Source organism: Nuphar pumila, chromosome 1 (assembly GCF_984573655.1).
Source record: "Nuphar pumila chromosome 1, dmNupPumi1.hap1.1, whole genome shotgun sequence".
Lineage (NCBI taxonomy): Eukaryota > Viridiplantae > Streptophyta > Magnoliopsida > Nymphaeales > Nymphaeaceae > Nuphar > Nuphar pumila.
In genome coordinates, this window is record NC_143249.1 from 170,037,213 (window position 1) to 170,109,301 (window position 72,089).

The 72,089-nt window shown below is 37.3% G+C and overlaps 1 protein-coding gene across 2 annotated transcripts; it reads right to left on the bottom strand.

Annotated features, from left to right (window-relative positions):
- Window positions 1-2,074: 2,074 nt before the first annotated feature.
- LOC149851250 (ATP-dependent Clp protease proteolytic subunit-related protein 2, chloroplastic-like) lies at window positions 2,075-35,598 on the bottom strand. 2 transcript variants are annotated; one of them, XM_089999455.1, is made up of 9 exons: window positions 35,397-35,598; window positions 35,237-35,280; window positions 34,583-34,640; window positions 13,115-13,235; window positions 12,894-13,031; window positions 12,674-12,790; window positions 12,507-12,575; window positions 12,313-12,408; window positions 2,075-2,549 (listed from the first exon to the last, which is right to left on the bottom strand). In XM_089999455.1, the coding sequence occupies exons 1-9, from the start codon at window positions 35,468-35,470 to the stop codon at window positions 2,412-2,414; spliced, it is 855 nt and encodes a 284-aa protein (XP_089855581.1). In that variant the 5' UTR covers window positions 35,471-35,598; the 3' UTR covers window positions 2,075-2,411. The 2 variants fall into 2 exon arrangements, with proteins under 2 accessions (XP_089855581.1, XP_089855588.1); XM_089999462.1 differs by lacking the exons at window positions 12,313-12,408; window positions 12,507-12,575 and having other exon boundaries at window positions 35,397-35,593.
- Window positions 35,599-72,089: the final 36,491 nt, after the last annotated feature.

Here is a 72,089-nt window from a genome sequence, read left to right on the forward strand (position 1 = left end):
TGAGATTGTTTGTGATAGCCAACTATGAATCTATAGCTTCGGTTTTCTGTTTTAGCATGATTACATGCAGGACTCAGATGTGAGGATCAGATCGTTAGCGATTTGAGTTAGTGATCATGTTTTGGACCTTTTACAGAAGGGTGGGCTTTTCTGGGAAAGTATGACGTCTTAGTGAGTCATAACCGGTGTATGTTGGCCGCGTAAGGCTTTGAGAGATGGGAATAGATTAAGGTTGTTCAGGACAAAGCGTTTGTTAAAAGTCGTGAGAGCGACAAACGATGTCCTGATACTGATTCAATGCAAAGACCTCGTTCTAGGAACGAGAACAAGCTAGTTGCGTGGTGGTTCACAGCCTATGATCAATTGAATCGTATGTTGTGTTTGTTAGTTGCACTGCTTACTTGCTTTGCACTGCTTACCTGCTTTGAACTGCTTACTTGCTTGAACTGTTTACTGTTTGCACTACTTACGCGTTTGCACTGCTTACTCGCTTGCACTACTTACCTGTTTGCACTGCTTACCTTGTTGTATTGCTTATCTGTTTAACTGCATATCTGCTTTAAACTATGTAGCCTACTGAATTAAATATACACAATTCGGTTTCATGTAGTCTCTCTTATGCACCTACTAGTTTTTCGCGAAACTAACTCATTCTATGAGTACAGGTGATGATTAGGTACACTACGGGCGATGACGCGATTGCAAGATGGCTTCAAGACTTCTTCTTTCTGCTCTTAGCTTGCGTCCTAGACGCTTTGAGTTTGTATCGGATTTTCCTTAGGATACTCGAATTTTGTGAGTTTTGGTTCTTTTAGCTAACGTGCCCAAAGTTGTCAGCTTGCCTTCTAATTTAACAAAAGAAAATCTTCCGCTGATTTCATAAACAAACTCTGAAGGAAAGAGATTTTTAGTCTCTTGCCTGTTTTTCTGAAAAGGTTCGCAAGTTTGAAATTTGGGGCGTTACACCTCTTCTCCTCATGCCCATTGTTTAAGAAGGAACCTTATATTATATAGCAGAAAAAAGCATTTCCATTTGGTTATATACTTCATTGCCATCACCTAATTTGCTTCCCTCAGATGTCTAATAGGACTAGCCAGCACACCGGGCTGCCCATGGACCACTGTGTCCGGGTCCTTTTGGCCCAGTTTTTGAGCCACAGCCCAACCCAGATTGAGCTCAGGTCTGGCACATTGAAGTGCTGTGCCATTAAAGCCTACTCAAAAATCAACTGGGTCTGGGTCTGGGCTGGGTCAGCGTGTCCGGCAGTCTTTTCTTTTTATTTAGGTGGGCAGCCTGCAGGCCATTCCATGGCTTACTCATCTAGGCTGGAATAAACCAGATTTTTTAGTATTGCCTTCGTCCGACCATTTTGCTAGCCAGGTTGTATGGCCCATGTGGGCCAGGCCAGCACATTGCCCAGTCCTAATCTATAATGAAGGCTGTTATTGATGGAATGTTGTATTTATCAGCTTTCATCCCTATCTATTGTCATTAATTAAGTACGTTCTCTTTTCATGGCAACTGTTTTTGTTAAGCATGCCAGTCAATTATTGCTGGACTCATAGTTATGGCTAGCTTTGCGACACAAAAGTTTCAATTTCTTTTAGCTTGCAGTACAAATTACTTAACGGCAACTTGTAATATTTAGTATTTCTGTATCTGGCAGATTGTGGTAGGGAGTTTTATGCCGAACCATCAGGAGGGACAGCAAATTAAAAAACCAAAGTTTGAAACAGCAGCTGGCCTGCCCCACATGGTCACATCAGTCACACCAACCGCTGCAATTCCGATTTCTAGCTCGGGCATGGATGAGACTTATGATGAACGGGGTCATCCAGAACCTTATAACGAACCACAGAAGCCCATGGTATCTGTTTGGTTTCTTCACTCATTTGTCTTTTTCTTTTTCGACAGAGAAAGTTGGGGTTAGGCAGACCCCTACCAGTTACACAAGCATACAATTTGGGGTTCGAACTTGCAACTTCCCAACACAAGGTGACGTTCTGTTTTGCATGAATGAATAGCGCCTGCAGTGGTCGCAAAGCTCTCTCTCTCTCTCTCTGGGGTTTCATGTTTTCCATTCATGATTTTGGTTTTAATGCTTGATAATGAAGCTGATTACAGGTTCCATGTCCTTATATTATAATAGGGCAAACCAAAACAAGCAAGAACTAGGACTTGTATCTATCTAATAATGAAACAGGAAATGCATTAGCAAATCCAACGCCATTGGCATTACTGTTTCTACCAGAACTACCGATGATGAAAATTAGGACGTGTATCTATCTAATAATGAAATAGGAAACTGGCTAAAAGTCAAAGCTGTTGATGTTTCTATCATTTGTATAGGGAAAAAAACATCCATGCATGCTGAGATCATTTTGATTACCAATTTTACAAATGCAGTCACTTAACCAAGGCCTCCTGCTGGTTGCCTCTGTGGAGGATCAGCCTTGGCACGAGATGGCCTGATTATACGATCAATCAGCCCATATTCCAGAGCCTCTTGAGCATTGAATCGCTTCATTCGACTAAGATCCTTGTGTATCTGCATCATCCAAATACAAGTGTGGATACAGAAGAGTTCAAATTCAGCATAGGTAACATGGAGACAAACAGATTAGTCAAGTGGTAAAAAATAAAGAATATATCCCACAGTTCATGATAGGGCTGCAGGTTTTGCAGTCACAACTGAAAAATATTGTGTAAGATACCTGATACAATAGACGTCAAATCCCTGAACATCTGATGCTGAAAGGTCACTTGATTTTTATTATTTATGATCTATTGTTCAATGTAGTGATTTAGTATTTAATATAAGTGACGACTATGGGAACGGTGAAACCAAGTTACTTGTGCATGTGGAAACCACCAGTCTTGGCAGCAAAACAACAACATTAAAGTGAAACAATTGAGTGAATTCCCTACTGCATAAGGCAATAGACTCAAGCATAGAGGCATTTACACAACATGATTAGTGGATCTCTTTTCAGAAGAAAAGAGTGTAAGGCCAATCCTGCAACAACCCATGAACTAATACTACCAATGAAGGTTTCTCTCATTCACATCTACATGGTTGCTAAATTCAGTTTCATCTACAAAAAGGGTCCTCAATCTCATTCCGTCTCTTAAACTCAATTATGCACTCCAGCAATAGCAGATACAAAAAATTTGACTCGATACAAAACCAAGTCTTCTAATGCCTGAGCCTGAGAAAAACTCAGAAACCACATCAACAACATCATTAACAGGTAATATTACTTCCTCAATGTGAATCCCATTGTTGCTTGACTAGTTCTTGTAAGGCCCATCTAACCATTTTCCAAATCAATCAGATACCACATAGCATTTTGCAACATCAGGCTGCACCAAAACCATGTGTCTTGCACCATTCTTTACCATCCAGCACAGCATGCCATGGCCCCAACGTGCTTGTATCGGAATCAGATCAGGTCATGCTGAACATTAGTGTTTTTGCTCATGCTAACATCGTGGCCGTCTGTTTGCATTTTGGATGAATGCCACGTAGTTTTGTTGACTTTTTAGCTTTTCAAAATACAAATCGGACGGCCACGATGTTGGCATGAGCAAAAACGCTCATGTTCAGCATGATCTGATCTGCTTCCGCTTGTATCATGGTCCTGTCACATGGGACCTGCATCTATTTCTCCTTGACCATTGTTGCCTCTATTTGCCTCAAAACTTTGGCCACCACCATGACATAACAGAGATTGGGCTGCACCATGATAGAAAAGCAAGGTCTTTTCTCTTGAAGAGAAACATAACCAACAACCACTATGCAGATAATGAGCCATACCACAACAGGTGCATTGGTTCCATTCATCCAACTTCCATTTTCATATTCCAGTTAAACAGATACATAAGTGCATCACTTGACTACCCAGTTAAACTTCGCCGGAACCAATATATGGGAACATCTATACATCACCAAAGGAAGCACTTAGGTGCAGTGGGAAGCCTGCTTCCTGGAAATCATGTTTTGAACTAGGCAGTGCCTGCTTCCTAAACTGAAGGAAGCAGCCAGGAACTTGGCTAATGATATTATAGATGTGAATTTCATGAGATTGAGGTATCAATATGCCCAAATCAATTGTTTCTTAAATTTATTAACATTTGTTTAACATAGAAAGTACAATACATACTCATAATGCTTATTTAGATGTGTGAACAAACCTTATAGAACATGCATTAACTTCTTAAATTTATTAACATTTGTTCAACATAGAAAGTACAGTACATAGCCATAATGCTTATTTAGATATGTGAGCAAACCTTATAGAACATGCATTAATTTTTGCATAACTTTTTTCTTGTTATTTTTAGTACTTTGATGTACAAAGTAAGAATATTGTTCACAAAGGTCATTCTTAAATCAAATAAATCATATATAATTACTATTTTTAGATGTTGCAAGTATGTTTTCATTATATTCTTTCACTCAAGTGATCTGAAGATTTCTTAACATAACTTATGGATTATGATTATTTTCACCATCACTTTGCACACAAATCCTATTTTTCTTCCCAAATTATTCTTTACCCTCCCCAACCCCTTCCCATTCATTTTTCATTATCGCTCCTCAAATCCTCTTAAAACTTAAATTTATCAGTTGCCACTTCCCGCCCCCAATACCCATGCTGCTTCTTGCATTGGCAACTATTTACATGCCTCCCTCAAGTGATCTGAAGAATTCTTAATATAACTTATGGATTATGATTACTTTCACCATCGCTTTGCACACAAATCCTATTTTTCTTCCCAATTATTATTCACCCTCCCCAACCCCTTCCCATTCATTTTTCATTATCGCTCCTCAAATCCTCTTAAAACTTAAATTTATCGGTTGTCACTTCCCGCCCCCAATTCCCATGCTGCTTCTTGCATTGGCAACTATTTACATGCCTCCCTCAAACAATCACAATTAGCTTCTTCATTTATTTAGCTTCTCCAGCCAAGTCATCCAGAGAGAGACTGAACTTTTATACATTATTACTGTTTGCCCCACCTCAATGGCAAGCCAGCAAAGAAACAATGTTTCTTATAAAGATTGGTTGTTACGGACTTAATAATGAAGAGATCTTAAGTATTTGTAATTATTCGGATAATAGCTTAGTGAAAGTTGTAAGGAAACAAGGTCCTCCGAAGATATTCACCAAAACAACAAAGTGGACACTCAAAAGAGTTCCACCAAAGCACCAAAAGAACATACACAATCCATAAAATGAGCTCACAAACAAATACCCACTAAAAGGGCAAACACAAGGAATAAAAATAATACTTTATTGAAAGACTCATGCAAGAAACATACATATTGGGGGGGGGGGGGGGGGCGGGGTTGCCTCTTATTTATACACAAAGTTGGAGCTCCAAAAGGGAGAGTCGTTGGGAGTCCAACCCAACGACTCTAATTAGTCGCATCCCAACTAAAAAACAAAAAGAAACCTAACTAAACTAACCTAGTTACTATCCTAGTTATATATATATATATAAACACTCTCCCTCAAACTTATGGTTTGATAACCGAAAGTTTGCCTAAGAGAAAGTGAAATCTAGGAGCAACGAGAGGTTTTGTGAAGAAGTCTGTCAATTGATATTTTGAAGTAACATAGGGAAGATCAATGGTGCCATGTAGGTAATCCTTCGTACATAGTGATAGTTCATCTCAATGTGTTGGTTTTGTTTGTGGAAAGTCTGGTTGCTGGCGATGTAGATGAAACTTTTGTTGTCACATCATAGTTGTGATGCTCCATGAATTTGAATGCCTATATCAAATATACTTCAACTATTTTTTTATTTAGAAACGCATTCTTGACATCAATTTGATATATAGGTCATTTCTTTACAGAAGCAATGGCTACTACAGTTCTAACTGTGGTCATCCAAGCAACTGGAAAAAAGGTTTCCTCATAATCTATTCCATACTTCTGAGAGTATCCCTTGGCAACTAACCTAACTTTGTATATTTCAAGAGTTTCATCACTCTTGGCTTTTATCTTATATACCCATTGACAACTTATGGGTTTCGTTCTTCAGGAAATATCTTGAACAGTCCAAGTATTCGCCTTTTCTAAAGCATCAAATTCTACTCTCATGGCTTTTACCCACTCAAAATGTTTCTTGGATTAAGCATATTTTGAGGGTTCTATATAAGAATGTAATAAATGCAATGTAAGCTTGATACTTACGCGAAAATGACTCATAGGACACAAATTTCTTTGGAGGTTTAGATACTCTAGATGACCTTCTAGTTTGTATTTCTAGATAGTTTTCATCATTCGTATATTTTTCTAGGGCACATGAATATTGAATATAGTCCTGATTTTGAGATTGTTCTTTATTTATCTCATTAACAAAACATTTTTCTCCACTTACCATATCATTCCTGATATCCTGATCTTCATCACAATCACCAAACTTTGGAAATAAATCCAACAGAAATGAATACTCAGTTATTTCTTTAGGATTTTCAAATTCAAAGAATTTTTCCTTTTCTAAGAAAGACACATTTATTGAAACATATAATTTCTTATTTTTAAAATCAAATAATCCATAGCCTTTTTTGTTATTTGCATATCCCAAAAAGACACAAGAAATGGTACGAGGAGAAAGTTTATCATTTTTATCAATGAAAACAAAACATTTGCACCCAAAAACTCTTAATCTGTAATAGTCGGGAGTAAGTTTAAAAAGTTTCTCAATTGATGATATATTTTTCAAGGTGACAGATGACATTCTGTTAATAAGATAAACTGCACTCAATGTGGTTTCGGCTCAAAACTCTTTAGGGACTTGATTTGAAATAAGTAAAGTTCTTGCGGTTTCCATGGTGTCTATATTTTCTTTCAGCCAAGCCATTTTGTTGTGAAATGTAGGGACAAGAATTTTTATATGTAATACCATTTGATTCCAAGTAATCTTTAAAATCCTTTGATACAAATTTTCCTTCTGAATTAGTACGAAAGATAGAGACATCGTTTTGAAACTTATTTTTGACCAATTTGTGAAATATTTGAAAATAAGAAAAGACTTCAGACTTGTGTTTGAGAAAATTAATTCACGTGTATCTAGTAAAATCATCAACAAAGATGACATAATATGCAAACCCACCCTTAGATACAATAGGTGTTGGACCCCAAAACATCTGAATGCACTAACTCAAATGGTTGTATAGAGACAAAAGCAGAGTTACAGGAAACGCCAAAGAAAGTGGGGAAGCGTGTTTCGAAAGTGCAAAATGTGGCGCTTCTGAAACGCACTGGGAAGCATAAAAAAAAAATGGGGAAGCACGGTTCCCCTTTTTTCATTTTTTTGTATTTTTATTTTTTTTCTCTTTTTTGCTTCTGATTCGCTTCCTAAGTCGCTTCTGGTTCACTTCCGAGACAATTCATGATTTGCTTCTATGTCGCCCCACGCTTCCTAAAAGTTTGAAAGTCCCTCGCTTCCCGCTCCCGCTTCCTCGATTGGCAACTCTGGACAAAAGTTCTTTCTTGAAATGACAATCTTTTCATTTTGCCAAGAGTACAATTTTCACACAAAATTTTCAAGATTACAAAAAAAAAATCATATTTAAAAAGTGTTGGATTTTGGATACATTAGAATGGCCAAGTCTTTTATACCATAAATCCAAATTCAGATTCTGGATATTAAAACAAAAGGTATTCTTAGGTATTTTCAAAAAATCCATGTATTATAAGCCTCCTTCTCTATGGCCTTTCCCAATCAGCTTCCCTGACTAGCAATCCTGCACTCGACAACCAATAGAAGAAAAAGAAACATTATACCATGGTCAGATAATTGCAGACAAAAGATTTATGTTTAGCTTGGGAATATATCTAATTTTTTTAATACAAAAACCTTTTGAAATATTTTCAAAATTTTTGGTTCCCTTTATCTCAAGGGATGTCCCATAAGCAGTAAAAACATTTGACTCGCTTGAGTTACGGCATTCAGATAGAATATCACCATTTGATGTCATATGAAAATAGGCACCTAAGTTAAGAAGCCAAAGAGACTTACCAAGGTCAAAGATGCTAACAAAAGAGACTGTCGCTCTAGTTGATGAAGCTTCTTTGAGTAGTGGTTGAAGAGCCTCTACAAGTCGAGTCAAGGACATTCTTGTGTAGCTTTGAACTCACTTGATTCTTATGCAACCAAGGCTACATTATTCTCATAGGGTTTCTTCAATTTAAGGCAATAAGTCTTGACATGTCCTGGTTCACGGCAATAATAAATAATTTTCTTCTTCTCAAACTCATTGCCTTATTTTTCATAGTTACCATTGTTGGATCTCCCATAATGTGGTGGTTTATAAGAATGGACATAGTTTTCTGGTCTAAACAAGGCTAAGACCGAATTATCATCTCTTTAGACATCTTCTTTTTTACTCTATTTTCCTCCATACTTAACTCTTCGATAGTATCCTCAATAAAAGGGATTTTTCCTCTATGAAGAAGAGTTGATTTAGTAGACTCAAATCTCAGTCTTAGACCATTGATGAATTGATAGAAATGCTTTGCATCAATTTGTTTTTAACGGAGCTCTATTTTTTCGAGATAATGCCATTGTGGCTCAAGAAGAGCCAACTCATTCCAAAGGTCAAACAACTCACTAAAGTATTCTCTTATACTTTTTCTCCTTGAGTCATAGTACGTACTTTGTCTTGCAAGTTGCAAATGTGAGCAATATTTTTAAGAGAATACATTCTCTTAAGATAGTCTCATGCTTTATTTGCATGTTCAAATTTAGCTAGACTCGAGCACTTCTTGATATCAACACTACTAATGAGCCAATACATAATCTTAGTATGCCCCATTATTCATTCTTTCCATTTTTTTCTCATAAGTGACCATAGCCTTAATCTCTTCCGCCTCCATAAGAGGTACTTTTTCTCCTTCTATCTTAATAAGAATTAGTTTGGCTTTCAAATCCAACCCATCCACTAATCTCCATGATCTTGCATAATATTCGCATGTCATTCATCTCTATTTATGCATGATCCATGGTAAAAAGTGCATTAAAAACCCATCTTTATTGTTGTTTTTGAGGTTTTGGTTTAAATAGAATTTTCGGAAAAACATCGCATTTTCTGGTCCAGTCCTGCGTTTTGAGTGTTTTTATTAGTTTAGAGTTTTCTTAATTGTAGTTTAGTTAGGTTAGGCTTTAATTAACTAATTTTAGTTTGTTTAGGAATATTTAGTTTAGAAAAACATGTTTTCTAAGCAGAGACTATTTTAGAAATTTTTGAATCATTGGACACTTTTTGAAAAACGTGTTTTTAACCTAATTTTTGGATTTAAATAATAGATTAAGAGGAGGGGGGGTGTCTCCCACCTTGAAATTCACGCCCCCCTCTGTCTCTTCTCTCCTCTTGTTCTCCTTTCTTTCTCTCTCCCTCTCTCTTTTTTCCCAGTCGGTTTCTTCTTCTTCTTTCTTCCACTTCTCTTCCTCTTTTTCTTTCTTTCCTCTACCATGTTTCCTCGTCGGTGTCTTCTTCTTCTATCAAGGGGTGCAGAGTGACCCACGCATATCGTGGAGAGGCCGCTCTTCTTCTCAACCCGTCTGTCGGAGGCGAGCCGTTCGGTAAGTCTCTTCTCCCCCGCTTCTTTATTTTTTTCATATTTCATTAGAATTCAATTTAGTTAAATGCATCAAGTCTGCTTTAGTATTGCATAATACATAGCAAGATTCATTGTTCGTTAAGCGCATATAGATTCGAATAGGATTCATATTAAGATAACATCTAGTTAGTCATTTTTTTTTCTTTGGTGTTTTAGTTTAGTTTTTTTATTAGTTGTTTTTTTTAGCAAACACGCATAGCGAATCTTGATCAGATCTGATCAGGATCGTTGAGCAAACCATTGTGTCCAGTACGATCACGCTAGTGAGCTGGAACCGAAACACCCAAACCGAGCCATTGGAACTAGGTCACATGGTTAAGCTGAACCGTGCATCAGTGAGAACTCAAATTCGGAGCAACCAAACTCAGCTCACACAGGTCTAGCACATACTCGGGCGACATTGCGTGTGTAGTAACGTTTAAAAGAAAAAGAAAAAAAAGAGGGATAAGAGGGTCTTGATGTTTGTCCAGCTGGTGTGTTTGAGTCAAGTAGGCTAGTATTGCATGTAGGTCGGTTTATAAACAAATTTTTTAGTCTGCATTCTGGTCGTGTAGTTTATTTATTCATTTAGATGTCATAGTGTCATGGTTAGTAATTCTTGATTTCTTGCACAGCCGGGTATTTCTTTCGTTATTGATAGTTAGTAGCTTTTGTAAGGTTTGTTAATAATTAGTTAGTAGTTATTTTATTGTGGCATTTAGTTAGTTTAGATCCTTTTAATCCATAGTGTATGGTTTTCTTGTTTTAAGTTGTTAGTTATTAATGTTAAAGTAGTTAGTAAATTCTTGATTCTTGTAATATCGTTAAGTTGTTAATAGTTGTCATAAATTAGTTCATAATTTGTTAAAGGTTGTTTTGCTATTTCGGCCTCTAGTGTAGTTAGTTTGTTTACCTTGTTTCAATTCTTGTTTGTTGAATTTTTTTGGGGAATCAAATATTAGATTTTGTTTAGTTTTGTCTCTTTTCTGCTGTGTTTTGTGTTTTTATTTTGAAGGAAAATGTGCAGATGTGCGGTGAGCCCCTTTTCGAGCCCTCGAAGTACCTTTTGAGGTCCCTTTAGGCCCTCAAAAGAACCCCTCAGAGAGCCCTCAGAAAGTCATTTATCAAACCATACAAAAGTGAACAAAGAGGCAAAGAAGAGACACAAATAACAAAGGATTCGAAGCATTGAAGACCCTTTCTTTTATTTTTAGATTAGGGTTTATTTTACTTTATTCATTTAATTAGGTTTGTAATAAGGTCGTTATTCATTTGTTTAAAGTCCTTCGCAGAGGGTTGCACTCTCTTCACTTATTCATTCAATTAATTGATTTTTTTGGCAATAAAGCGTAGTTAGATTGTGTGCTTGAATACGAAGTATTTTTCCGTTCCCTGAGATCGACCCGGACTCCACCACTCGTGCGAGCCGGTTTTTATATTTTTGGTGTCTGGCTTTCACTTGATTTTATTTAAAAATATCGTTTTAAAAATCTTTTTCCAAAAGTCACACCACTCCACAACCCTTTCCCCAATATAATGTTTCATGATTGAAGACCATGTTACAAAGTTTGTCATTGAGCTTGATGGGTTTTAGGGTGACATTATCATTGTCATCCATGTTTACACGGGCTAAGAAAGAGAATAGAAGATTAAGAGGAAGAAAAAAAAGAGGAGATAATAAGAAAAGAATCGCGAGCACTCCACCATCAAGAGAGTCTTTCCAATGAAGAGCACGAACACATGAGCACTTCACTACCAAGAAAGCGCCTCTAATGAACAGCACGAACACATGAACACTTCACCACCAAGAGGGCACTACAATCTCACAAGCACTTAAATGGATTTTTCAAAAAAGATTTTATCTCTTCCAAATCTTGAGTAGCACTCTTCCCAATACACCAAAAAATCAATTTGATTTCAAAGCTCTGATACCATGTAAAGAAACAAGGTCCTTCGAAGATATTCACCAAAACAACAAAGTGGATACTCAAAAGAGTTCCACCAAAGCACCAAAAGAACATACACAAGTCATAAAATGAGCTCACACACAAACACCCACTAAAGAGGCAAACACAAGGAATAAAAATAATATTTTATTGATCAAGACTCATGCAAGAAACATACATATTGTGGTGGTTTTGCCCCTTATTTATACACAAAGTTGGAACTCCAAAAGGGAGAGTCGTTGGACTCCTGACTCTATGGGTTGACTAGTCTCATCCCAACTAAAAAACAAAAAGGAACCAAACTAAACTAACCTAGTTACTATCCTAGTTATATATATATATATATATATAAAACAAAAGTTTAATACTTTCCTCTGACCACATTGAAATTCCAAACCAATGTGTCAAGCTGGAAGTATATATGAGAACAAAAAAATTAAATGAACTCCATCAAGAGATATAGTATATACTATTTGACTTTGTAAAAAAATCAGAAATAGACTGGTAAAACAAAAACGGAGAGAAATTCAGTGAATTTTCCATCAGAAAGTCTAATACATGATCTGCCATTCATAAAGGCAATTTGTAGCATAAAGGTGTGCCAAGAAAAGTGTTGTTACAGTTGCACTAGTCGGAAAAAAAATATTGAAACAAAAGATAAAAATAAAAAAAGATAAATAAATTTTCCATCAGAAGGTAAAAATATATACTATAACTTTATAAAACTGCAGGGAAATAGAACTCATACTTTCTCCACAGGTTGGCCAGTCTTTGCAGCTAGTTCCTGAAACAGATAGTCCCTGATTCTAAGGAGCTCATTGGCTTCATTTCGAATGTCATCGGCCTGTTGAAACAAAAAATAGAGACCACAGTAGATGCTAAGGGAATTATTGAGACAAAGTATGAATGGCTCCAACTCAGCAGATAAAAATTTCTTCAGACCTGACCACGAGCAGCCCCAGCAGGAGACTGCAATGCAATTCTTGATAGAGGCATGGCAAGGCGACTACCCTGTTTAATGAAGCATGACAAGGATTAAAAATCAAGGTGGTTTCCGAAATTTGATTTCCTAAAGTTTGCATAAAGAATTTCTCAAATAATAGTGGGACCTTTTCTCCAGCTGCAAGAAGAAACCCTGCCATATTATAAGCATAGCCAACACACCTCGTGCCAACGGGACTTTTCAAGCTCTGTATGGTATCATATAATGCCATGCTGGAGGTTAACTGTCAAAAGCACCGAAGAAAAAAAGGAAAAAAAATCATTGATGAACATATGTCCATAATTTGATATCTTAAAAGAACCTGCTTAGCATAAACAAAATCTCACATCACCACCAGGACCATTGATATATAAGTACAGCTTTTCAGAAGACTCCAGGCTATCTAGGTAGAGCATTGTAGCCAGTATTTGATTACTGAACTCCTCATCAATATGTTGCCCAATAAAGATGACACGCTCCCTGTACTGCAAGTAAAATTTTCCAAAGGTCTAAATTATCATGCAACATGTAGCATCAAAGATATGTTCAACTGTGTGCTATTACTTACAAGTGCGTTCCACAAGTCAACCCATTGCCATGTACCTTCACCAGGAGTTCTGTAGGGTACTCTGGGTGTGCCTATTGGCATCATCCTAACACGTGCACGTGTTGCTTTCCTGTTTGTAAGCCTGCACCCAAATTCATAGTCAGATATCAATTTTTTTCTTTTCTTTTTTTGTGAGTCAGAGAAAGAGCAGGCACCATGTTTCAGCAAGTCCAAAGCAATTTACCAGAAAATAGGCAATCCAGACAAATGCACACATATAATGAAAATATTGGTTGCACCTAACCACACCTTTCTTTCCACTAGAAACCATCCATTTTTCAAGTTTTCTTGATTTTTTTGGATCAATCCCTATAGATGCGATCTACATTAGTTTGTTCAGTAAAAAAATGCTTTGGATAATTTGACTGTTTTGTTTAAACAGGTTTTTAGAGCCTCAAAAATAAACAGCTCAAAATGCACCAATAAAAATTTGTCTACACCAAAACTAGTCAATCCTAGTCAAACTATGTCAAATGGACTGTGAGGTCACATTGAACATATGAAGCATTTTTTTTGTTGAGAAGGAACATGCATGATTGGGAGTAGAGGTCACTTAATGGGCATCCCCTTCAAAGACATCGAACATATAAAGCTTGCAATCATAAGATTTTGCCACAGAGAACAGTCAAGTGTAACCAATACCCTCCTCCAAACCACACACACACACAAACACCCACACAAATGCACACATGCACGCACACACATGTTAAGATTAATTTATCCTTTTATATATATATACATATAAACATATATATGTATATTGTTAATTGTATATATATATATATATATTGTAATATATTTATTATATAAAGATATATATAATATATATTATTGGGACCAGGTCAAACAAGTTGACTTGCTCCCAACAGCTAGAATTCTAGCCGTTGGGAGGTTCCTCCCTCTTACTTGAGAGGACTCTTTCTCTATTCTTCCTCTCTTTCTTCTCTATAAATAAGGGTGGGTGTGTCTTGTAAGGTGAGAGTGATGGGTACTTTTAGGTTTTCTGTGTGTTTTTTAGTGTATTGTAGTGAGACCCTTATGTATTTATTTCTTTTATGTATTTTATTATTCATTATGAATGAAATCACTTATTCATACTTGTAGCAGGTTTTTATATTGTTAGTATTCAAATACATTTCGATTGGCATTTGGACTATAATTTGGAATGTCTTGGGTTTCGTGTTATTTCGTTACATGGTATCAAAGCAAGGCATCTTGGTCTTGGCATCTTGTTTGTGCTTCAAAAGAAATATTTGAATTGATGTTCGGTTTCGACTCAAGATTCTCGTATTCTGATATGTTTCTTTGGATTATCTACTTTAAATTTTTATGGTATATATTTAAAAAATGTATTTAAAATATTGTGGCTATTTATTAAAAATGAATATGTTTTCAAATTAATTAAAATAAAAAATTGTGAAAATTATTGTCTTTTGACATATGTTTTTGCATAAGAATGTTTACTTGATTATATATATATATATATATATATATATATATATATATATATATATATATATATATATATATATATTGAAAAGTATCCAAATGATCATTGGTGACTTTATGCACATGTCAAATCATGTTCTTTAAATTTTATGTGGTGCTTTCATTGAGATGTGCTACTTAAGAATTTTTTTTGTATGCGTTCATTAGTCATGACATGGATGGTTTGTAAGATCTCATGAGATTGCTCTATCGGCATATTTACATATTCGTGTGTCGTACTCATAAACCTATGCATGTTTTTTATGTGCCATTAATGATTATGTGTCATTTCAAATTTGTTGTTTGGTATTTTAGACGTGTTATCAAATTAATTGAAATTAGTATTTTCTCTTAAAATGAGTTATTGTTTTATTGGTTCTTACATAAGCATGATAATTTTAAAATATTTTTTTTGAGTATGTTAGTATCTTTACGATTATTTGTGTATTTTCCTATGCAATCCTTTAAAAGCTTTTATATAGGATATGTGGCTTTAAAGTTATTACATTATTGTATAGACATGAATTTTTTAGCTCGTTGTGAGTATTCATGATTAGTTGTGTTTATGTATGCTCTTAATTTTCTCTATGGTTCTTTGAAAAATCTCTATATAGCTGGCTTATATTGGATATGCTAATTCTTCATTGTTATTTATGTAATCTTGTTTTGTGAAAAAATATCAATTGACATCTTGTTTGCATATGATTGCATCAATTGACATCTTGTTGTGCACATTATTGTACTATATTCATTCTAAGTTTTTTTTAATTTGATTTGAAACTTTGTCTTTTAAAATTGGTTCTTTTATATGAACTCATTTAGAAATTGATTTTCGTGAGTATTTATTGTCTTCTCATAGCATTAGTTTTTTCCATCATATAATTTTATATGATGCATCATTTCGTTTGGCGTTCTTGTTGTTGGGATAAAGTTAGCAGTTGAGGTAAGTTATGTGTGCACCTCAAATCATCCTGTCAATTTGAAATTATCAAAGTTTATGAATATGGTATTGACACATGTCTTAGATCTAATTGATATTTGGTTGGCCTTTGGATCCATATTGGCTTTGTTTAAACCAGAGATGTTTGTTGGGGTAATTTGTGTGCACCTTGTTTTTTTGTCAGTTTAGATTGTCGGTTTATAGTTCTACTTTAACTGACGATTGTTTGATCTTTGGTTTTATGAGTGTTATATCACTCATTTGTTTATTTGGTCATTATTATTATGTTGGATGCTCATAATTATGTTTATCTGTGATGGCTATCTATTTTTTAAACCATGGTGTTTCAAAAGATTGTTAAAATTGATATCTTTATTTTTTTTTATGACATTAGTTTGTTTTCATTACAAGCTCTCTAAACACGTGTGTTGTCTCCTATTACGCCTCATATTTAAGTGTTGTTTTATATAGACAATAGATGTTTTTCAATTGTGATGAGTTATGTGCACCCATTGGTTATGCTCTTGTTCTAGTCGCCAATACACTTGTTTTAAGTGTCACTTTATAAGATGTTGATTGGTTATTCACACTTTTTTTGTGTTTTTAGCCCATTAGTGACATTGTGATTATGTTCTTGTTTTAATCGTTGATACACTTTTTTTAAGTGTCATTTTATGTAGACGAGATTTTGGTTATTCACACTTTGTGTGTGTGTTTTGTCATTAGTGGCATTGTGATTATGCTCTTGTTCTAGTCATTGATACTTGCTTTAAGTGTCATTTTATGTAGACAAGAGATGTTGGTTATTCGCACTTTTTTTATGTTCTTGTTGCCCATTAGTGGCATTGTGATTATGCTTTTGTTCTAGTAGCTGATACACTTGAATTTTGAGGTTTTGATATCTAGTGAGGTGATTGCTTGTGGTGGTCGAACTATTGTTGATATTTGCAAATATCATTCATTGTGTTATGTGGGATTTTTAAATATCTCCATAAAATTTCTAAACTTTTACTACTCATTTGCCCTTGTATGGGAAATGGTTATTGAAATATTTTCATTGAATATGCTTTAATTGCATTTGTTCCATGATTGGTTGTCTTACGTGATTTACATCATGATATGCCTTAGTTGCATAGGACGCTATATTTTGAGTGTATTTCTATTGTTGAGATTTAAATTGTTATGATCGGTTTGAGACAATACTTGTCATTATTACAAAATATCTCTTGTTAAGTTTTGTACGTGAGATTTTCGAAGTTCCCTATTATTTTTGTTGTGCATTTAACATGGCTACTTGTTTTGAAAAACCCTTCTTTATGAATACTTTTTGTGTGGGTTAAACTCCTTTGAGTTATTTATTCATGATATTGATCATGATAGATGTGTGTATTAACTTTGAATAATGCATGTTTTCATGAATGTTATGAGTTTATCTTTGAGATATTTTATGCGTGCATCTCTGCTTTTGATAATATGCAATTATGTTCTCTTATAAATTAAGAACTAGAATTTCTGAAAATTTTATATTGAGGTGAGACTCAATGAATATTGTGTTTGAAATTTAATGACTTTTTCAGAATTGATGTCAAAAAATTTACTTTCTATTATAAGATTTTTTGAAAAAAAAAATAAATTTTCTTATTAAATATATATTGTATTTTTGACGTGCTTGGTCATCCTCTCTCCATAATATATATATATATATAGCTAATTTTGAAATCTTATTTTGGTTTATGATATATATATGTGTATAGTTGGAATGCTTCGTTAGCTCTATTTACAGGTTCTCAAGTAGCGATAATATTGAAAATTCTAAAGACCCTTTGTATAATGGAGCATATGATTGAAGATAAAGAAGCACACTTTAACGAAGCAATGAATGGAAGCACCCGATGAAGTCAAATGACAAACTTTTATGTCGGGTTCTTTCTTTGTATTTGCAAACTTATCGTGAGATACTGTAAGTTTGAGTGGGAGTGTTAAGATTAATGTGTCCTTTATATATATATATATATATATACCAGAGTTACCAGAAGCTTATTAGATAAGTGAGAAGCCCGCTTCCCGAAAACTCGTTTTCAAAACTTGGTGGGAATCTCGATTCTGCCACGCTTCTCTTATGCTTTTCACATGCTTCATTTATTCTTCTTATATGTTCTCTCACTCTACTTTTCATGTTTTTTTATGTGTTTCTTCTCACGCTTCTCACTCACTTCTATGTGTTTTCTCTAAACTGGCAGCCTAATTTTCAGATTTTATTAAAAATTTAATTTACATTAAAAAATCATGAAATTTAAGAAATAATCGCTTTTATTTTAGTTTTTATTTGTATTCTATTTTTATTCCCATTAAATTCTTATATTATTGTTTTTTATTTCTCGCTTCCCACTTCCTATGCATTTTAAAATACATCATTTCTCGCTTTCCTGCTTCCACTGCCTAGTATGGCAACCTTGGCATATATGTATATGTTCATGTATATATATATATATATATATATTATTGGGACCAAGTCAAACTAGTTTGACTTGTTCCTACCGGCTAGAATTCTAGCCATTGGGAGGTCCCTCCCTCTTACTTGAGAGGATTCTTTCTCTCCTCTCTTTCTCTATAAATAGCAGTGGATGTGGACCTTGTAAGGTGAGGAAGTGATGGGTAGTTTTAGGTTTTTTGTGTGTTTTTAGTGTATTGTAGTGAGGCCCTTATGTATTTATTTCTTTTATGTATTTATTATTCATTACTAATGAAATCATTTATTCATACAACTTGTATCAAGTTTTTATAATTGGTAGTATTCATATACATTTTGATTGACATTTAAACTATAATTTGGAATGTCTTGTGTTCTGTGCTATTTTGTTACAACACACACATACAATGACTATAATACTCACAACCATCAAATAGTATATATAAGAGCATCATATTACAAATTTTCAGCTACTTTTAAACATATGATAGTCTTTGGATAATAACCTAATTAACTTAATGGATAGAGATGAAGTTTATATTCCTTTAACTTCAACATTCACCAGAGGCTAATGTTCTTAACTTTGTAATCATATATATGGAAAGGAGAACTTTAAAAAACAAATAACGCACACATTTTTTATGCTTATGGTAGAAGATGACTATTGCCCCGAGTGCACGACCGTGGCACGTGTGTGCCATGGCACAACCATGCTCTCTTTTTCGCTTGTGTAAGCCCTATACAACCTTACTTAAGGACCTGAATGGCTCACACGAGCCATGATGGCCTTGTAAATAGCTTAGGGGAGACGTGGTGCCAAGAGCTTTGTGCCAACGAGTGCCCATGTTGCCTCCTCATGGCTACGGGGGACCTCTTGGAATTTTTATGGTTCTCCAAATGTTTTTGGAGTTCCTACTATCCTTGGAGAGTCGACACCCATAACATCTTTAAAGGGAGACTCGTTGGTAGGTAGAGTTCCCCTCGAAAGCCCATTCTTCCAAGACCGTCTCACCTCAAATAGACACACAGTGAGTCTATCGTGCCACCTCAAATAGACCACATGTCGCTTCCGCTCATCAGTGTCGTCTCCTGACGCACCGCCTTGCGTTACTCTGAGTCACGTCCACGTGCCGCTTCCGCTCCACAGGCTTGCCTAGTCTGCATCCTAGGCGCCGCAAGGTTCTTAGCAAAAATACCGACAACCGGTACCAGAGCCATCGTCTGTTGCTACCATGTCCTCAGACGAAGACTTCATCCCTGTCAGGCAAAGCAAGAAGGGAGCATCCTCTAGTTTCTCGGGAGTGACTCAAAGCTCCCAGCTCCCTCCAATACCTCCTCCTACGACTAGTCCCCTGAATCTCTCTGTCGAGTTCACGACAGAGGCCTCGCTCGAAGGTCGCTTGATTCGGGTAGAAATGGCCATTGCTCGAATTGATGGTACTCTGAACGTGGCTGGAGGAACCATTGCTAACATTGGGGAACAACATCAAATCTTAGAACATGATGTACAGCCCAACCTTGATGCGTTCCAGGAGGTGCAAGCTAGGGTGACCGAACTTGTGCCTATCCGTGACCAAGTAAGGGAATTGCTCTCCCTACTCACTGTTCGAGAACAACTGAGCAATCTCATGTCGTTGCTTGAAGAAGTGCCCCAACTACAGGAACGTGTCACCGAGTTGGAAGAGAAGAACATCCAACTCTCTACTACCACAGGTGCCTTTGAACGCCTCTTGCAATATGGCCTTGCCCAAGGTGGAGTTACTGTCCGTCAGGAAGGTTACCAAAGAAAGCTCCCCAACCCTTAAAAGTATACCGGTGCTCGGAATGTGAAAGAGTTAGAGAACTTCCTTCGGAAAGTGGAACGTTACATGAAAGTGGCTCAAATCCGAAATGTTGAAGTTAAGATCGACACCGTCGTGTCGTTCTTCTCAGGTGACGGCACTCTCTAGTGGCACCGACGCAACGAAGACTTCGATCGTGGGCTAATCGAAATTGACACTTAGGAAGACTTCAAAGCAGAGCTGAGAAATCACTTCTTGCCCACCAATGCAAAGTTCGAGTCATGTGCCAAGCTGATGGCCCTTCGACACACTGGCCCGTTCACGACAATGTTAAGGCTTTCACTAGCCTTATGTTGGACATCGCTGATATGCCAGAAAAAGATCAATTGTTCCATTTCATACATGGCTTGCAGCCATGGGCGAAACAAGAGATCTAGAAGCAACGCCCGCAGAATGTGGCAGACGCCGTCACTACCGCAGAGCAGCTTATGGACTACCACAAGAATGAACGTCAGAATGATAATCGTTGTAAGTCAAATGCACCCCGCTATTAGAATAATGACAAACGTTCCCACGAGCATAAAAAGGGAGACGAAGTGAGGCATGAGGGACCTAAATGGGATGCTAATGATGGTCATCACTCTAAGGGCAAGTCCAATCACTCAGGACGTCCACAACGACCCAGTTCTCCTTGCCTTATTTGCAGTGCTATGCATTGGATAGTTGAGTGCCCTAAGCGCTTGGATCGTCGAGCCAACGTCAATGCAGCTCAGATCGAAGGAGATCGTGAAGAACTGGAGATGGGGGCCTTCAGATGCTTAATGCACTTCGAGGAGCTGTGTCGCCTCCTCAACCTCCTGTCAGTAAGGAATTAATGTACTTTGATGTGTACAACAATGGCAAAACCACCAGGGCGATGGTGGACACTGGCACTACTCACAACTTTGTTTCTCCTAACGAAACTATCTGGCTCGGCCTCAAGGCCGAAAGAAAGGAAAGCTGAATGAAAGCGATGAACTCAGAGGCTAAGCCCATCCTTGGTCAGGCAAAGGATGTAGCTATTCAGATTGGCACATGGAAAGGCTTCACCAACTTCTCAGTGACGCCCCTCGATGACTTTAGAGCCATCATCGAGATGGAGTTCCTACATGCCCACAAGGTTGTTCTCATGCCGCACTTGAACGCGATAAGCATAATGGTTGAGTCGTCCCCATGCATGGTCTCGGCTTACTCCTCAAGCAGTGGCAAGATGCCTATGGTGTCAGCTCTACAGTTGAAGAAAGGCCTCAAGAAGGGGGATGAGACCTTCTTAGTAGCCATTAAGGAAGAAGATTCTCTTGTGCTAGAGGCAGACGTCCCTCCAGAACCGGTGCCCATCTTGAAGCAATTCGGCGATGTCATGCCCGACGAACTTCAAAAGCATCTACCTCTCGATCGCGAGATCGACCACCAAATTGAGTTGGTTCCAGGCTCTAAGCCTCCTGTTGCGGTACCCTACCGCATGACTCCTCCAGAACTCAAGGAGTTGCGTTGTCCGTTAGATGAGATGCTCGAAGCCAGCATCATCCACCCCTCCAAAGCTCTTTTTGGCGCTCTCATGCTCTTTCAACTTAAGCACGATGAATCAAAATGGCTATGTGTAGACTATCGGGCACTAAATAAGATTACTGTAAAGAACAAGTATTTGTTGCCCCTCATCGCAGACTTGTTTGACCAGCTGGGAAGTGCCTGTGTATTCTCGAAGGTTGACCTTCGGTCCAGGTACTGACATGTCTGCATTGTTGAATGTGATGAGCCAAAGACGACTTGCGTGACTCGGTATGGTGCTTATGAATTTCTAGTGATTGTTTTTGGCTTAACTAACGCACCAGCCACATTCTCAACATTGATGAACAAGCTCTTCTATCCATACTTGGATAAGTTTGTAGTCATTTACCTTGACGACATAGTCATCTACAGCAACAGTCAAGAAGACAATGTTGAACATCTGTGCCTTGTCTTCCAGCTTTTATGGGATAATGACTTGTACGTGAAAAAACAGAAGTGCATGTTTGGCAAAGAAGAGATTGAGTTCTTGGGGCATTTTGTTAGCAAGGGTCAATTGTGCATGGACCCTCGAAAGGTACGAGCCATCCAGGATTGGGAACCTCCTGCCAAGATTCATGACCTGCGATCTTTCTTTGGCTTAGCCAACTACTATCGACGCTTTATCTCGAGGAACTCGCTAGTTTTTGCACCACTCACCGACCTTACCAAAAAGGATCGAAGTATGTCTGGACAACGGAATGCCAGACTGCCTTTGACAAGCTCAAGACGATTGTCACAAGCGAGTCGGTTTTGCAGTTGTCGGACCACTCCAAACCATTTGAGGTATGCATTGACGCCTCAGACTTCGCCATTGGGCGTGTTCTTATGCAAGAAGGTCACCCCATTGCCTTCGAGAGTAGGAAGCTAAATGACACGGAGAGGCGCTATTCCATACATGAACGTGAAATGACGGCCATAGTCCATTTCCTCAGGATATGGTGTCACTACCTGCTGGGATCTCCTTTCTTGGTCTACACTGACAATGTGGCCACAAGCTATTTCCAGACTCAAAAAAAGTTTAGTCCCAAACAGACGCGATGGCAAGAGTTCTTTACCGAATTCGACATGACGCTACTCTACAAGCCAGGGAGTACCAATCATGTCGCTGATGAACTAAGCAAGAGGGCCAAGCTGGCGACCCAGAGTGAAGGAGAGCCCTCTCATGTTCAGCTAACCAACGGCCTCCTTGATCGAATTCAATGCGCTACGACCCCATGGTCCCTCAACTGCAGGACTTGATTAAGGCAGATAACACAGCAAAGTATACCTTTGAAGATGGCTTGATATTGATGAAGGGGTGAATCTTCGTCCCCAATTGGAACTCGTTGCGGAAGATGCTCATCAAAGAGTGTCATGATACCAAGTGGGCTGGACACAATGGCCAACATCGCACTCTTGCCCTCATCAAAATGGCTTACTATTGGCCCCACATGCGCAACGATGTTGAGGAATATGTGAGGACTTGCTTTATCTGTCAGCAGAACAAGTCTAGCAATCAGAAACCTAGGGGTCTTCTTCAGCCTTTGTTGATCCCCAACTGTCCGTGACAGAGCATCTCCATGGACTTCATCTTAGCGCTTCTAATCGTTGATGGATTTGGTTTTATCTTCGTAGTGGTGGACAGGTTCTCAAAATATGCTATCTTCACCCCTGCTCCGCCTCCATGTTGTGCAGACCACATTGCTCAGCTCTTTGTTAAGAATGTGGTCAAATATTGGGGCCTACCAGAGGATATAGTCAGTGATTGCGATCTTCGCTTCACTGGCAGGTTCTTGACTGAGGTGTTTAAGCTCTTGGGGTTGGAACTCCATTTCTCTATTGCCCTTCATCCGTAGACGGACGGGCAGACTGATAGGATGAACGCGTTGCTCGAAGACTATCTAAGGCACTTTGTGAGTGTCAATCAGAGACTGGGTGAAACTGCTAGATGTTGCCCAATTCAGTTTCAACTTGCAGAAAAGTGAATCTACAGGCCACAACCCCTTTGAACTCGCTACAGGCCAGCAACCCCTGACACCTCACACTATAGTTGTCCGATATTCAGGCAAGACCCCCCTTGCCCATCAGTTTGTTTGTGACTTGCAGGAAAGAACAAAACTTGTAAAGGAATTCCTGCAGAAGGCAACTGCGCGCATGAAGTGGGCGGATCCTAAACGTCGACCTCTGGCTTTCGACATTGGTGACCAAGTGATGGTCAAGTTCAACATGCAAAGGATTCGTGCCTTTCGAAATCTCCACAAGGGCCTTGTCTGAAACTACGAAGGCCCGTTCACTATTTCGAAGGTTGGCAACCTTGCTTACAGAGTGGAACTACCCACACACTTTCAACTGCATCCAGTCTTTCGTGTCAGTCAGCTTAAGCCCTATCATCCTGATGGTGAAGACCCCAATAGAGGCCAGCCAACGCGTCCTCCGACACCACTCTAGACCACTGACAATCGGGAAGTTGACTACATTCTCAACCATCGCAAGAACTCACGCGGTGGCTACAAAGAATTTCTTGTCAAGTGGAAGGACCTTCCCGAAGTTGAAGCAACATGGGAGGACACCAGGAAGCTCTCCCAATTTCAAGAAAAGATCGAAGAGTATCTTGGTCGGCAGCGGTAGTCGTCGAGGACGACGATGTTTTTGGCGAGAGAAAATGTCAAGCCCCGCGTGCACGACCGTGGCACGTGCGTGCCATGGCACAACCATGCACTCGTTTTCGCTTGTGTAAACTTTGTACAGACTTACCTAAAACCTTGTGTGGCTTATACGGGTCATGATGGCCTTGTAAATAGCTTAGGGGAGACGTGGTGCCAAGAGCTTTGTGCCAACGAGTGCTCATGTTGCCTTCCCATGGCTAGGGGGAACCTCTTGGAATTTTTATGGTTCCCCAAGTGTTTTTGGAGTTGCTCCTATCCTTGGAGAGTCGGCACCCATAACATCTTTAGAGGGGGACTCGTTGGTAGGTAGAGCTTGAAAAGAAGTCGTCATTATGCATATGCTGGACCCGACCTGATCTATATACTGGATCGGGTCCAGACCCAATCAATGTATAATGTAAATTACAATGTTATTAAGGGGTATTTCTGTACCCTAGAATTACATACTCAATATGTTAATAGACTGAAAGGCACGGCCATATGGGTCTCTCTCTCTCTCTCTCTCTCTCTCTCTCTCTCTCTCTCTCTCTCTCTCGTGACAGGTCTGTGTAGAGATCAAGGACCCCTTTCTCACATGGTATTAGAGCAGCGTGATGACTGGGAGTGAAGAGCTGGCTTGTTTTCATCCTATCAACGTGAAAGTCGACAGGCGCGTGGATCTAACCAAGTCTGGGTGTGAAAAGCTCAATCTTGGTTTCACGATGACAGGCCTCGATTTTGGTTTCACGGTGACAGGCACGTGAAACTGTGAAAAACTCGACCTCCTGTGTTTCTCGGTCACAGGTCGTTCTTCTCTCTTTGTCAACTTATTCACCTTTAATCTGAAATCATACATCTGTTTTTCTACAATCTGTGCTTCTGAAATCTCTGTTAACCTCTACTGTTTCGTGGGTTCTGAAATCACTTTTGATAGCATTTTTTGAAATCGCATTATTCCTTTTCTGTTTTTTTTTCTTTCTGTTTAGCCGAGTACAACCATGTGAAATTGATCCAACACGTGAACTTGTTTCTCCTACTTTTCTGTTAGCCGAGACATGCTTCTACCATCTGTTAGTCGAGTGCTCTGTTAGCCGAATCCAGCCACGTGAAATTGATTACCTTTCTGTTAGCAAAGTCCAGCCACGTGATTTTGATCAAACACGTGAAGTTGATTAGTCGAGCCCTCTATTTTGTCTCTCATACCTAAGTGTCAGTTCAGGTTTTCTCTCAAATGGATTTCACTCATGCACAGTCATGTCTGTCCTCCAGCTTTCTCAGTCAACTAGTCTCTGAAAAGCTGAATAACTCAAATTTCTTAACCTGGAAAAGACAGATCATCCCATTTATAAAGAGTCAGGACCTCTCTGATCATCTGGATGGATTGGTTCCACCGCCTCCAGAATTCATTTCGCAGGAAAAAGCGGACGATAAAGGAGAACAATCTATTGTTCTTCACAAGAATCCAGAATATGTTGCTTGGATGAAGAGGGATCAATCGCTAGTGGCATATATCACTTCAACTCTCTCACAGGAGGTCCTTGTTGCCCTTCTTGATGATTGTTCGGCTAAGGAACTGTGGGACAAGTTAGTTCAAACATATTCACAAATTTCTAAGGCAAAAATTATGTTTCTTAAGCGAGAGTTTCAAATGCTGAAGAAAGATTCCATGTCTATTATGGAATACCTGAACAAAATGAAAGGCATCACAGACCAGTTGGCTATTGTTGGGTGTCTTGTCAGTGAAAAAGATAAAGTGCAACAAACCTTGAGTGGATTGGGGCCAGACTATCATGTTATGACGACAACCTTATTATGTTTACCAGAACTTTCAAAGTTTGAAGATCTTCGTGCGAAATTATTGCAATATGAAATGACTCTGAAAGGATCTTCTGAAGATTCTCATGGACATTCAGGAACCCAAGATGTGCTAGCTACGGGAATGAGTTATAGTCGAGGACGAGGAAGTTTCTTTCGAGGAAAGGGAGGCCAAGGGAGAAATACCTATGGAGGTCGTGGTATACTTCCAACACCCAATATACAAGGACAAATACCCATTCCCACTTGTTTTCTATGCAACAAGAAAGGGCATATTAAAGCAAATTGTTGGTTTAATCCTCAAAACAAAGGGAAAGCCCCACAAGGAGAGGCTAGGAAGGATGGAGAAGTAAAGGAGTTGTTGTTGGCAACCTTGGCAGGATTGAATATGAAGCAAAATGACAAAGGCATTTGGTATGTCGACTCCGGAGCAGCTACTCATGTCACGGGTGATGTAGGTAAACTCTTGACTCTTACACCTTATGTTGGTAAGAATAGCATAGTCACAGTAGATGGATCTCATCACTCTATCTCATATATTGGAAATGCCATTATACCCATGTCAAAGTCCTCTCTTAATCTTTCAAGTGTCATCCATGTACCTAATATTCAAAATAACATTGTTTCTGTCCAAAAACTTGTTGATGATGTTAATGCTTCAGTTGAATTTACTCCCTCTTCTGTTTATGTCAAGGATCTTCGCACGAGAAAGACATTCGCTGAAGGAAAACGATGGGGCAACAAGTACATCTTTCAAGAAGATCCTTCCTTTGTTCATTCCGACTATTCATCCTTGAAGCCTCACCACCGTCAATTTTTTATCTTGATTTTGTGTTTATTATTTCTGAATGTAATAAGCCAAGACTTTGGCATAGTCGTCTTGGCCATTGTGGTCGCCATTTTATTGAAAAACTTGTCTTGAATAATCTCATTCCTAAGTCCAGTATGAGTTCAGAGGTCATTGATACAAAGTATTCTAGTTGTCATTTATGTAAGAGTCATGTTTTACCATTCGCTTCCATTAATAAAAGAGTTTCAAGGCCATTTGAGGTCATTTGTTCAGATGTCTGGGGTCCTCCCCCAATTACTTCTCTTTCTGACAGTAAATATTATATTATTTTCATTGATAGTTACTCGCGTTATACTTGGATATTTTTTATGAAGCACAAATCAGAAGTCTTTTGATTGTTCCAGAGATTTCATTCTTTTGTTCAAAATCATTTCTCTACCAACATTCTCAATTTCCAGTGTTATGGAGGAGGTGAATTTTCCTTGAGTGACTTTGTTAATTTCCTTCAACATAATGGGATAAAGAGAAGAGTGTCTTGCCCGCATACACCTCAACAAAATGGGATTGCTGAGAGGAAGCATCGACATATTGTTGAGACTGCAACGAGCATGATGCACGGGAGCAATCTCCCTGTATCATTATGGACTGACGATTTTCACTCCACTGTTCATGTGATAAATCGACTGCCCATGAGTATCTTAGAAAATAAGTCACCATATTTCTCTCTATTTGGCATACAACCAGATTATCATGAATTACGTGTGTTTGGGTCTGTTTGCTATGTTCACATTGACAGCTCACTAAGGCACAAGTTCCAAGATAAAACCTTAACATGCAGGTTTATAGGATAGGCAGAAGACTACAAAGGGTACAGGTGCTATGATCCCCTGAGTAAGCATGTCAAAATATCGAGAAATGTATTTTTCGATGAAATGAACTTTGATGATCAGCCTGCTAATTCAAGCCTTCGTGCTGATAACTCAAGCCCCAGCGTTGAGGTATACTACCCATGGTTAAATTCAGAACTCTTTTTCAATGGTAAAGTAGATTGTCCAGCAAACTGCAGTTAGAAGGAGACACATGAGGAATCAGCCAATGAAACTCAAACGGAAGAGACTGTTACACAGGACTTAGAGCCAACAAGGGTGTTGTGTACACCCGACGAGAGAAAGAGCCCTCATTCATTCCTTGTACAAGTACGGATCCATCTGATCCCATTTCATAGATGATGGATATCCGAAGATCCTCACGGATTCGACATCCGCTTGACAGGTGGGTAAGTTATAAAAAAATTTCATTGGATTTTCAGTTATTCTTGACATCCATAAGTAAAGAGGATGAGCCTCTCATGTTCTATCAAGTTGTGAGATCTAGAAGATGGGTAGAAGCAATGAATGAAGAAATGGAGGCCTTACATGAATGTGGGACATGGGAGATTGTACCTAGACCACTAAACAGAAATGTTGTTGGGTCAAAATGGGTGTACAAGATAAAGTATAAACCATAGGAGCATCGAAAGGTACAAGGCTAGACTTGTAGCCAAGGGATTCACACAAGAGGCAGAACAAGACTTTTATGAAACTTTTAGTCCTGTAGTTAAAATGGGGACCATTCGCATCGTGTTGAGTCTAGCCATTGAACATGGATGGACATTGAGCCAGCTGGATGTAAAAAATGCATTTCTGCACGGAGATTTAAAAGAGGAGGTCTACATGGAACAACCCACTAGATATGCAGAACGAGACGCCAAAAAATATGTATGCAAGTTAAAGAGAGCACTCTATGGTTTGAAACAAGCTTCTCGTTCCTGGTTCGACAGTTTTTCTTTAGAGATACAAAAGCATGGCTTCTCTCGGTCCCTTCTAGATCACTCATTATTTATTCACAATGAACAAGGCGTCACTACTCTTCTATTGATATATGTAGATGGCATCATCATCACAGGGAACTGTAAAAGTCACATTGAGCAGGTGAAGAAGTTATTAAATCAGAGATTTAAGATGAAAGATTTGAGAGAGCTGCGATATTTTCTTGGGGTAGAAGTTGATAAAAGAAGTGATACACTCACACTTACTCAACACAAATACATATTGGACATTCTCAGCAGAGCAGGCATGACAGATTGTAAGCCGTTAACAACTCCAAGTGTCATTCATCAAAAACTGAGTTCAAAGGAAGGGGATATATATGGAGATCCCACTAAGTATCGCAGCTTAGTTGGCATGTTGCAATGCCTGACTTTTACTAGACCTAATATAGTGTACTCGGTTAATCAGGTGTCCCAGTTTATGCATGAACCTCGTATGTCACATATGGAGGCAGTCAAACGAATACTTCGTTACCTGAAGGGTACAGTTGGTGATGGGCTGGTATACAAGAAAAGAGAATTAGATCCAGGCGGGGGCCATGAGATCGTCATTTATGTTGATGCTGATTGGGCGGGTGATCCAGATGAACGACGATCAGTATCCGGTTATTGCAGCTTAATTGGATCAAACTTGGTATCCTGAAGCAGTAGAAAACAAAAGGCGGTTGCTAGGTCAAGCACTGAGGCTGAATACAGATCGATGGTTGCTGCTACGGCTGAGGCTACATGGATAAGACATCTCCTGACAGAAATGAGAGAACCGATTGCTCGGTCACTGCTACTGTGTGACAATCAAAGTGCCATCAACATGTCCTTCAATCACATCCATCATAGTCGAGCAAAGCATATTGAAATAGATCAACATTTTATTAGGAAAAAGGTTGAAAATAAAGAGATTGAGGCCATGTATGTGCCAACTGAAGAACAAGTTGCTGACATTCTCACTAAAGGGTTGACAAATGACAGATTTTGGTTTCTGAAAGGCAAATTGTTCATGGTTCAGGACCATGCACAACTTGAGGGAGGCTGAAAAGAAGTCGTCATTATGTATATGCTGGATCGGGTCCGGACCCAAACAATGTATAATGTAAATTACAATGTTATTAAGGGGTATTTCTGTACCCTAGAATTACATACTCAAAATATTAATAGACTGAAAGGCGTAGCCACATGGGTCTGACCCCCTTTCTCTGGAATCTCTCTCTCTCTCTGTCTATCTCGTGACAGGTCTGTGTAGAGATCAAGGACCCCTTTCTCACAGAGCTCCCCTCGAAAGCCCATTCTTCCAAGACCATCCCACCTCACATTGCCCCACAATGAGTCTATCGTGCCGTCTCATGTGCCACACCTGTAAGTGCCGCTTGGCCAACTTATGAATAAAAGTTGCATTTCTTAAACATTGTGCCTTCGCTCCTTTGGTTGCTTGTTTGGTGCCTTGTTGCACCATCTTGTTTGCTTGCTTGTTTGCCTACAGGTTGCGTGTTTATTGGTGATTGCCTCCCACACCGCTTGCCTATGTGGCTTCGTGTGTGGCCGTCCCTCCCAAGGTTGTTGCTTGCCCATGAGTCTCTAGCCTCGTTGGGCCTCCCAAGTGTTGTGAGCACTGATTGGGCATCCGCTCCCATGTGGTAGCCTTAAAGAGTTGCCTCCCACACGTCGCTTCTGCTCATCGGTGTCGTCTCCTGACGCACCGCCTTGCGTTGCTTTGAGTCACGTCCGCGTGCCACTTTCGCTCCACAAGGTTGCCTAGTCCGCATCCTAGGCACCGCACGGTTCTTAGCAAAAAGACTGTGACACTAAGTCACACGGACTCGGCTATAAGGTCGACGCACCCGTGTCGACACGCCCCGACACGGGTGCGGCTTCGGACACGGAGCGGACACAATCAACCAAGTGTTGGACTCGGTCAACACATCGAGGCTGAGTCTGTCCACATTTTGGACTCGGTCATCTTTGACTGAGTCTATTTTTGTCCATTTTTTAAGGGCAAAAAACGTATAAAAACTAAAAAAAATGATCTTTTATATATTTTTTAATATATATACATAGTTGTGTCCCCTAATGGGCACAACTTTGACCGAGTCTTATTATTGTTATATATAATATATATATATATATATAACCGTGTCCTCGCGTCTAAATTTTTTGAAATTGCTCTGCACCCGCACCCATGTGACATAGCCATGACACTATGCATGCACTGGCAGAACAAAGCATCAATTCGAGTTGGATCCTTTTGGGTCTAAATTAGGATGCTGCAACTTATAGTTAGTACTTCTAATGTTTCTAAATTTAACTTCACAGAAATAAGTAAAGATAGTTCATGTAAACTTGATTTGACATCTTTGAAGTGAATATGGATAGATCTTGGGCTATGTCACATAGGTATGCATGCAAGTACGGGTTATGGCATGGGTACAAAGGGTATAACATAAAAACTATATATACATACATACATATATATATACATGAAAAAAATGCAAAATCTCTAGATACAAAATTATTAAAAGTCTAAAACACATTAAGGGTATATAGTTAACTAACAATTAATGGTTTAACAAATATAGTTAATAGTAGATACTTTAGACATCAAGCATTAACTATATTAGTGTGGGTACAACTCTGCTACAAGGGCTTGGTAGAAATGCAAGTGTTACATAGATCTTGGGTGTGAATATAGTTAGGTTTAACTGCATGACAATAAAAACACCAACTTATAGTGACTAGTGGAATTATGATAATACCCTCAAACCAGAAAAATATTAGTCAGATTTCGTCTTTTTGGGATAATCCAAGGAACCCCGACCCAACTATTACAGACTGTACGCTAGCTATGTCACAGGGACTTGGCCAACTAGGTCTGCACCCGCATCGACGTGATGCGACGCGACATGGGTGCGGCACTCAGTGCGGTCAACGCACCCAAGGTCATTTATGTCCAATTTTTGGACTTTATATATATATATATATATATATATATATATATTTTTTTTTTTTTGCCGCACCCCCGCACCCGCACCCACACCCATGTGACATAGTACACTAGCTAGCCTCTGGCTGATAAAACCCTTGAGGTCCCCCTTGTCCACCAGGGAGTACACACAGCTTCGACCTTAAGGCAAGGGACGCCACCAAGGGTTTCAAACTTCTAACATCCCATCAACTTGGTGACATTCACAAGTTACCCCTTCCAGTCATCCTATTAACATTAAAGTTTCTCATATTTCAAAGAAGTGCCTAGTGATAACACTGTTAGGTTTTATCACCCACGTTGCATTCACGCAGTAGCACCAGAGAGAAAGAGGTTGGAGACGTCTGCAGCAAAGAAGGCTGATTTCGTTCACTTCTTGAGAACGTGCCCTAATACTCTTTATATTACTTATGGGTCTAAAGTAACAATAGATAATGGCTCTGCTCCAGACCCAAACTCCCGACCCATGAAGAGATACAAGCATAATACATAATATAGAGATACAACAGTGCAGTGACATAAATACCCTTGGACGACTACCATCCTTAATACCCGCCCTCAAGTTGTGCACGGTTTTGAACCATGGACAACTTGCCCTTTAAGTACCAAAAACGTATACTAGTGAGACCCTTGGTAAACAAATCTGCAACTTGATCTTCAGTGGAGATGTACACTCGGTCAATTTCTCCATCTTCAATTTTCTAACGAATGAAGTGTTGATCAATTTCTATATGTTTAGTACGGCTGTGATGAATGGGGTTAAACGAAATTTGAATGGCACTTTGATTATCACAGTGGAGTGTGGCAATTAATATCACAAGATATCAAATGATGCAATCATATGCAATTATATGCATGGTCAATATAAGCAAGTCTATTATAAGATAACAATAGCATACAACATTAAAGTTGGCCGAAAACATATAGAGAGATTTTTAAAGAATCATATGGAAAAACAAGAGTATACACAAGTACAACTAATCATAGATACTCACAAAGAGATCAAAATTCATGTATATGCAATAATCTAATAACTTTAAAGCCACAAAAAATTATGAAGGAACGCATAAGATATGCATATGAACACTATGATTTCACATAAGATACATACCAAACATATATTTTGAATTATCATGCTTATGCAAGAGCCAATAAAACAATAGCTCACTTAAGAAAGAGATTTCTAAGATAAAACTCTAATTTCAATTTAATTTGAGACCATAAAACAATACCCAAAATGTCTAATTTTTCAACCCAAAATACCAAAAACAATTTTGAAATGACACAATCATTAATGGCACATAAAACATGCATAGACATATGTCCACAACACATAAATATGAAGATGATATGCCAATAGAGCAATCTCATGAGAGCATACAAAGCATTCATGGCATGACTAATGAACTTAAAATCATGATGACTCCAGATATAAAACATACAAGAATTTAAAAATTCTTAATGAGCACATCTCAGTGAATGCGACAAATAGAATTCAAAAAACATGTTTTGACACGTACATAAATTCACCAATAATCATAATGGTGTCCAAGAAACCCAAAATAATATATATATATGAGATCATAAAATTATATATTTTTTGTATAAAAAATAATAATAACATGAAGAACTTACCATAAGGAGTTCAAGAATAGACTAGTTATAGGTTAATGTCAAAAGAAACAAACACAAGAGCCATTAAAATAATATTTCATCAAAAGACATTTCACAAAACCCTAATTCTAATTGATTCAAAAAACACATTTTACATACTCAAGAAATAACCATAATATTTTAAACAAAATTTGAAAAGAAAAAAACAGAAATATAAATTATAAATCATTTTTTTAATTAAACAAGAGATACATACCAAAATATAAGAGCCTCGAGTCCAAGCCATATATATATCAATCCAAAATTTTCTTTCAAAGCACGAACTCAAACAAGATACCAAGATCAATAATCTCTTGCTCTGATATCATGTCACGAAATGGGCGAAAAAACAAAAACAAAAACCACAAAGGGCTTATGATAACACAAACACAACGTGCACATGCATAAGTTCACCATGGGATAATACAAGGTGCCAACATAGGCAATACAAACAGCCACTAAGGGCAATACCACGCATTAAAGCACAAAAGCAAGAATAAAATAAATAACATTTTATTCATAATAAACTCACAAAGTGAGTTAGAATGTTTTAGAATAGCATTAGAGAACAAGATAGGGGTTCACCCTTATTCATACACAAGAGGTAGTCTCAAATAGAGTTGTTGGACTGTTCCAACAATTATAAATAAATAGTTGTTGGACAGTTCCAACAGCTCTATTGACTAGTCAACTCTATGTTGACTAGTTCAAAAAGAACCCAACAGCTCTATTTGGTCTTTGACCAAATAGTCCCTATAAAAACAAAAAATGACAAAAAGAACAAAATAAAGTAAAAGAACTAAAGTGCCCCTAATGGGCACAACCTAATTACAATGATGTAAAATGATAAAAATACCCCTAGAGGGTATTACCTATTACATTATTATAAATAAAATATATATACATATATATATATATGAATATTGGGGCCAATTTAGGACTGTAACAGTAGATATGGACATGTGTAGTGCAACAGAATATTGACTACAAAATCAGATTCTTCTCCATATTATCATTTCCTTAAGAAGAACAGCAAATGGAAGGAAGAAATATTTAGTACCGGAGCAATAAAAAATATAAAATTAAAGAGACCACACAGCCACTTCACAGTGCTAAGGCAAAATAACAGCAACAATAACATGCCAGAAAAAACATACAAAAGGGGAAAAAATCATCCAAGCTAAAAACTCAAGCCTATTAAGGGAAAGACATATGCAGTGAAACTTAGATTTCACCCGATCAATAATTACTTCTTTAAGAATATGAGTTGTCATTTTCTGACTTCAGATACAGTACATAAGATTCTCAGAAAGTGTTATTTTCTCTCCTCATCAAGTAGAAGGTGAAAACCATAAAATAAGCTAACAAAACTTGCTTCTGGAAGATCCACAAATTTAGAAATCAAAGAAGTTTAGAATGTGAAAATTAAATTGTTCAAGGTACCTTGATTTGAGACTTTGTTGCACCTTATCATGAAATTCAACAGTCAAATTAGGTTTTCCTGAAACAAAATCACAAGCACAATTCAGAAACTAGCATTTCTACCTGCCATCAACAAGTTTGATTTAAACTATATGCACATTGACATTTTAGATGAAAAATACAACAATTGGTGGAGAACACCGCAAACTAGAACTTCTAAAGACCCAAGTTCTTTGCAGTTCTCTGCCAAAGTAAAACACATCATTTTGCTTCTTATCGTCTCAAAAATAAACCAGATTGCGTGAAAGGTTCTAAATAAGAATAGCTGAAGCTAAGGACAGCAGCATACATATATGAAGCACAATGTCATGGACTTTGACTTTGTCGAGTGCTACTAAGTTTGAGCACGCTATGGGGGATTGTGTATGTGTATACTAAGATTAAAGGCTCCCAATTATTAGGAATCACTTTACAAGAAAACCTAACAACCCAAAAGAAATCTACTGCCAAATATATGCACTGATGGCAAAAACAAGTTTCCGAAAGCCATTTATTCAAACAAGACTCTAATTGCAGCGGAGCAACCACTGCCACTAATACTGAACCAAAAACCAGAGAAGATGAAGCTAAAGCAAAAATGAAGAGGGAAGATACGCGAGAACAGTGTTTGTGTACCAGTCGAATGGGGCCTCAATCCAACGAAGACCTTGGTCATGCAACTGCGAGAAGAAGAATCATGTCATTTCATTCGTTCCTCCGCTCGTAGCGGTTGATCTTTCTTTCACCGCAACACGAATCGAAGAGAAAGAGGAACCTAAAAAGAGCAAAGACTGACCTGACAGAAATATGGGAATCGCCAGCCGGGGAGTAGAGACAGGACGGACCCATCGAGTGAACGGAAACCGCCATCCCCGCAAGAACAAGAAACTCAGAGAGAGAGAGAGAGAAGGTCCTTGGGTTCCCGCGGCGAAACCAAAAGCTAAGCCAAGATCCTCACCCTTTCTGCATTTGCGACTGCTGCTGCCTTATCTCCGTTTGGGCTTTTGATAAAAAAAAAGTTTGGGATTAAAGAGGATGGCAGATTCCGTCATAAGCCTTATCACCATCCATCGGTAATAAGGCATCAACACTGCCCATTACAGTGATCGGTGGGTCCACTGTAAACAGCGTTTGATAACGACAGCATTTCCGGCCCACTGGCCGCTGCAATGGGTGAGCAAAGACACCTCCAGTCAAAATTATCGTTAGCCAAGCTCAACCAACTGGGGCGTTGACCCGGACAAAGGGTCGTCACAATCAGAAACCCCCAAGGCGTGTCATGTCTGAATTGCTCATTACAATTTACAAATACACGAACAAGGAGAGGAGTCGTGAATAGGTGATTGATGAACGTGCTTGATCAGCCCTTTTTCATTTTATTTTAAATTATGACATGATGTGATCTATGTACTTGATTAATTACAACGCATGGCTGGGTTTTTATAAGGTTGGAAAAATCAATTGTCCAAAATCTTTATAAATTTTTGAGATTCAGGTGTGGATTCTTAGTAAATGGACCATGCCCAACACATTTATAGAGCCTAAATTGCACAAAAAACACCCAAAAAGCCAAAAACCCCACAAAACACGATCATCAAGACTACTCGAACAAGTTCCCTTACTGGTGTACAAACCTTGTCTGTTTCGGGTTCTCCAAACACATGAACTAAGATGCCCCTTGTCGGACTGGATCGTCCTGCAAGTTTCACAATCTACCACACCAAGGAACATTGGTTACAACTTACAACCTCAAATTCTACAAAGCAGGTTATATGTCCCCCCCCCCCGAACAGGGCAGTTAGCTACATCTCATGTTCGGGGGTCCCAAAGAGCACCACGTATGTAAGCATGTGCGTTTCGTATCCCCATATTTGTCAGCATTAATTAGCATTGGAGTTTGATGCGATTGCAAAGACTTAAGTACTCTCTCCTCCATTGGTGCCAAAAAAAATGACGATCCTTGAAAATGAGTGGTTGTAAAGACTTAAGTGCCCCGAAGATGATTATTTAAGACTCAGTCTTTGCACTGCAGGATTATCTAAGAAAAAAATATCCCCTGGAAGAGGCCATGAACATCAACCCTCTCACACTCTCTCTCTCCCTTCTCTCTCTGCTTCTATGCACATCCAACAGAAGATCTTACATTGCTCCATCAAGCACCGGCTGACCTGCACATTGACTGTTGTGAAACCTGATTCAGAGTTTTTACCCTTACAGGAGGAGGGTTTGGGGGCTCCTCCCAGCGTGGGTAGCATCATTCAACTAAATGAGTTGTACATCCTGATTCAGAGTTTTTACCCTTAAAGGAGAAGGGTTTGGGGGCTCCTCCCAGCGTGAGTAGCATCATTCAACTTGATTCGTTGTGGAGCCTGATTCAGAGTTTTTGCCCTTACAGGAGAGGTGTCTGGGGGTTCCTCCCAACGTGGGTAGCATCATTCAACTTGAAGAGTTGTGGAGTCTGATTCAGAGTTTTTACCCTTACAGAAAGGGGGGTCTGACGGCTCCTCCCAGCGTGGGTAGCATCATTTAACTTGATGAGTTGTGGAGTCTGATTCAGACTTTTTGCCCTTATAGGAGGAGGGTTTGGGGGCTCCTCCCAGCGTGGATAACATCGTTCAACTTGATTCATTGTGGAGCTTGATTTAGAGTTTTTGCCCTTATAGGAGGAGGGCTTGGGGGCTCCTCCCAGCGTGGGTAGCATCGTTCAACTTGATTCGTTGTGGAGCTTGATTTAGAGTTTTTGCCCTTACAGGAGGGGGGTCCGGGGGCTCCCCCGGCACGGGTTGGAAAGACATATTTTTGTTCCAAACAAGGTTGGAAGAAATTAATGAAAAATCCAACAAGGAGCATGCCAGAATCAAGATGTGGATGTCAAGCGATAATGGTGTTGTGCAACTCAAATAACACAAAATAATAGGGGTCTGGTTTTTAGTTAAAATGAGGAATGAAATGACAATAGAAATCGTTGAAAATTTACAGAAATAAACTAGACTCAATAACGAAGACACCACTATTTACGGATTTGGAATACGACCTCCGGTTAGCGAGATATGGCCCTGACAAGTTTGTCCTAATTCGGGTAGCGATTTACAGTGATTTGCTTACTGAATAACACTATAAATCGCTATAGTGATTTGCGGAAGAATCTACAAATCGCAAATCGATGCGGAAGACACTACAAATCGCTATAGCGATTTGCGATTTGTAGTGTCTTCCGCAAATCGCTATAGCGATTTGTAGTGTCTTCCGCAAATCACTATAGTGTTTCGTTGGAGACCCGAAAATACTACAAATTGTTGTAGGAAAGCCTGATAATACTACAAATCGTTGCTGGAAGGCCCAAAAAAAATTGGTCTGGAGGGCACTGCCCCCTGAGCCCCCCGTCAGGGGCGGCCCCCTCTGGACCCTCGCCCGCTGACCGCGCAGCGGGATTCGGGCCGGGGGGGAGCCCCCGGACCCCCCTCCTGTAAGGGCAAAAACTCTAAATCAGGCATAGAAGTAGAGAGAGAAGGGAGAGTGAGTGAGAGGGTTGATGTTCATGGCCTTCTCCAGGGAGAACTCTTTGCCTCCCTTGATTTCTTCTCTAGAGAGAGAGAGGGGGTTTTACAGTGTTTTACGGAGAAAGAAGAAGAAGAAGATGGCGATGGAGCAATGTAGGATCGTCTGTTGGATGCGCACAGAAGTAGAGAGAGAAGGGAGAGAGAGTGAGAGGGTTGATGTTCATGGCCTTCTCCAGGGAGAACTCTTTGCTTCCCTTGATTTCTTCTTTAGTGAGAGAGAGAGAGAGGGTTTTACAGTGTTTTACGGAGAAAGAAGAAGAAAACTTTGAAGAGTCAACATCATCCTCGACTTTCTGGATGGATGACATGTTTGTCCTTTTTTTGAACGGAGAAAGAAGAAGAAGACTTTGAAGAGTCAACATCATCCTCAACTTTCTGGATGGAGGACATGTTTGTCCTTTTTTTGAACTGTTTGTTTTTTCTTTTTTGAATAAAGGGCATTTTTGTCATTTTTTCAAACCATCACTTTATGAGAAAAATAGCAAGAAAGGGTACTTAAGTCTTTGCAACAACACCAGAGTCTAATGCAAAGTTATGTCAACATACACGGGAATACGAGCCCCATGTGCTTGTATATGTGGTGCTCATTCAAAGCCCCGAACACAGACGTGGGATTCAGTGAATCATCGGGGGTGAACATACACCACCCTCTCCAAATTCTGGGGCAAAAGTTTGTCCAATGTGAACATGACCCAGTTTTGATTAAATAATGATAAAAGGTCGAAGCAGAATATATACTCTCCAGAGGGCATAGAGAAACCTACAAGTTTTACAAACCAGAGCCAATGTGCAGTCAAAGAATTTTCTTTCCCCTGCCCTAGCAGAAGCCAAAAAGTTCTTCTCCCATGAAAGCTCCCTCTTAATGAGCTTCTATGTCATGCTTTGTGTCATACCAACTTTGATATATGTTCCTCAAAAGAGCGGGTGGGGGGGGGGGGGGGGGGGGGGAAACGCTTGGTTTTATGTTATCCTCACACTGAGGCCATCATATCTTGTTTTAACATGGTGTCAAGCTCGGACTAGATTTATTTTCCAACATATATCCTTCTCCGAAATTTCTCGGCCTGGGAAAATCTCGGTAGATTTTAGAAAAAGTAGTTATTCTCGAAAAAACTCTGTAAATTTGAAAAAAATGTAAAAAAAAAATTAAAAAGAAAATTATTATTTTATATTTCTAAACACTAAAAATTATTTAACTAGAAGAATCAAGTTGCTCTCAATATTAAAAATTTTACATGATGTATCTTATCTCCATCAGAGTATTTATAACTATAATAATGCCCTTTTGAAGCAACTATTTGTAAATTTGGCACAATCTTTTTGGGTTTTATAATCAATTATAGAAATTGTTTAGTTCATGGTGTCTTTGTCTTTCCACAGGCAAACTTTAGATTCCTCAAAAATAATTATGCATTTTGATAATCCTCAAATTCATTAAACTCAAACAAAACCAAAGTCAGAATAATAGCACCACATAAAAAATAGAACATGAAAATGAGAAGGGCCACCGTCCGGTGACCCGTTACTCCTTTTTCTTAAAAATAGAACATGAAAAAGAGATTGGAATCAAAATGTATTTGGAAACCCCATTCCTCCTGAATACTGACTTTCCCTCCCAAATCAAGTCTAGATCCCTAAGATCAGACTCAGAGAGAGAGAGAGAGGAACTTCAAGGGTGCGATTTGTAGAGGGACCAGGCAACGCTCAGGCCATGAAGATTTGCAGTAGGGCTTGACGATAAAGGTTGCAGGGGATGAGGAGCATGCCCTACCTGTTTGGCAGCTTGCATTTGAGGTTAATTTGTTTTGAGCTTTTGCATAAGTAGGAAATAAATGTAAATCTGATACATCCAACAACATTTGGGTTTAAAGGTTTATAAATAAACCCATATCGACCGTGCGTGGAGAGTAGTAATAACTACATGCCTATTAAATGACCTCGCGCAAAAATAAAGGACCTTGAAACATAAGTTTCTTGCAATGAAAAAATGTGTGTTTCATTGTGGTCTTTTATCGTGATTTATTAAAAGGAAAATGATTACATGTTTCTAGATATGCCTCATAATTTTTTAATTTTGCCTCATGTCCAAATTGGCAAATGCCTGACTTTTTTAGAACCGTTTTTACTTTTGCATGAGATGATTTCATGGATCTCACAAAGTTTGCCAACCTCATGTAACTTGAAATTTAAGTACCCTTATAAATATTACACTAATTTTGCATATATATATATATATACACACACACATGTGTGTGTGTGTGTGACATTTGTGAGCTACCGTGTAAATCTTCTTTAAGTAACTAATTGTCAAAGAGGTTTGCAAAATTGTGATGACATTCACATATTAATTCTTGTGAATGCCTTCGACATTCACGCTCTAGTTGATCTTAGCAAATAAGGTACTACATTCGCATATATAGTGCAATATTCGTGAACTACCATATGAATCTCCTTTAAGTAAATTACGACATTCGCGAGCTACCATGTGAATCTCCTTTAAGTAAATTATCCTCAATGAGGCCCACAAATGTACGATGACATTTATATCTAATTTTTATGAATTTCCTTGACCTTCGCATTTTGTCATTACGAATTTGCTATGTATATGCAAAAGTTATGAGTCATTTGCTAAATTTTTTAGCATTCCCAAATTTGAGAAATGACTTGCCAGCGAATTTTCTTAGTTTTTGTGAATATTTGTATGAGCATTAAATGCGACGATCGTCAATATAAAAGTGATAGTTTGCATTCCATGAATATTTTTTAATAAACTAGTGTTTTTTTGTGGTCCCAAACATTTTTCTCATGGCAAAATTCTCTGGCAACTATTTTCAACGATTCATCAATGGTGACACTTCCTTGATGACTTTTTTGGAATCATCAATGATGAGTTTTTTCGATAAACGCATCTTTAATAGTTGAATCATTTATTTTTTGAAACAACGACATAAATCAATAAATAACTGAAACATTAGCATGAGTCAATTATTTTGTGTAAGAATTATGTGGTTTTCAAGTTATTATTTCTTGAACGATTGATATGTCTCTATCATCGAATTTAGTTGTTTATTTGTTGTGTATCTTTTATTATAAATATAAATGAAAACACTTGCATTATTTTTTACTTTTTTTTTTGCATTTTCAATAGCTTATTATATTTGTTTTTTGTAATGTTTTTCAATAGCCAATTTCATGTATTTGTTGCCCCCTGCTTACCTTTATTCATCGCACAAAAATCTATTGAACGAAAACCTATTCAACTATGTCTCATTAGTGTAAAAACGTAAAACAGTTTTACTGCCTAACAAATGCTCATATAGGTTATACAACAAACCAAGTGTTTGGCTTCTCAATTACCGTTTGTGCATCATTTTCCTCTGTCATTATTCGTCCAATATCATCGGTGTCTTGATTCGACTCAACCAACATAGTATAGTCATCATAATCAATGTCATATGATTGTCCACTGTCAACGTGATCGTTGGTACCGAGAATTAAATGTTTGATTGCACAAACTAAATCAAAATTTGTTATCAACATTCTTGCATTTTCAACTTTCAAGATTAATCATAAAAATAACACATCCATTATCATACCTATATTTCAAACATACATTACAAAGTCTAACAACTTATACCTAGTTATGTCATTTGCCCTCAAAGGTCGCATGTCATTCAAATTATTGTGATGAAGATCAATAGCACTGGTTTACCACATTGTTCCATATTCTCTACAGTGATACTCTGATCATGCACATCAATTGTTTATGAAGTTCTTCATTGCATGCATGTTAAACATTTATATCCGTAATTGGTTCAGGCAATTGCATGCCCTCTGCGTGTATGAGTTCAATGTTTAGGACATTAATATTGCCAACTGTTTTAGATAGTTAAATGTTTGCCAAAAGATTGAGCTGAATAGATGGTGACTAAGATATATGCACATCCTCTACAGGATTTTCATTATTTCATCCATCCACAACTTCATGTACATCAATTGTAATTGTTTCTTGTTTAACTTTGCGAGAAACTAAGTAAATGTCGCTTCTAAATAACATAAACTCTACATCATCATCGTCCAAAACATCTATTCATATATCTTGGCTACCTACTTTAGGAGAATAATTATATTGAAGGCTTAATAACTCTTTTGCATATTCAATTTTTTGAAACATCAAAGCCATAAATTCTTTAAAGCTATTATTTTTTTTAGGCAGTATAGATCTTCAAATAGGGTGATCAATATTATAGTAATGTATATTAACTATTTTATAGGTCATCATTAATTTCCTATAGCAACCACACAATATATGATTCATATACCCTTCATACATTCAATTAACAAAACTAACTACCGACAATGACCCCTAACCCTTATTCAATGTTTGTGCACAATCAACCCAACCCAATCATACTAATTGAATGCTTGTGTGCAATCAACCCTAGCTTCATTAGACCACGACAAAACCATAAATATTAAATAAAGGACAAGCAAACAAACAAACATCATCTAAAATACGAACAAATATATGTGAAAAAAATTATAAACGGTAAATTTGATACCAAATATTAAATAAAACACAAAAACATACATAAAACATTCACAACAACCAAACAAACATACTGTAAGGCTATTAAATGCTTATATATACAAAAAAAGGAAAAAGTTTGGAATGAAATAAAATAATATGCCTATATATTATTTGTATGAAACTCACCTTTTGACTTAACCAGAGAAGTCAATGAGAAGGATACTACAACCTCATTGAAATGGAGCAAAAAGATTTTTCGAAAATCGCAGCAAGGAGAGAGTGAAAAGGGTTAGGGGTTCTACAGAAAAATGGCTTAGGGTTATTTCTAGAAACAATAAAAAAATAAAAAACAACTTTATATATGATTCAGCAAGCATGCAAATGTATGAAAATTCGCATGATAAAATTTTTTGCTTGTCAACACAAATTTGCAGACCTCATTGAAGAAAATTTAGTTCAAGAAAATTTGCAAGCACTTATTGCAAAGGTCATAAATTATTTGCAATCTTCATATAAGAGTGTAAAGGTTGAGGACATTCACAAAAATTATATGTGAATGTCATCACACGTTTGCGAACCTCCTTGAGGATCATTTACTTTAAAGAGATTTGCATGATAGCTTGCAAATGTCATACTATATATGCGAAAGTAGTATCTTATTTGCGAAGATCAATCAGAGTACAAAGGTCGAGGATATTCACAAACATTAGTATGCCAATGTCGTTACACATTTGCAAACATTCTTGAAGATCAATTACTCAAATGAGATTCACACATCAGCTCCCGAATGTCATCTATATATATATGAATTTCATACGGTATTTGTGAATGTATGCAAATTTCAATTACAAAAGGTTCAAAAATGTGGTTATGCAAACTTCGTGTAGTTTGCAAAATCATCGTGCAAATATACTTTTTAGTAAGAGGTTGCAAGATCAAGACAACCTACCTATATATATCACACAAACCTCTGGAGGTTTGCTTGTGCAAAATGTAAAAATGTCCTAAAAAAGTCAGGACATGAAACAAATTTCAAAACTTATAAGGCATTTCAAGAAACATGTCATTTTGTTGTGCTTTACCATCATTTTCCATTTTTTAAAAAACTCATGAAAAAAACATGAGATTTTAAAGAGGTGTTTTTCTTTAAATGTCACATTTTAAATAGGAAAGTTGCGACAATCATATTGTTTGCATTTTTTTATGAGAAAATGAAATTCTCACCAAGATTTGTGTCTATGTTTTCTAAGCATACAACTCAAAGAGAGAGAGAGAGAGTAATGATAAACGAAATACTAACAACCTCATTGTTTGAAGTTTAAACTTAGTCAGGAATACCACTGAAAGTCTGAAAACTTGGAATATTGTTACGAAGTACTCACGGGCTAGCCCCAAAGATGATTGGCATAGTGGGATGGGGCCTAGGCGGCTAGGCAGGCGGTCTAGGTTCAAATCATATGGGCGTCAACCCTTGTGCAAGCCGAAGCATGGTGACTCCTTGAGGGCAAGAAGTAAGCCCACGGAGTTTCATGCTGCAAAGACTGATGGTAAATACGACAGACAGAGCCATTTCTCCATATAAATATAAAAAAATACCCATGGGCCAAGATAATCATAATAACATTGTGAGACTTCCAAAATCTTACCTATTTTTAATGTCACATGATATGTATGTATAAACTTAAAATCACACTTATTCTCAATATCTATCATATTTTTTTTTATTTTTTAATTATTTGTTCCAATTTGCTTTATTTTTCTAATGTTATATCCCACAATAAGTCGCCATATTTTCCCCCAAAAAAAATGAATTTGTCGCAATATTCTCTTTGGACCCAAAAAACTGGTAAGCAAGAGATTTGTAACCATGGTAAACCTTCATTAGCTTCGTAGAGAAATAGAGATATACACCAGGAATTTAACCAAAAAAAAAACTCTTTCGTTGTCTCTCTCTCCACAAACCTTTTTGATTGCACTCACCTAATAAAGGGAGACCCCTCGGTCACAAGACAACAACAAGATTACCGAATTAGATCTCTCTCTCGGACCAACAACTTATTGGAACAAGTTTTTTTCACGATGAGAACCTGCACAGTTAAACATGAGCACAAAATGCATTGGTATGTCACTGCAAAATTGTTGAGCGGACTTGAGATATGGCTATTTATGTATGTGGGAAGAAAAGAACATTATACACAAAGTCAAAAAATAAGAAGTTTTGATTACAGGACAAAGTTTGACAAAACTTACCAAGAAATAAACAAGCCTTTGGTAGTGTTCACCATCTTGGATTATGTGTATATGCATATAGAGAATCTGAATGTCATCTGAAAGCCTAATCGACCAGCCATGCCAGAAAAGATTCAAGTTATAAGAAATTCAAATTCTAGGGTGCATGTGCATGTGCGCACACACACACATTTTGTTGTATAGATCAAAGGTTTGATTTAATCAACTAGAAACCAACTTATTGACAGAAGCATTTACAGAAAGGCATGCAAAGAAAAACTACCTATTCTCCAACGTGTCCCCATAATGATAATTGTGTTAAAATTACATGTATTTGAATACGCGACAAGGATATTTTAGTCTTTTCGTATTTAGAACATGCCACTAGAGACTAAAATGTAAATTTTAATTTCCTTTGATTTTTCTGTTTTTATTCTTTTGCTGACAAATTTTTGACTGTTGGGGGACCAGTTCAACGTCTGTTGGACTGTCTCCCATTCACTGCTTCAGGCTCTATAAATAGAGCCTCACTTCTCTCTTTAAAGTAATGCTCTTAGAAGCATTTTGGTGTTTTTTAGCTCTCTTTATTCCTATAGGCTTTTATGTCTTTCTTGCTCTTTTTTATTTGATCTCTTTTAAGATCGTAATTGGTTCATTAGAGACCACGATTAGTATCTTTGTATAACCCCTTGTTGGCATTATATTTTTTACTCTTGTTTCATTTCATGGTATCAGAGCTTGGCTTTTAAAAGAAGGTGGATCACGAAAAGTGAGATCCAGCCATCTAAGAGAGGATCCATAGCCGACGTACCCTGTCTCAGTTGAGTGCTCTAGACACCTCAATATGGTATGGTTGGTGTGTGTGATCATCGCAAATTTTTTCCTCTCTTGGCGTTTTTCTCTCTTCCTTCTCTTTTCCTTTTCTAACCTCTATTTTCCTCCTTTTTGAAGGGAGAAGAATAAAAGAAAGAAAAGAGAAAGAAAAGAGAAAAGAAAGAAAGAAAAAAAGAAGAAGAACTCTTTTGCGCGGTCTCACGTGACCTTAATTTTGAAAATATTTAGAAATTTAACTTGCCTCCGTTTTTGAAATGTTTTGTGGGAAAACTGGGAGACGGGATCCGCTCGTCGGTACGAAGTTCGACCGTTCTTGGCGCCTTTACCAGGGGTAATCGAACCAAGGGTCGAATTTATGCCTTTTGTTTTGCTAAGAAATTATCTAAGTCTAGATGCACAAAGAATCATGCTTGTGCAGTGTATGCTCTTTTTGAAAATGAATTGAAAAATTCCCAAGTATTTCTGAGATGAATCTGATGGTAGTAGTGAAGAAATGGTTTAGAACTTAAGATTTAAAGTTCTAAGTTTTTGGAAATAATCAAGAGCTTGAAAAAATAAATCTGGATTTGGAAAGAGATGATTTTGAAGTTTGAGATAAAAGAAGAAGAAAGGAAAAGTCATAAATGGACTTTGAATCAGAATAGAGATGAAAATGGAATTGAATTCTAACTTTGAAGTTTGAAATCAGAAGGAAAGATAGAATTGGGATTGATTTGAATGTTTGGAATTCAAGATGGAATTTGAATCTGAAATTCTGAATGGAATTGGATTTTAAGAATTGGAGATGTGAGATGGAATTGGATTTGAAACCTGGAAAAGAAATGGAATTGGTTTTGAAGTTTGGAATTGAAAATAGAACTTGATTTGAAATCTGGATTTCAAGATGGAATTGGAATCCAAAGTCTAGATCTTTAAATTTGAAATCTGAATTGGATCTGAAATTTGAAAGGGATTTTGGATCTGAGATCCAAGATGGAATTGAATTCTGGATCCTAAAATGGATTTTGGATCCTAAAATGGGTTTAGGATCTGAAATCTGAGATCCAAGATAGAGTTGGACTCTGGATCCTAAGATGGATTTATATCTGAAGTCTAAGATCCAAAGTGACATTGGATTCTGGATCCTAAAATGGAATTGGATCTGAAGTCTGAGATCCAAAGTAAAATTGGGTTCTGGATCCTAAATGGAATTTGGATCTGTAATCTAAGATCCAAAATAGAATTGGATTCTGGATCCTAAATGAAATTTGGATCTGTAATCTGAGATCCAAAATAGAATTGGATTCTGGATCCTAAATGGAATTTGGATCTGAAACCATGAGATCAAAAATAGAATTGGGTTTTGGATCCTAAAATGGAATTGAATCTGAAGTCTGAGATCCAAAGTGAAGTTGGATTCTGGATCTTAAAATGGATTTTGGATCTGAAGTATGAGATCCAAAGTAGAGTTGGGTTCTGGATCCTAAAAGGGATTTGGATCTGAAGCTTAATCCAAATAGGGCTAGAGTCAATCGAGCTCCTGCAGTTGCTTATAGAAATTGAATCTCCTTAATTCTGATTGTTGGGCTTCGACCGAAGAAGGAGCAAGGGCTTCTAGGTGCTGCTGTAGTGTGGTGAACGTCCATCCTCTTTAATCGGCTGAGAGATATTCAAGCTGAGAGAAGATAGAAGGGGAAGAAGAGGAAGGAGAGGAAAAAAAATCGTGAAAATGGAGGAGTGAAGGCGATTAAAAGATCGTGAAGAAGGGTGCGGTGGTGAAGATGGATGAAGAAAGAAGGAAGAAGGAGGAAATGGCTGAAGGGGAAAGGGCGAAGATCGATCGTGAAGGAGAAGAAGATGGAGAGGTAGAAGATGGATGGAACAATGGAATTCAGATGGTTTGTTTAAATAAACCGAGAAGAAGAGTCGGGAAGGATTGGTCAGTTAGAGATGAACGGGAGAAAGAGGGGAAGATCGATGGAGGGAGAGAGAGGAAGCAGGAATGGAAGAGTGCGATGGGTAATGGAGGTGAGAGAGAGAGAGAGAGAGAGGAGAGTGAGTCCAGAAGCTTCGTGAAGGGTGGTCTTTTTCCTTCCTTACGAAGGTTTTTCGAAAACCCTAAAAAGAATTTTTGCAGAGGAGCCCTTCTAACTTTCGATATTTTGCAAAGAGGGGGCTCTCGAGGCTTTTAAAAAAAAAATAAATTCAAAAAAAGGCTCAAAATCATTTGCTTTTTCTCGTAGTTTTTCCAAATTTTTTTTTTGGTTTCTTTTGTTATTTTTCATTTTTTTTATTTTTAGAATAAAATCCTTAGATTTGCGGGAAAACAAAGATTAAAACTATTTTTTTTTGTGTTTTTATAAAATATTTACACAAGGGGAATTTTTCTGAGAATTTAAAAAGCTATTTTGAGAAAATTTCTTCAAAAATGGGTTTGGATCCGAATTTTGAGGAAATATGGATTTAAAATACTGGATTCGGATCCGGAATTGAGTTTGAATATAACAATATGGAATTTAATCCAGAAAATCTGAAGAATATCTGATTTTTTGCTTTGGTCTTCTCAGAAAATGGAGTCAGGGGCAAAAGGTCATTTTTATAAATTTTTTGAAAAATTTGGGGTGTTCACAGATGCCCCTCTTTGCTACTAAGTCGGTTGAAAGCCGAGCTTAGTGGCAAAGATAACACTCCAAATTTTGAAAAATGCCCCAGTCAGCAGATCTGAACTGGGTGTGGAAGAATTATTTTGGAAACATGGCTCTTCAGGCTTAAGACCTTATCCTGAATGGTTTTGGGGAGATGAAATCCTTGAAAATGATATGATTGAGTAGAGAATAAGGAAATCGTGATGAGACTTTGGATGAAAATTCTGAAATGGTGGGAAATGAGAATTTTGATCAGGTATCATGGGTGAGACAAGATACTCTTTTTGGAATGATTCAGGTTTAGCCCTTAACCTGGATGGGACGAAGATATATCAAAAATGTATTGAATGAGGAAGGGAATACGTGAGAACCTTGATGGGACATTTTTGGAGAAATGCCTTGTGAAATGAAGCTCAAGTAGGATTCTATCCTGGATGGATATACCAAACATGGATTCCTTAATGGGAAGAACTATGATGGGATTGGAAGGAAACATCTCGTTAGAACGAGGAATCTCATTGGAACGAGTCTCAGGTTTAACCCAAACCTAAAAGGAAGATACCTCGCGAAGCGAGGTTCCGCGTTAACTCTTAGTCTGAATAGGAAATCTACCATGCGGGTTTCTCAAATGGAGAAACCACAATGGGACCTTCGAAATTTACACGAACAAATCCGAAAGGGGTTTTGCAAAAGGAGAAATATAGGGTTCCCTAAAGCTTTGAAAAGGGGAAGAAATTGGGCGTCTCATTGCTGAGACTGAAATAGCTTTTGAAATAAAATGATCTTTTGCAGAAAATTTCAAGTTTGATCATAACCTGAGTGAGAAATCTACCATACAGATTTCTCAAATGGAGAAAGCACGATGGGACCTTCGGAATTTGGACGAACAAATCCGAAAGGAGTTTTACGAGAGGAGGAAAATATAGGGTTCCCGAAAGCTTTTGAAAAAGAGAGAAGAAATTGAGCGTCTTATTGTTGAGACTGAAATAGCTTTTGAAGTAAATGACCTCTCACAGATGATTCAGGTTTGACCCTTAACCTGAGTGGGGGAAATCTACCATACAACTTTCTCAAAAATGGAGAAAGCATGATGGGACCTTCGGAATTTGGACGAACAAATCCGAAAATGGGTTTTTGCGAAAGGAGGAAATATAAGGTTCCCTAAAGCTTTTGAAAAGGGAGAAGAAATTGGGCGTCTCATTGCTGAGACTGAAATAGCTTTTGAAATCAAATGATCTTTCGCAGGAAATTTCAGGTTTTTGACCCTTATCCTGAGTGGGAGAAATCTACCATACAGGTTTCTCAAAAATGGAGAAAGCATGATGGGACCTTCGGAATTTGGACGAACAAATCCGAAAGGGGTTTTACGAGAGGAGGAAAATATAGGGTTCCCTAAAGCTTCGAAAAAGGGAAAGAAATTGGGCGTCTCATTGCTGAGACTGAAATAACTTTTGAAATCTATGACCTCTCGCAGGAAAATTTCAGGTTTTTGACCCTTATCTTGAGTGGGTCTTTTATACGGAATTCTTAAATGAGAAAACAGTGATGGGACAGGAAGAGATACTTCCTTCAGAGGCAACTCTTTTGGGAAATATAAATAACGCTAGGTTGCATCAAAAATGGATATTGAATGTTATTTCATTCTTGGAATAGCTAGAAAATTTTGCCAATAAGATAAAATCGTAGTAGATTCACATGCTTGGAAATGTGCACGTATGTGCAAAAGGTATTCCCTCTTTTACCTAGAGTATTTCCTCCAATGAGGTTAACTCCTCAGTCCTAAGAGTCAGATTCAAAATTTTAGCGCTGATGATTTTCTTTAAGGAAGCTATCCGTTTCCTTGATATAAGAATAGAAGAAATATTCTTAATTTCATTAAAGCAAGTAATGAAATGATATTGATAAAAAAAATTTGCATGAGAAAAGATGACTTCTGGCAACTTTGGCAGTTTGATATCTGGGTGTTTTCCCACGATGATCTTTTTGCACTCTTTTTGAGTCATTGGGTTTTCTCGGACTTTTACATCATCCTTCATTTGGAGATGTCCTGACTTTTCTCTCTTTTTCAGGGAAGGGTACGTTACAAACTCCTTCATCTTGGAGATGTTCTGATCCTTCTTTTTTCTCAGAGATTCTATTGATGACATTGGCTCAAAAGGTCTTTAGATGATAGCAGAAATCAAATATCTTTTAGGGTTTGTCAGTAGGCTCATCACACTTGCCTTCATCTTGACGGTGATCTGAACTTTCCGTGGAAGGATCCTTCACAAACTCCTTCATCTCGGAGATGATCCAAATCTTCTTTGGCCCCGGGGGTCTGCTCGCATATTCGTCTTCATCTTGACGACAGTTGAGAGATCCCTTTTGCGGATATTTGATTGCAACTTTAAACGAATGAGAAGATATGGGTCGAATGGATTCTTTATATAGCTCGAGATATTTTCACTGCCTGATTGCCAGAAAGTCATTTTAAAACATGCGCCATAGCCGAGATCAATATCAATTCGCTTCTGGCTTTTCAACATCATTAAAGATTTCTTTCATTGATCATATCGAGGACATTTCTTACATCCTTTTGGTTGATCAACAGGAAAAAATTTGAATTTGACCTCTTTTTTCGCAAAAAGTTTCGCCTTTTGGAAGGAAATACTGGAGGTAATCTGAGAAAATTCTTTTTGTGCAGTAAGAATATTTAGAATCAACAAATGCTTTTATCAAATTGGCAAAGTTTTTATGAATTCTTTGTGAAATAATCACTCAATATAGATTTTGATGAGATCTTGAGTTGCAATCTTTGATTTGAAAAAAATATATGACCAACAAAAAACTGGAACCTTGGAAATACATGACCAGCAGAAGCTGGGACGTTTTGAAATATATGACCAGCGAAAGCTGGAACGTTTGAAAATACCTGACCAGCGAAAGGTGGAACGTTTGAAATACATGACCAGCAAAAGCTGGAACATTTGAACTACATGACCAACAAAAGCTGGATCTTTTGGAAATACATGACCAACAAAAGTTAGATCTTTTAGAAATACATGACCAGCGAGATGCTGGATCTTTTGGAAATACATCAGATTTAAGTCAGAACTTGAAATTTGTAAAAAGGAAAGAATTTGATCAGAACACAGAATTTAGAAGGTTACCGATGCGAGGACCAGATTTTCTAAATGAGCTCAACATATGATTGAAAATCTTGAGAAATAAAATGAGCATAGGAAAGTAAAATTTGATGAGAGATTCTGAATTCAATGGACCATTGCATCCTAACTGCATGTGGTCTATTTTCAGAATTTATCTCCCTACCCTGAACTGGGAAGGAAGGAAGGAAAGAAATACCTCGTTAGCAGGAGGCATCAGGTTTATCCCTTAACCTGAAGGGGAAGGGAAGGATTTTTAAAGAGAATAAACCTGGATTTTTGAATTTTGAAATGAATTAGCCGGAAGGGTGGATTTTGGAAGAATGCTCCGCCTGGCAGTTGGGATTCTTTGAAAAAGAAGAGAGTCCGAGTTGGGACTCGAATCTTCAGAAAATAAAAGATAAAGAGAAACCCGAGTTTTGAAAACTTAAATTTCTAAAGAAACAATTGTTTTCCAATGCGAGGATTGGATTCAAAAGGAAGTCCTGGTCGGAACTCAGAACTTCGAACGAAAAATAATAGAGGAAAAACTCGAGCTGGAACTCGGATTTCTAAAGAAATGAGGGATTTCCAATGCAAGGATTGGATTCAAAAGGAAGTCTTGGTCGGAACTCAGAACTTCGAACGAAAAATAATAGAGGAAAAACCTGAGCTGGAACTCGGATTTCTAAAGAAATGTTTGATTTTCAATGCGAGGATTGGATTCAAAAGGAAGTCTGAGTCGGGACTCGAAACTTCAAACGAAAGAATAGAGGGAGAAGCCCAAGTAGAAACTCGGGTTTTTGACAGAAAGTTTTTAATCAAAAGATTGAGTTTTGAAAATTTGCCAGTGCGAGGACCGGACCTGGGATTAAGAATGACCATTTAGAGGACTGAATTCATTTGTATGCAATCTGATTGCCCTCTTATCTTGACTGGGGAGGAAATAAAATTTGAGAAGAATTGACGAGAAGAGATAGAAATTGTTGGAAGATTTGACAAAAGAGAAGAATCAAAGAAATTTTATGGAAATTATCTTTATAAAAGAATTCTAACAGGTAGCATTGTTGCTCCTATGAGAGGTTTCAGGATTATCCCTTATCCTGAATGGGAATGGAATAAAATTTAGGCCAAAGTTGATGAAAAGCTTTGATAAAGAATTTGAAGAATTAAAATTTAATTAAGAAATAAAATTGATAAAATTGGATAAAGAAAAAGATTTAGCAGAGATTAATGACGCTTAAAAAGAAAAAGACATCTAGGACTATCCCTTATCCTGAAGAAAGAAGGACCTCGTAGGATGAGGTTTCAGGTTTATCCCTTAACCTGAAGGGGAGGCAAAGAAAGAAAAAAAAATACCGCATGGGAAAGAGGCATCAGGTTTATCCCTTAACCTGAAAGGGTAGGATTTTGAAATAAGAATTGACAAGAGAAAAATAAAAAAAATGGATGAATAAAATTTGATAAAGGTAAATAAAACTGATAAAGATTGAAAGAAGATTTGAAAAAATTTTGAAAAAGAGTTTGATCCTGCCTGCATGTGGGATCTTTAAAGAAAGATTGATCGCGAGAACTGATCTTTGAAAGTGGATCATTCATGAGAGATCATCATGAGGGTTAATTTTTTAAAGCAATGATTTGAAAACCAATTTGTAGAAAATATGATCAACACGAGGGTTGATATTTGAATGCAATGATTCAAAATCATTTTTTTTAGAAAATATGATCAACACAAGGGTTGATCTTCGAATGCAATGATTTTGAAATCAATTTTTAGAAAACATAATCAACACCAGGGTTGATCTTTGAATGCAATGATTTGAAATCAACTTTTAGAAAACATAATCAACACCAGGGTTGATCTTTGAATGCAATGATTTGAAATCTACTTTTTAGAAAATATGATCAACACAAGGGTTGATCTTTGAATGTAATGATTCGAGGTCAATTTTTGCAAAATATGATCAACACAAAGGTTGATCTTTGAATGTAATAATTGAAAATCAATTTTCAGAAAATATGATCAACACAAGGGTTGATTTTTGAAATGCAATGATTTGAAATCAATTTGTTAGAAAAATATGATCAACACATGGGTTGATCTTTGAAAAAGGTTGTAATAAAATATTTGAACTAAAATTTTCATGATTTTTGAAATACCCTCATAGGTAATATCATTTCTCTCATGAATGATGTCAGGATTGTCCGAATTTTGAAAAAAGAATTTAATGCCCCAATATAGCAAAAAGGAAGAAAGTATTGAATATCAAAGATATAAAGAAAATCGACATTTCATTGATAAGCAAAAAGTTGATAACAGAACTGAATATTTACAAGCATTTTAACTAAAAAGAGTCACAAAGACTGGGCTGACTTGCCCCTACAAAGCGACTGACAGAAAGGGATGAAAGCGGAAAACCCTTGGTATTTTCAACTCTATGGAAATGGTTCGGCTGAAACTGCAGGTTGCTCTTCTCCTTCTTCTGGTACCAGAAGCTCTTTATCAATGTAGTCCTGCACAATGTTTTTGAGGATGAAGCAGCGCTCTGTGTCATGCCCCCTCGCTCGATGAAACTTGCAAAAGCGATTCTTTCATTTCCCTTTGGTGACAGAGGGATCATCCTGCTTTGGGAGTTTGATCATTTCTTTCTCGAGCAGGTATTGGAGAACTTCTTCGATCGGCTGACCTAGAAGGGTAAGCTGACGATCATAACCCCAACCTTCATGCTTTGCTTTCTTCGGCTTGTTTGACTTCTGCTAAGTGTTGACCTCTGCCTGGTAGCTGGACTGAGCTTGCATGCTTGGGAGATTTGGGTGCTTTTCTTCTTCATTTTTGACAAAGAGATTCTTATCAAGGCAATCCTGAACGATATTCTTGAAGATGAAGCAATGCTCAGTGTCATGACCTGTTGGTATCTGCAGAACTGGTCTATGTATTTTCCCATGATTGTGGAAGGGTTGGCAGCTTTTGGGAGCCTGAGTAATCCGCTAGACATCATGTATTCGAGGACTTTGTCGAGCGGCTCATCTAAAGAAGTAAAATCTCGACCCTTGCTCCAATCCTTACGCTTTGGTTCTTCTTGCTTCTTGCCTTTCTGTTGAGAACTGTATTGAAGAGGTCTATCATGGTTTTCACAATATTTCCCAATTTGGCCTTTATATTCTCCCAAGTTGCTGCCCTGGTTGCCTTGATTGCTGCCCCTGTTGGCTTTAGAGTTTCCTGCACTGATGTTGCTATGTTCATTCATGGGGAAAGTGGCAGGTGCCTTTCCTTCCGTGGGAGCTTTTCTGCAATTGGCTTCAGCTTGTTCAGACAATATCTCAACCATCATCCTTTTGAATAATTGGTATATCGCAGGATCGATCTCACTTTTGCTGTCCTGAACCCCCTTTTTGACAGACTTTTGAGAATCCATTACTTACTCTCTCCGCTTATAACTGGGATGTTAGAGCAGTGTAATCTCTGAGCTTTGCCTGACTCAACTGATAGCGCCGATGCAGTCTGTAGAGTATAAATGGGTCTTTTAGAAAAGATATAGGAAGAAATTTTAATAAAGGAGGAAATCATAATCTGAAAAATGAAAACATCCCATTACGAGGGATCGGGTTGTCACCAAAATTTGCGACAACCGCACTATTTTTCTGAAAAATGATAGACAAGTAAAATGTGAATAAAGATAAAGACATATCCTGACAAAAGATGTTTTATTGAAAAATGAGGGTAAGGAATAGAATATAGAAAAGAATGTCAAAAGATTTAAAATTTTGAAGAATTGCATGCAGGAAAAAAAGAATTAGAAGAAATTAAGAGAAGAAAAAGGAAAATACACTTGGGTTTTAAAATAAAGAGGAAATTTTGAATAATATATACCCAGGGTTTTGAAAAATATAGGGAATATAAAATATCATACAATCATAGATATACAAACAAGGATGCACAAACATCAATCCCTAAAGGCTGACCCTAAATGCAATATTTTGAAATGGCTTGTAGGACCTTAATCCTAACTCTAGGGTTCAAATCATCTGATTCCAATCAAGATATGCCGATATACCCAAGCCGAAGCTCGAAGTACGTGACATAGAAATATTCCTCCGGTTCTAAGGTAATGGCTTTTCAACATCCTTGAGCACCTACCGATATACCTCGGACTATGTCCCTTAGGTACGTGGTAGGGGGGTGCGAACCCAAATAAGTGGTCCAGTTGTGAGGCTCTCTCCCAAACTATGGTTCAGTGAGACAGCCCAACAACGTGAAGACCGGGACAACATAAGTAAGGAGGTTTTGAAAATATGCTTAACATGCAAGAAATCAGATGGCTCTAATGCAAATCCTAAAGAGATAGATTAAAAAAAAGAGAAACATACACTTGCATACATTGTTTGCATTCAATCCCTAGAATTGAGGAGAGTTGTATTTTAGAACTAAGTCTAATGTGAGCATGGAATAATCTCCTCAATATGGTCCTACCAAACCATACTTAAATCCTATATGAAAATGATGTCAGCTTATGACAGAATCTAGGCTCCTAAGGTTTGCATGGAAAATATAGTTGACATTTGAAGAATAAAGACTTAGATAATATCAAAGCAAGAAGAAAAGGCATAATTCGATCGGACGGAGACGAGTCCCATCTCGGTCGCCAAAACTGTGATCATCGCAAAATTTTTTCTTCTCTTGGCGTTTCTCTCTCTTCCTTCTCTTTTCCTTTTCTAACCTCTATTTTCCTCCTTTTTGAAGGGAGAAGAATAAAAGAAAGAAAGGAGAAAGAGAAGAGAAAAGAAAGAAAGAAAAAAAGAAGAGGAACTCTTTTGCGCGGTCTCACTTGACCTTAATTTTGAAAATATTTAGAAATTTAACTCGCCTTCGTTTTTGAAATGTTTTGCGGGAAAACTAGGAGACGGGATCCGCTCGTCGGTACGAGGTTCGACCGTTCCTGGCGCCTTTACCAGGGGTAATTGAACCAAGGGTCGAATTTATGCCTTTTGTTTTGCTAAGAAATTATCTAAGTCTAGATGCACAAAGAATCATGCTTGTGCAGTGTATGCTCTTTTCGAAAATGATTTGAAAAATTCCCAAGTATTTCTGAGATGAATCTGATGGTAGTAGTGAAGAAATGGTTTAGAACTTAAGATTTAAAGTTCTAAGTTTTTGGAAATAATCAAGAGCTTGAGAAAATAAATCTGGATTTGGAAAGAGATGATTTTGAAGTTTGAGATAAAAGAAGAAGAAAGGAGAAGTCACAAATGGACTTTGAATCAGAATAGAGATGAAAATGAAATTGAATTCTAACTTTGAAGTTTGAAATCAGAAGGAAAGATAGAATTGTGATTGATTTGAATGTTTGGAATTCAAGATGGAATTTGAATCTGAAATTCTGAATGGAATTGGATTTTAAGAATTGGAGATGTGAGATGGAATTGGATTTGAAACCTGGAAATGAAATGGAATTGGTTTTGAAAGTTTGGAATTGAAAATAGAACTTGATTTGAAATCTGGATTTCAAGATGGAATTGGAATCCAAAGTCTAGATCTTTGAATTTGAAATCTGAATTGGATCTGAAATTTGAAAGGGATTTTGGATCTGAGATCCAAGATGGATATGAATTTTGGATCCTAAAATGGATTTTGGATCCTAAAATGGGTTTAGGATCTGAAATCTGAGATCCAAGATAGAGTTGGACTCTGGATCCTAAGATGGATTTAGATCTGAAGTCTAAGATCCAAAGTGACATTGGATTCTGGATCCTAAAATGGAATTGGATCCGAAGTCTGAGATCCAAAGTAGAATTGGGTTCTGGATCCTAAATGGAATTTGGATCTGTAATCTGAGATCCAAAATAGAATTGGATTCTGGATCCTAAATGGAATTTGGATCTAAAATTATGAGATCAAAAATAGAATTGGGTTCTGGATCCTAAAATGGAATTGGATCTGAAGTCTGAGATCCAAAGTGAAGTTGGATTCTGGATCTTAAAATGGATTTTGGATCTGAAGTATGAGATCCAAAGTAGAGTTAGGTTCTGGATCCTAAAAGGGATTTGGATATGAAACTTAATCCAAATAGGGCTAGAGTCAATCGAGCTCCTGCAGTTGCTTATAGAAATTGAATCTCCTTAATCCTGATTGTTGGGCTTCGACCGAAGAAGGAGCAAGGGCTTCTAGGTGCTGCTGTAGTGTGGTGAACGTCCTTCCTCTTTAATCGGCTGAGAGATATTCAAGCTGAGAGAAGATAGAAGGGGAAGAAGAGGAAGGAGAGGAAAAAACAAATCGTGAAAATGGAGGGGTGAAGGCGATTAAAAGATCGTGAAGAAGGGTGCAGTGGTGAAGATGGATGAAGAAAGAAGGAAGAAGGAGGAAATGGCTGAAGGGGAAAGGGCGAAGATCGATCGTGAAGGAGAAGAAGGTGGAGAGGTAGAAGATGGATGAAACAATGGAATTCAGATGGTTTGTTTAAATAAACCGAGAAGAAGAGTCGGGAAGGATTGGTCAGTTAGAGATGAACGGGAGAGAGAGGGGAAGATCGATGGAGGGAGAGAGAGGAAGGAGGAATGAAAGAGTGCGATGGGTAATGGAGGTGTGTGTGTGTGTGTGTGTGTGTGTGTGTGTGTGTGTGTGAGAGAGAGAGAGAGAGAGAGAGAGAGAGAGAGAGAGAGAGACGAGAGTGAGGCCAGAAGCTTTGTGAGGGGTGGTCTTTTTCCTTCCTTACGAAGGTTTTTCGAAAACCCTAAAAAAATTTTTTGCAGAGGAGCCCTTCTAACTTTCGATATTTTGCAAAGAGGGGGCTCTCGAGGCTTTTAAAAAAAAATTAAATTCAAAAAAAGGCTCAAAATCATTTGCTTTTTCTCGTAGTTTTTCCAATTTTTTTTTGGGTTTCTTGTGTTATTTTTCAATTTTTTTTTTGTATTTTTAGAATAAAATCCTAAGATTTGCGAGAAAACAAAGATTAAAACTAATTTTTTTGTGTTTTTATAAAATATTTACACAAGGGGAATTTTTCTGAGAATTTAAAAAGCTATTTTGAGAAAATTTCTTCAGAAATGGGTTTGGATCCATATTTTGAGGAAATAAGGATTTAAAATACTGGATTCGGATCCAAAATTGAGTTTGAATATAACAATATGGAATTTAATCCAGAAAATCTGAAGAATATCTGATTTTTAGCTTTGGTCTTCTCAGAAAATGGAGTCAGGGGCAAAAGGTCATTTTTACAATTTTTTTTTTAAAATTTGGGGTGTTCACAGTGTGACCTGAAGAGGAGTTTATTTGCTCTAAGATTTTTGGTATAGATTATACACACCTTGAGCATTGATTTAGAATCTGATTTTACTCAAATCAAAGTCGTATTGACCCTGGTAGGCCCCTCCCAAGTCGGAACCAGATTTCTAGCGAGAGAATGGATTTCAATTCAAGATCAGACGTCTGCTCAACTTCCAAAAATTGTGGTCGGGTGAGTTTGCATCAAAAAATCCCCAAAAAATAAGTTTCTATCTCCCTCACGTGTTGAGAACCTGCTTTCAAAAAATCTCGCCCATATTTGCCCTGGTTTGCTCTGCAAAATTCCAATACCAGGACCCAATCCGATCTAGCACCTGGACCCAGTCCTGACAACAACCTCTAACTTCAAAAATTCACCGAGCCCCAACCCTTGAGAGTTTCAGCCTGAAATTTGGTGGGTGAGCTTGTATATTTGTTGGACAAATATTGACCAACTTTCAGAATTTTTTACGGTTTGTATCTTGAGATATAATTTTTTCACTCAACCTGGTTTTTCTGGCTTATGACCAACTAAACCTACGCTAGTCTGTCTTGTTTTCATTGGTGGACCACCGAACCCAACCTAAACCTCACCAATTGACCATTAATCGTCATTGATCCAAGGGTTGTTGAGTTCTTGCGGGGAGTGGCCGCACACCAAAAATTTGCAAGACCCTTGGTTGTCTAGGTACAACGATGGTTTCCCTTGATACAAGTCAACCACCATCGTGGAGGGGATACTATATGCTTCGTCATGATAGAACGGTGCAATTCAAGAATCCTTAATTTTTTCAGGAAAATGTGCAGGAGTGGCGATACAAATGCACACACTTTTTCGCTTGCCATGCCATGCCCTTTGATGCTCGTGTGGATGAAGCAGACCGCCCACTTGGATGAGGGCGCTTTACGATGGTACTAATGGTTAACCATCATACATGGCAAACCCTTTTGGAAAGAGTTTATGTCTGACATCAAGGTTCGGGTCCACCATGTGGTTTAATCACCATATGAAGTTGATTCTCATGCAAGAGGGTGGGTTGGATGATTACCACACAAAGATTGTGAACTTATGCTATGGTCTTTCATATATATATCAGAGTTACTCTTTTGATGGTTTTATATGGAGGAGGAGATGAGGAGATGCCGACGCCGGATATAGAAGGAGTGACTTTAAGTATTTGTAAGAAGACCTCTGCTATTTGAGCAATATCTAATTCATTGAAGTTGCTCCATTTTCTTGGTTCTTGAGGTTCTTCACTTAAGGCGGCCACCTTTTTAAATTTGGGACAATTCAGTCTTATATGTCCCAGTTTCTTACAATGATAACAAATAATTTTACCTTTGTATCCTCCTCCATGTTGTTCTTTCCTATTAAACTTTTTTTCAAAGTGAGGTGGTTCATATGTTTTCACAAAATTTTCGGGTCTTGCCATGGCAAGAACTTCATCGTTAGACTTGTGCATTTCAAGTCTTATTTCCTCTTGGCAAATTTGAGCTAGGGCCTCACTTATAGGAGTAATGAGAGAGAAGTTAGAGAGGGAGAGTAGAGAACAAACAAGGGCGTCCAGAGAGAGAGGGAAAGAAGGTGGGACATCCCCCCTTATTTCCTTCCTTACTTTTCTTTCTCCTTCACAATGCGGCCCCCACTTGTTGAATTTATGACTCCTCTAATTTAGCCACTTTCTTTTATTTTTCTCCTCTCTTCATGTGCCAAGTGTCTTCACAAGTTAAGAAAACTTTTTCCTTTATAAGAAGCTCTCCTTGTGTGTCATGTGTCCTCCTTGTGGGATCCATATCCTTCTCCTTTATTTGAATATGAAGAAGTCATGTGTTATTTGACTTTTTACACTACATTCAGCCACAAAAGCTTCAACGTCAACATAATGGACCCCACACAAGCTGAAATTTCCCCCCGAAGTGGCATCTTGGATTTGGAGCACGGATCCTAGGGCGTCTTTCACAATATGGGTCATATAACAAGTGTTGAGAATGAGCCCTAGATCTTGACCAGTATAGACCTGACTCACTACTCTATAAATAAATTGACTACAAAATAATATCAAAACTCGATGTCTAGATACACCCTCTCTATTGGAGCCAAAAATCGAAACATCAAATCCTACTGAGATCAAAAGAACATCAAAACAAATTGGGGCCAATTTAGGACTGTAACAGTAGGTATGGACATGTGTAGTGCAACCGAATATTGACTACAAAATCAAATTCTTCTCCATAGTATCATTTCCTTAAGAAGAACAACAAATGGAAAGAAGAAATATTTAGTACCAGAGCAATAAAAAATATAAAATTAAAGAGACTACACAACCACTTCACAGTGCTAAGGCAAAATAACAGCAACAATAACATGCCCAAAAAAACATACAAAAGGGGAAAAAATCATCCAAGCTAAAAACTCAAGCCTATTAAGGGAAAGACATATGCAGTGAAACTTAGATTTCACCCGATCAATAATTACTTCTTTAAGAATATGAGTTGTCATTTTCTGACTTCAGAAACAGTACATAAGATTCTTAGAAAGTGTTCTTTTCTCTCCTCATCAAGTAGAAGGCGAAAACCATAAAATAAGCTAACAAAATTGGGCTCTCCGAGGGCCTGAAGGGTCTTTTGAGGGACCTTTTAGGGCTCCTCGAGGGCTCTCCTTTACTGATCCTTATTTCAGAGGTCTCATCGAGGGCTCTTTAAGGGCCTGAAGGGTCTTTTGAGGGGACCTTTTAGGGAACTCAGAGGGCTCTTCAAGGGTAAAAAAAGGGGCTCACTGCACGTTCCAACGCTTCCCTGCAATAAACAAAAATAAAACACACGACAGACAAAGAAATCTACAAGAAAATCAAAGGTGAAAGTGATGAAAAATCATAAAAACATGAACCAATCAACATGAACTAAACTACTTTATGAACTAACTAATAACAAACTTGTAACAAGCTAACACTAAAAGACAAAATAGTAAAACTACCTAATTAACAAGAATTCAATAAAGCAAATGTAACAAACTAAACTTAACTAATTTAGAAAATCAAGAATTTAAGAAACAAAAGAAACCTAAAGCAATCAAGAATATAATCAGCTGAACATGATAACTAATTGATTACACTAATATTAGTAAGTAAATCACATGAACAAGAACTAAAAAAAGTTGGCTAATGATGTCCTATGCTAATCGGCTAACCCGAATTGAACAAAACTAATATTAAACTAAATGCAAGAAAGAAAAATTAACTAGCGAATACATGACACAATGAAAGATGTTGTATGGTTCTTTTTCAAAATTACATTAAGCTGGATGTAAATGATAAAACAAAACTAACTTATGCTAGCTATTTAACTAAACAATAAACAAAGTAAGAAATTAGCTAAACTACCAATCGGTTGTTGCTATTCTCTCTTTTTTTTTTCTACACCAACAATATTAAATAGGCTAACGTGATGACATACCTACTTTGCCTAATTGAATTAAATGAATGGTAAGCTACAACAATACTCAACAAAGAACACAAAATAATCAAATGGGTAATCTAACCTATTCTCAAGAAAAATGCAAGCAAACAGAAATCGACTATTATGCATTAATTGGCAACACTAAAAAAATAAAAGACATGGAATAAATAACTATGATCTAATGTGCTTACTGACGTGAGTCTAATTCTATCTAACTAGTTGACAACTTTTAACATGACTTAAAACAAGAAAGATGCCCTATTAATTATCGACTAAACTGATAAAAACGATAATCTAAAAAAATGATAATAATAAAAAATAACTATTTCTAATTAATTATGAAAAGGTAGTCTCTGAAATAAAACTGAAGCTAGTTATTTACTGCTAAATGAAAACACACAAGGTTTAACTCTAAGCTATATATAAAAAAAATGGCAACTAAATAAAAGAAAGAAGAAAAAGATATATCGGCTATAGGGAAGGATGAGGGAAAAACTTTCTTTAATGATAAAAACGAACAAGGAAGGCGTGAAGCACTAATATAACTTAGATCTATCCTAAAACTGATCTTAACTAATCAAGAAATATGAAAATATATGAAACCCTCTGCTAAATCTAATGATCTACTTATAAAACCCGATTACTTCTTAAATCAAGAAAGGGTTAATACTATTAAAATGACATAATTTTTTTCTTTTATTCTAATTTTAGATGGAAAACATAAACTAACCTAGATGAATATTCACATGATACAGTGATCTACAAAACTATATGCGATGCAATGCGTTATGCTATGCAAAACCTAAATCTACGGTGAAAAAGAGAGAGAAAGAAATGACCTGTCATGGATCGCCTCCGATGGAAAGGTTGAGAAGAGAAGATGGTCAATGTAGTTGCCTCTACCCTGACGAAGAATAAGAAGTTGTCGATGATGAAAGGGTTTGAAGCCTGAATAAAAAGAGGAAGACGAAGAACAAGGGGAGAACAAGGAGAGAAAGAAATCGGCAAAAGAGAGAGAAGAAGCAAGAGAGAGAGAGAGAGAGAGAGAGAGAGAATAGGGAGGCAAGAAGGAGGGGGCATGAACTCTAATCTGGAAAAAACGTGTTCTACTTCTGAAACCCCCTGTTTATATTATTCTAATTAGGTTAAACACATTTTTCAAAAAGAGTGATAATTTTTCAATAATTTCCAACAAAGGTCTTTTGAAAAATGTGTTTCCTAAAACACACATTCCTAAACTAACTAGGACTCCTACTTGAATTCTTCTAAACTAATTAAAACACTAATTAAAAATTTTCTAAGCTAAATAAAACACTAAAAAATGCAGGTCAAGCTTTGAAAAACATGATTTTTTCGATAAATTCAATTTCAATGCGGTTTCTCGAAACTAACAATAAAAATGGTTTTTTAAAGCAATTTTATCATGGATCATGCATAAAATAAGATGAATAACAATGTAAAATGTATGCATGATCACACCAGAGTATATGCAACAACAAAAAATTAGTCTCTTTCCTCCAAAATGCTGTTACCTAACACATTTGACTCGTATAGAGTAGAACCTGATTGTGGAAATGGCCTCACTAAGACTGTTCAAAGTGTCTGAATCCAAGTGGTTCCAAAACCTCAAGATTTTATTTCAGTGGACATAACCGTTTAATGAGCATAACAGGTGTATCCTTGCAGGAAAATGAATAAATAGTGCGCACAATACCCAATGAATTGGAAACATCATTTGTTCATCAATAACCAAAATCTCAAGTAGTTTACAAGGGCTATTTTGAACTTGAAACGGTTTTACATTGCAGGTTGAACACTTGCAAATAGCTAAATAAAAAGAAAATGAAATGGAAGCTTAAATCTGAAAAATCTTCATGTTATAGGTTGAACACTACAAAGAAAATGAAATGGAAGCATGATGTTGCAGGATATAATGCATTGCTAAGTTGTACTTAATAGAAGTTACATCAAAATTATAACTTGTACTTAACATTGTCGTATCCCCGGAAGGTTGCATGCCATTTAAATTGGTGTGATGAAGATCATTGGCACTGGTTTGTCCACGTGGTTCCACATCTTTTCCAGTGATCCATTGACCATATACAACATCAATATCGTTCATTGATTGAGACAATTGGATAATCAACAAAAGACTCACCTCGATAGATGGTGCCTGAGATACATGTGCAATTTCCATGCTCATATTTCTAGTTCTCATAATCTAGCTCTCATATTATAGTTCTCATGTTCTAGTCACTATTAGGGGTTGACATGAGTCAGGTTTACCCAGACCAAAACCAATAGGGTCTAGGTATGGTGATGTAAAATTTTATAACAGACCCGGGTTTGACCTGAGTTCCCATTAAGACCCACAAATTTTTAATGTAAAAATGATAAAAATATTATTTTACCGGGTATGGTTCATGTAGTCCTTATTGGGACCGGGTATGGTTTCTCTTATAGTGGACCTGATTTTACTCGGGTCCGAACCCAATACCGTACCCAAAAATTAGGTCCAAACCAAACTTGACCCGTTGACACCCCTAGTCACTATATATATATATATATATATATATATATATATATATATATATATATATATATATATATATATATATATATATATATAGAGAGAGAGAGAGAGAGAGAGAGAGAGAGAGAGTCACTAGAATATGAGAACTAATGTGTGAACTGCGATTTTAATGAATTTTTTGTTCTTTTCTCTTGAATCTAACCATACATATATGATCTAATTGCTTGGTTTTATAGGAACTCATTCTTGAATCATCGATTTGGACACATAAATGGGATTTTTTAAAGGCTTTAAAATCAATGAGTCATAATCTTCATAAATATTCAAAAATCATATTTTTCATAAAAAAACAAGATCCAATGGTTAATTCTAATCAAATTCACCATACCAAATACATCCACATGGTTAGATTTGCAAAAAAAAAGTGTTGAAAATGCCCATATTTTTAGTTCTCATATTTTATTTTTCATATTCTAGTAACTATATATATATAGGAGAATGAAAACCTACCAAACCTACCCATTAAGAAACATTTTATCATTTTTTTTTTTGTTTTTTTCAAAATTTTGACCTTACAAATGTGATCTATGCACTTATTTTTATAAGAATTAGTTCTTGGGGCATTTGATTCCGATGCATGGATAGGTTTTTATAAGGTTTCAAAAATCAACTACCTGTAATTTTCATAAATTTTCAAGGCTCCAAATAAGATTTTTTTTCATCCAAAATATGTGATCCAAGTGTCAATTTCTTGTCAATCAATCATGTCGAACACATCTGTAAGGTCAGAATTTTGAAAAAACACCTAGAATCTGATAAAATGTTTCTTAGTGGGTAGGTTTTGTAGGTTGTCTGGTGGGTAGGCTTTCATTCCTCTCTCTCTCTAGGGGTGTCAACGGGTCCAAACCAAACTTGACCCGTTGACACCCCTTGTCACTATATATATATATATATATATATATATATATATATATATATATATATATATATATATATATATATATATAAAGAGAGAGAGAGAGAACTGGTGGTAGACATCATTTTTATAGATTTCATAGTTCGATTAAGCTTCCACACAATTTGGATAGAAAGAATTATGCTTTGCGTTTTCACAACTTTGTTCCATGTTTTGGTGAATGGAGTTTTGGAGAAAAAATTTTGGAGCTCTGGTTATAAGGCAGGGGGACCTTTTGTTCCCATATTTGTTTTTAATTGTTATGGAGAGAAGGGGGCTGAAAACATGTTAATATCAAATTACATTAAGGTTGTTAACGTCCCCTACCTTTTTCTCATGGCATCTCTCACCTTTTCTTTAAAGATGATGTATTGTTTTTTTGCAATCCTTGAGAGGAATAAGTGTAAATGGTTAAGAACATTTTTCTCGAATTTGAATGTGTCAGGCATGAAAATAAATAATGAAAAATCTGTCATTGTGCCTTTAAATGTAAGTTCGAAAGTAGCTTCTCAAGTTTTTTATTTAACAGGATGACAGTTGAGTTATTTATCATTGAAATATTTGGGTTTGCCACTATATATGTGCAAGTCGAATTTTTCTTTATGTCAGTCACTTATTGCTAAAATTCAACAAAGGTTGCCATGTTATTATCTTATGCAATGCGGTTACTTCAAATTCAAAACACTCTTATTGTAATTTTTATGTTTTGGATTTTGTCTTTTAAGGTGCCTAAAAAGGTGATGTTTTAATTATAATCTATGTTCAAGAATTTTCTTTGGTTGGATTCGAATTCTGGAAGAGAGCTGCATTTGATTACATGGGAGGTGCTATGCAAACTGAAAAAATAAATGTGGCCTTGGGCTTTGTAGGATTGAGGAGCTGAATATCGCTTACCTGGCTAAGCTTGTGATTGATGTATTCTTTGGGCTCTCTTTATGGGTTGAGTTCATGTACTTTAAGTATTTCTATAATAGAAGCTTTGAAAAGCTAATTTATATGTCAGTTCTGAAGCTTGGAAGATGATTCTATAGGGTTGGGAGAAGGTAGAGCTTTTGACGTCTTATGAGGTTGACGAAACTATTACTCAGTTTTGGACTGATCCTTTGGGTACACCATTGATGTCTCTCATACCTGAGAGAGAAAGACACATGATTGTTAATTTAAAAAAAAATTGTTAAAGATGAGTTGGCATTATGTGTAGATCGATATGCTCCAATACCGGGCCTTGAAAATTTATAGCTTAATCTTCTAGGATTTCAACTCTCATGTCCCTGATAGGTTGTGGCGGAGTCTCTATATGTGCAATAAAAATCAATAAAAAAGATATATGGAATTCCATTCAAAATGATGCTCCATCTTATAAGTGATACGATTATGGCCTAAAAAGAGTGCTGCCCAAGGCATCATGGATTGCTTATTTAGCTGGTCATGGAAGGCTTTTCGCTCAAGATAAATTAAAGGAGTTTGGGGTCACATTGTCAATCAGATGCCTTTTATGTTTCAAGCATGAGGAATCATAATTTTATTTGTTGTTTTTGTCTTTTTGCTGAATTGATTTGAAATTATGTGTGCAGAATTTTTGTGAAGCGGATTCCGAATTCAGATTTTATTGGGGAACTTAAATAGTGGATGACGTTGTGCTTCCACTTTCCGTGGCTTAAGCCTTGTTGAGACATTACATTTCATATTGTTTTTCAAAGTTAAGGAATATGACTTATCATGAGAGTGTGCTTCTAAGTAGAACTTGAATTGATGATCTGGTTTGGGCATCCTATACCGAACATTTTGTTGTGATAGAGTGGCCGATTTCTCATGTGAAATTGATCTCTTTGTTTTGCAAAAATTAGATTGATAGTAGACAGATTTTGGCTACCAGAATCCATTACACATTATCAGATTTGCAACGTGCTCCTATAGATGCTAAGATCTTAACTCCTCTGTTATCTATGATAGAGACAAATTTCTTTGCTTAGGGGGCATGAAGAGAGTTTTAAACTCGAATTTTGTTGAAGTTGAGTATCTTCACCCATTGTAGTCCCTTCAGCATGGTACTCATGTTTGAGTGATTTCAAATAACCAGCGGTGGTGCAGAACCGTGTTTTTTTTAAGGGGCATTTAATGACCATAGGTTCTATTCTTTCCTTGCTTCGATCTTATAATAATTTGCTATAAAAAGACAAGCCTTCAGATTTTTTTATTCTCTAATATAAAGTTGAGGTAACCCCAAGCGTTCTTATTTAAAAAAAAAAGTCAACTTAAACTTGACTCAATAGGTCTATAATTCACATCCTATTTCTTTCAACTTGAACAATATATTTTTTTTGTAACAATAGTGTTGGGCTCATTTAGCTGAAACTGGTCATGAGCTCGAACTTGGCTTTCCATAAAAATGAGTTGAGCTCGAACACCTCAAGTTCGGTTTCAACTTATTTACCGGACTTACTCATATCATTATAGCACTACTTGGAGAGCCCACCTTTTGTATGGTTCCTGGAATCTCCTAGAATCTAATTGTGCATGTTGAGATCTGCATGTCTATAAGGTGCTCGTTGACCAAAGCAACCCCTAACCCTAACCCTATACCCTAGGGCACTAAGGCCTTTGACTACCACTATTGGAATGGGGCCCATCAAATTATTTGATGGGTTCTTTCCATAGTTGGAATGTACCCACATTGATGATCAGGTTCCAAATGGAGTTTTGGTTGGTTGTAGGTAGATATGGATCATAATCCAAGTTTTTTGGAGCCATATGCATGTCCAAAAGGGTTTTGTGTTTGGATGGACCCACTGATCTTCAAAAAAGCCTAGACGAGTTGGGACATGCTATGGAAGACAGTACAATATCCTAAACTTATCCTGGTTTCCTGGATAAGTGGTGTTTCCAAAACCCCTTTAAAAGTTTGTCGGCAGTATTGCTCATATTTTCTTTTTTCTTTTTTTCTTTTTTTTTTTTAATATGGAGCTTGGGATAATTATAATGGGATTCGAACCTGAGACCTCTGATAGTGGGACCTAACCATCCAACTATCTCCTTTAGTCTCATTGCTAAATATGGCCTTGATTTGAGAGAATTGATTTCTAACTGACCCTCTAACTACTTGGCTGTAGGGGTGTCAATTGGTTGGGTTTGACTCGGATCCGACTTGAACCAAAACCATATGGTTTTAGTGCTTGGTGATAAACAAAAAGGTCCAAATAGAATCTGGATCAGACTAAAAGAGTCTGATTAATATATGGAGACAGGTATGGTTTGTGAAATTTCATGTCAAACCCCTGTTTGAATGGAGTTTTGACTAAGATCCATAAATTTTCAATGTAAAAAAAGGTAAAAAAATATTATTTTACCCGGTATGGTCAGAGTCTGGTTCATGTAATCCTTATTGGATCCGGACATGGCCAATTGGACTCAGATTCAGACAAAGTACCTGCATCTTAAATCAGATTTGGGTTTGGTCCCACATGGGTCCAAACCAAACCCGACACGTTGACACCCCTACTTGGCTGGTATGGTGTGAGCTTATTAGGTGAGACCAATCTCAGAATTTGGGCGATAGATAGCCCTAGTAATCGTGCAAAGGCGAAACATGAATAGATGAGAGAAGGGGTAAATTGTTGGGTATGGACCATGGTTGATCTGAATCTGAAGTTTTTGCATTAAGTCTATGTCTAAGTCTAGATCCAAAACATAGGTATATTTTAAAATCCAATTCTGAATTTTATACGATAATATTGGATCCGATAAAAATGGCTAAAAACATGTAGTTTTAAACATAAAAGTACAAATGAATTGAGACTATTTAGATTGGATCCGAGTTTATCAAACCCATAAGCAAATCTCACCTAGACTCTAATGAAAACTTCACGTAAAAGTTGTCCTAAGAGAAAATATTCTCAGGTTTCCTTTTGTTGGACGTGGAACACTTGGTTTTGCAAAGTTCAAACCTGGATTCAGCCACATGGGACCAACCTGGTCCAGACATGGGCCCAGTTAAGAGCTACATAAATCCTATCCATCTTACATCCCTGTCTTTAGACTGGTTCATCTTAAGGATATGGTGGAATCTGGGAATATCTTTCCTCTGTTTGATTTTGTGTATATTATAGTTATGATCTGCAAAATTCACAAAACCAGACTTAACATTTGAAACACTTCATCCAAGCCTGAGAAGAAAAGCAACAAAAGCTGGTCCATATGCTGCTTGTGCACCAGAGAAACACTACTCTGAAAGTAGGGATGGCAGTGGACCGGGGAAAGCGGGGATCCGTCTGAACCCACCCTGTTTGGAGAGGGGATGGAGGACATGAAATGAGGAATGAAGGTGAAAATAAAAACTCGTGCAGAGATGGACTTAAGCTTTCCCCTGCCCCGCCTTGCTCTTCCCTGATTCTCATTAGTAAAATGATTAAAATACTCGTAGATATTTAATAAAATTATATATATATAGTGTGTGTGTGTGTGTGTGTCCTCATGTCATATACGGTGTCCTCATGTCCTATTTTTTATAATCTCTGTCACGCATCTGAATCACTTTATCACATAACCTCTCGTGTCTTTGTGACAACTTCGTACAGAATCAGATCCCAAACCCGACGCGTATAACTCCGCTCCACCCCCCCTTCTTCTTCTGCTTTATCTGTTCACAAACCCTATCCTCTCCTCCTCTTCTTCGTCCATTCCCAATTCTTACCCTCCTCGTCTGCCTATTATTCTTCTTCTTCTTTTTCATCATCCGTTCTCGAAAGCCTACCTTTCTCTCGTACCTCTCTTCCTCCTCCTTCTTACTTTCATTTGTCCAACATGAATGACAAAGATTAGAAATAAGTGTTGTATTGAAAGCTTTGTTGTTTTTTTTTCCTCTTGAGGTAAGAATCCCTAACCCTAATTCCTTCATTAGAAATAAGTGTTCATTGCTTGTACTGATTTCATCGAGTGTTTTGATTTCCACTGCATTGCTTTCTCTTTTTATGTATCATAGTGTGCTGAAGATCATCAGATTGTGCTGATTGTTGCTCATCTGTGTTGCATAGCAATCACTGATCATTGCTTGTATGTTTTGATTTTCTTTTAACTCATCACTTCAACTGCCAATTGATTTGTTGGCTCAAAATCAAACTTTTGATTTACTAAAAACACTATGACTTGATGATTAAAAAATCAGATCTCTGATTTACTGAGAAACACATTGAGTTACTAATTCAAAATTAGATTTTTCCAATACAAAGGTCCAGTCCACTGTATCCATTCCTTGTGATGCAAGACTGATGAATGGTTTCCAAGTGGAACCATTGGTTAGCCAATTTGAATCACATGAAACAATGATTTGAAGTTATCAGATAGAGTTGTTCCTATTGATACAATGTCTGACAAGCCAAAACAACCAAAGGCTGGAAAATCGCTCAGCCCTCTTATGCAAAACACTGATTTCAAATTTATATGTATCGTGAAACCAAGTTATGAACTAGGATTCCCAAGAAATTCAGATTCTCCAATGTCACGATGGGATCAAACAAGAAATATTAAATATTATCGGGGTGGAATTGGACAAGAGTGCAGAGGAGTTGCCTCCTGTGTGGAACATCCAAGTTAGCAGGTGACTGTGCTACTATGCTTATGAAAGACTCATCCAGAAAGGGATAAATCAGGTTTTTGATTGGTTGTGGAACTCATGTTCTGCAGATTTGAAATTGGATGCCTAGCATGATTGAAATCAGATTTCTGGTTTGATGTGGGAACACATGCTTTGCCGATGCGAAATCGAATTTCAATTTGCTGCGTAACATAGGTTTCACTGGGTTGAAATCGGATCTTGGTTTGTTGTGAAATTCACTCATTGCATCTTCATCAACATTTGATAGGTTTAGCTGCATCTAATTCACTGCACTCTACTGCATATCCATTTCATATTCATTTCATTTTTTGCATATCATCACTCACTGCATACTCATTTTATATTTGATTCATTTCTTGCATGTCATCAATCTCTGCATACCCATTTTAGTTTGATTCATATCTTGCATATCATCATATCACTGTATGTTTTAAGTTGCTTCCTGCACATCGGATTGTTGTGTTGTGTAAAGCCGATTGATTTGTTGTTGTTGAAATCAATTTTTTGATTTGCTGCTGCTGAAATCAATTTGCTATTGTTGTTGAAATCGGTTTTCCGAAATCCATTTGCTGTTGTTAATCATTTGAGTCATCCACTGCATTTCACCTGAATACCTACATAACACTCATTTTAGTCATATATCATTCTGTGTTTTTAGTCATCTACCTACATATCACTTATATAACAGTTACTAATCATCTGCACACTAGTTTTAGCATATGCATATTAATATGCATTTCATTTTCTACATCCTTTCATATGCATATGCATTTTCA

Bases quoted from the DNA above. Each gene is read 5' to 3' on its own strand.
- LOC149851250 (XM_089999455.1), bottom strand. From the start codon at position 35,470: ATGGCGGTTTCCGTTCACTCGATGGGTCCGTCCTGTCTCTACTCCCCG. The intron at 35,281-35,396 runs GTCAGTCTTTGC...TTCTTCTCGCAG, and splicing joins GATTCCCATATTTCTGTCAG to TTGCATGACCAAGGTCTTCG. The intron at 2,550-12,312 runs GTATGAGTTCTA...TGGATGATGCAG, and splicing joins CTGGCCAACCTGTGGAGAAA to ATACACAAGGATCTTAGTCG.